At 43.3% G+C, this 72,089-nt stretch overlaps 1 protein-coding gene and 1 long non-coding RNA gene across 2 annotated transcripts; one reads left to right on the forward strand and one right to left on the reverse strand.

The window, feature by feature from the left end:
- The first annotated feature begins 20,302 nt into the window (after nucleotides 1-20,302).
- LOC132472000 (LINE-1 retrotransposable element ORF2 protein) lies at nucleotides 20,303-56,718 on the forward strand. The gene is made up of 2 exons (XM_060071393.1): nucleotides 20,303-22,257; nucleotides 55,601-56,718. Exon 1 carries the CDS (start codon nucleotides 20,331-20,333, stop codon nucleotides 21,753-21,755), a length of 1,425 nt encoding a protein of 474 aa, XP_059927376.1. The 5' UTR covers nucleotides 20,303-20,330; the 3' UTR covers nucleotides 21,756-22,257; nucleotides 55,601-56,718.
- Nucleotides 28,649-29,508, reverse strand: LOC132472237 (uncharacterized). The gene is made up of 3 exons (XR_009529042.1): nucleotides 29,114-29,508; nucleotides 28,812-28,919; nucleotides 28,649-28,690 (listed from the first exon to the last, which is right to left on the reverse strand). It is a non-coding gene; the product is annotated as an uncharacterized LOC132472237 (long non-coding RNA).
- Nucleotides 56,719-72,089: the final 15,371 nt, after the last annotated feature.

Genomic DNA, 72,089 nt, shown 5'->3' on the forward strand with positions numbered 1-72,089 from the left:
GCTGATCTATCCGTCGAGGGGGTTCCGGTCCTCGCCGGTCCCTACGGGTCTCGATCGGGCGGGGCTGTGGCCGGATGGCGCTGTTTAGCTGTCGGGCCACCTGCCTGCATTCTCCACCATATGTGGTAACCCCGCTCAAGGAACAAGAGTCTCGGATGCTCAAACTGCCAACAAGGCACGTTTATTAATTCCAAAGAACGGAAAAAAGGGGAATCACCCGTCAATGCAAACTATAACAAATAAAGAGTCTGGGCTCCGTGAGCCACTGGGGATGCTGTGGTCGTGTCTCACGCGCTGTCCCGGTATCCAGGTGAGGAGGTCCTTCCGTGGTCTCCTGTGGTCTTCTCTAGACCGGGTCCCGGGGCAAAGGTCCGTCCGGGTAGGGAATCTCGCTCCGCTCTCTGCCTCTACATGGGTCACATACCTCCTCTCTTTAGACTGCATCTCAGCTTCTCTTTATAGCCCTCACCTGGGTCTGATTGGCCTGGTACACAGGTGTCTCCCGTTGGCGTTGAGTGGGACCGTGCCAATGCGACCCTTGGCGCCCTCTGGGGGAAAAGGGTGGTAGACAGCTCGTATTACCTGCCCTCTGGGCTTCCAGGCCCGCCGTGTCGGGGCCGGGTTGCCACAGTATGCAATCCATACGAAACTTTGTGAGCATCTTTTACCTGTGTATTCGGATGTGTATTTATTTCTTGTTTTACCTAGAATTGGCAGCCAGTAATCTATTTGAAGATTCTCCCTTGCTGATGTTGCTAGAATATGGGCTATACATACATTAATTTATCACATTCTACTAACAATTCGATTAAAGCATCTGCTAAATACCTTCATAACCAAATAGGATATGGTTTATATTTGCAAATGGCTCCTTGTATGTGTGATGGGTAACCAAGGTTTACTCTGCAGTGTTACTCCAGTACCAAGGAAAAAACAGCTAAATTATTATATCCAGTTGCTAATACGATTTGTTTCTGTTATTTGTAGCCATTCAGACACAGGTGTCTCCTGTCAGTGCAGACTTCGGAACAACCTCTCATTTGCCAGAGTCACTGTTGACTTCAACACCAATAAAGGGCCCAGGCTGGCGACCTAGCAAGAGACCACGGCTTGAGTTGGAGGAAGAGGAGAGTGACTCCTCAAGTCATTCCACAGGCTGATACTGCATTTTGCTCCAAAGAATGTGGTTTTTCCCTTCATGGGAATGTTGTGCAGGTAATAATTTACACCAGTGGTTTTCAAACTGTGGGGGGCGCCAGAGTACTTTAGGGGGGGCGCGACGTGAGAAAAAAATAAACCCGAAAAAAACCCTGAAAGTCGATGATTCAAATCATCAGTCGTACTTCAACTGTAGAAGTAACATAACTAAATCAATTTTCAACCGTTTATCTTCGTGCAAACCATTTAAGAAATCTACACACTTGTATCTTCAATAATATCTAAACAGAATTTCGATGTAAGACGTCAGCCCATTCTGATACACCTATTTCTAGACATCGTAACTCATTCCTTTTTCAACCGTTTACCATCGTTCATTAAGCAAATCTACACACTTGTATCTTCAATTCTATCGAAACGGAATTTTGATAGCATTTATACTTTTTTCAGAATCACAGTTTTAGTTTCAAACAGGCATCGTTTTCAGTTGCTTAGAATAATTTACGATACGATACGATATAACTTTATTAATCCCCCGTAGGAGAAATTTGTTTGTTGCAGCAGCAGTGGAAGGACACAGGACAAAATAACAATGTAATAAATACAATAAATAAATACAAAGTGCTAATGCATAAGGAGACGCTTATAGTTAATGGGACAAAAACAAGACAAACAGAAACAACATCAAGATGGGTGATGCATATACACATATATACGCATACGTAAACACACACACACATGCATATGCAAACACATAGACATACACAAACACAATCATCATCGGGCACTGTTGAACAGCCTAATGGCTACCGGCACAAAGGAGCACCTGAAGCGCTCCGTCTTGCACCTGGGGAACATGAACCTGTGGCTGAAGGTGCTCCCCATGATGGACTTGAATTTGTCCCTCATCCTCCTCTCCACCACCACCTCCAGACTGTCCAGCTCAAGTCCCACAACAGAGCTGGCTTTCCTAACCAGCTTGTTGAGTCTGTTTGACTCCCCAGCCTTGATGCCTCCTCCCCAGCACGCCCCAGCAAAGAACAGCGTGCTGGCTACCACAGACAGATAAAATGTCCTTAGCAGCCTGCCACACACGTCAAACGACCTGAGCCTCCTGAGGAAGAAGAGTCTGCTCTGACTCTTCCGGTAGAGGGCCTCTGTGTTGTCAGACCAGTCCAGTTTATTGTTGATGTGTACTCCAAGGAACTTATACAAATCCACCGTCTCAATTTCAACCCCCTGGATGGTAATAGGGGTTGGGGGCTTCCTCTTCCGGCGGAAGTCCACCACCAGCTCCTTGGTCTTGCCGATGTTGAGTTGGAGGTGGTTCTCCTCAGACCATCTGACGAAGTCCTCCACCACACCTCTGTACTCGTCCTCCCTGTCCTCACTGATGCAGCCCACGATGGAGGAGTCATCTGAGAATTTCTGGAGATGGCAGGTTCCAGAGTTGAAGCTGAAGTCAGAGGTGTAGATGGTAAAGAGGAAGGGTGAAAGTACTGTTCCTTGGGGTGCGCCAGTGTTGCTCATCAACACATCTGACAGGCTGCTCTGCAGCCGCACGTACTGTGGCCTGCTGGAAAGGTAGTCACCAATCCAGGCCACCATGTCAGGGTGTACCTGCATTGCTGAGAGCTTCTTCTCAAGCAGGGGAGGCTGGATGGTATTAAACGCACTGGAGAAGTCGAAGAACATGACTCTCACTGAGCTCCCCGGCTTCTCCAGGTGTGAGTAAGCCCTGTGCAGCAGGTAAATGATGGCGTCGTCCACGCTGAGTTGGGCCTGGTACGCGAACTGCAGTGGGTCCATGGAGTCACACACCTGGGGCCTGAGGTGCTGTAGAACCAGTCTTTCGAAGGTCTTCATGATGTGTGAGATCAGCACCACTGGCCTGTAGTCATTGGGAGAGCTAGGACGAGCTATCTTAGGCACCGGAACAATGCAGGAGGTCTTCCACAACTGGGGCACCTTCTTTAGCCTCAGGGAGAGGTTGAAGAGGTGTTGGAACACTCCAGCAAGCTGTCCGGCACACGCTTTAAGCACCTTGGGATTGATGTTGTCCGGACCCATTGCCTTATACCTCTGGAGCTTAGATAGCTCCTGCCTCACCTGGCCTGATGTAATGACAAGACTGGTAGCAAGGGGGAGTGGAGGGGGAAAGGGAGGGGAGGTGACTGGGTTGGGGGTAGGGGAGGTGAAGGAGGGGGGCACAGACTGACTCGCTGAGCTCACTGGGGCAGGGGTTGAGTCGAACCTATTGAAGAATAGGTTCAGCTCATTAGCACGTTCGTGCCCGCCCCCCACAGCTGGACCTGGCAGTCTGTGTCCCGTAATCTGCTTCATCCCATCCCACACCTCCTTGGCACTGTTCATTTCCAGCTTGCCCTCCAGCCTCTCCTTATAGCGGTTTTTGGCCGCCCTTAGTTCCCTTCTCAGCTCCTTCTGAACTGATTTTACCCCCTCTCTGTCTCCTGCCATGAAAGCCCTCTTCTTCCTGTTAAGTAGGATTTTAATGTTCTTATTAATCCAGGGTTTGTTGTTAGGAAAACAGCGGACCTTCTTGATGGGTACAACGCTGTCCTCACAGAACCTGATGTAATCCGTAATGCAATGGGAGAGTCCCTCAATGTCCTCTGCGTGGTCTTCCTGGAACAGATCCCAGTCTGTTCTCTGGAAGCAGTCCTGCAGGGCCTCCTCAGCCTCTCTAGACCACACCTTCACAGTCCTGGTGGTAGCCGGCTGCTTGTTTATAACAGGCTTGTACACAGGTGTAAGGTGTATCAAGTTGTGGTCAGACTGGCCGAGGGGTGGGAGGGGAGAGGAGCTGTATGCCTCCCTCACATTGGCATAAAGACAGTCCAGAATTTTATTTCCTCTGGTTTTACATTTCACATACTGTGTGAAGCTGGTCAGAGTTTTGGAGAGAGAGACATGATTGAAGTCTCCGTTGATTATCATGAGCGCTGTGGGGTGCCGAGTCTGTAATCTCGCGACGGTAGAGTGGATGACGTCACAGGCGCGCGCTGCCACTGCGGATGGTGGTACATACACAACAACAACGATGACGTGAGAAAACTCCCGAGGCAGATAGTATGGCCTCAATCCCACAGCTAACAGTTCGATATCTGGAGTACAGATGCTCTCCTTCACGGTAACATGTCCGGGGTTACACCATTTTGTGTTCACAAAGACGGCTAGACCCCCTCCTTTCTTCTTTCCGCTCAGTCGTCCCCTGTCCGCTCTCGCTAGCGTGAAGCCAGCCAACTCGATAGCACAGTCCGGTATATTCCTATGTAGCCATGTCTCCGTGAAGCACAACAAACTACACTCCCGGTACACACACTGACCGCTCGCCAAGGCTGTTAGTTTGTCCGTTTTGTTGGCCAACGATCTCACGTTCCCCATCACGATAGATGGAAGGCAAGGTTTAAATCTCCTGTGCGTCTCCCGTCTCAACCTTGCCTTCGTTCCGGCTCTCGTTCCCCTCCGGTGTCTCCTAAGCTCCGCAGGTATGCCCGCGGGTGGGGCTCCAACGGCCCCGGCCGTTGGTCCCGGCCGGTACATCAGCAGCCCTTCCCTCGTATGGGTAATCATTGTTTGGTCCACGAGTATCACAAATTACACTAAAAACTACACTAACACTAACTTAAACTAATGATCAAATGTGTTTAAAAGATTAAAGGCACCTTCCAGCGAATATCAGAAAGATGTCAAGTTGAAATAATAGTAGCAATTAGAAGAAAAAATAAGTAGGAACTGCAAGAGCTACTGCAACAGGCAGCCACCCTCGACGGCGCCATGGCAACGCCGGTAAACAAACCCCGCCGAATAGTAGAATCTCTGGACTGAAAAGGCAGATCTGATTCGACTGGCAGTTTACACAGATTAAGATGTTCAAATGAATTTAAAAAAGGTTAAGCTAAAACATGCTTAGATAAAGTTGTTAAATTGTGTTAAGAAAATGCACAAAAATGTAATGTTTCAGAATAACGTTTAAAATGTTTAAAAAATATGTTTAAAAAATATGTTTCAAATGTTTCAAAAATGTTTGGGGGGGGGCTCAGCTGAAATTTTTTCTCTGAGGGGGGGCTCACTCTCACACTTTGAAAACCCCTGATTTACACGATCTCGTAATTGTGAAAGCCATTGATTGGAATGATTGTCAGGCACACTCTGTGTTGTTTAATGGCTGTGCTTTTTTTTTTTTTGTATCTAGCATCAATACACCACAATGAAAATACATCACGGGAGCAAGCTACGACTTCTGCAGGGCAGGCTGTTTATGAAGTTGTCTATCCGAAGGGGAAGAAGGGGGAAGGTGTTTTGAAGCCTGTGTAAACAGATCCAACATTCAGTAAGTTTGTAAAAGATAATCTTTAACCACATTAGTTTACAGGTTGTTTGGCTACACTCATTAGTGTTAATGCTATATCTTCCAGACTATGTACATGACCTCATGAGGCTGCTCATGGAGGTTTTTGAGGACCCAACATCATTTGAAGAGGAAATGAAGACTATTGCCATCCCTCCAGACCTTTCAGCGGAATATACACACTCCAAAGGCTGAGCTGGTTGCCCGTCAAGTCTCCCGCTTCAATCAAGAGGTGGTCTGAAGCCTACGTAGTCACCAGATGGGAACTGCTGCCCTATCCGCTGCACCACGCATGACGGGATGACGACCCGACAACTATGTCCTAAATATCCCCAACACCAGCTTACAAAGCTGCGATAGGCAAGATGCCTGCAACGCCTAAGTTACAAGGAGCAAAACTTTCTGTTAAACTGTTCTCAACAATAACCTCTTATAGGCTGGGCCTATACAGGGCCTTACTGTGAACCCCCCACCTCTCAACGAAACCAACTCTTTTTGATAGGTTGACCATGCTCCACATAAAAAAATAGTTGGCCTCGTTGGGAGGTGGTGGTGCACGGTAATAGTTTTATTCTGTTTTTCTTTTAATGGTACATTGATTCAAATCACATAATATTCATTCTATAATATTGCTTTGGTTTTGTTTAGTAGGAGCGTACAGCCAAAATTACTTACTCTTCATCTGTTGTGTGCCTCACAGGTCCATAATCATACTTGTAAATATTGTAGATATTTTGCAGACTATGTGTTTAGAGACACAGGCTCTAGGCCTGCATGTTGTGTCATGCAGGTTATTGGTTCTGGCACTTGGCTCATTCGTCTTAGTACCTAATAAATACAATAAGACAAAATAACTACTGTGTAAAGTGACCTTTGCATCACAGAGTACAACATGACTGCATAGGACAATACAGATTCAGGAAGCAACATCGGTTTTCCAGTCATACTTTTATTGAAATTTTTTTCAAATCACTGATTAGTTCTACATAACAATGATTGTTATACAGGCTGAGACAACAGTGGCTCATGGCTGAGACAACAGTGAACAGGTGAGATTTCTCGTAACTGGTATTGCTGAAGCTACATCTATTCGAGTAGGATTGTTATTTACAAAAAATTGTATCACTAATGACTTCACATAACAAAATACTGACATGGTCCGGATGTTTAAATATGTAGTTTATATTTAATTTCAAAGAGACTTTTTGTTTACTATTTATTTGCAGATATTATTTGACTGCTGCATTATTTGTGTTTTAAAGAAAGCAGGTATAGATCATACCATTTGTCTTAGTCAGTGGAGCAAGTAAGTTACATATTCATTTAGTCTTTCGGCCTGTAGCATATAAACAAAATGAAGCAACTGTCCCATATTTCTAACTGCATTTGAAGTAGACATTGAGACTCACAAAGGATGGACACTATAGGACAGTGATCATGATTTGTCTCAATATCAGAATAACAACAATGGGTAAAATAGCAATGGCTGGTGGAATGGCCATAAAGTAGGTCTGTATATGCAGTGTAAGCTTGTCCAGGCCCTGGATGTAGGCTATGAATCTGAATGAATAGTAGGTAAATAGGTAGTGGCCATCCCCAAAATGCATCAGAATACAGGAAATCAAATCTATTTAATTCAAAAAAAATTAGGGGGGGGGGGGGGTACCCCAGACCCCCTGTCTATTACTGTGCCCCACCAACATTTTTGATCACCAGCCGCCACTGGTCTTAGTGTTGATTAATTTCGCACATCTGTGCTGTCATAGTTGATGACGGCAAATGTATAATCATCTTCATGTTGATATGTTTATTGTTGTCACTTTCACTTGTCACTTCTTGAAATTCAATTAAATTATGTGGCTTATTACCCTGTTACCTTGTCACTTCCATTCCATTTTGGTGCTGATAATTTGAAACAGGAATGGTGTTTTACAGAACTTTTTGTGTTCAGTGTTGTCATTTGGCACTTCATTATCTGGCTACTTACCCTGTAGATGCTCGAGGGTCATTCTGAGTTTGGCAGCTTTAGATTTGGACTTTAGATTTTGATAGTATATCATTTTAAAGAACTAAAGTCGGTCCCCTGGTCCCCTGTTTGTGGTTATGTAGCCACTAAGTAGAGGTGCAACTGAATGCGAGAGGAGGATAAATCACTCATTATACAACGGGGGGCCTAAATCCAGCGATCTGATTGGTTCCTAACTGTTGTATAATGAGCGTATACATAACTGCTATGACGCCCGATCATTTTGTGAAAGTATCACTCCGCGCCTTGAAGTGGAAACCGTTACAACCGTTCTCTCGGAGGGACGCTAAAGTGTGTTGCATAGCAACCGTCAATGAGCAATTTGTCCCCCTCACTTCTGTAATGATGGCTACGCCCCTGGTTAAATCTACTCTTGGATCAGCATGCACAATGCTATAGACGTAGACCTTAGCTCTTATTACCATAACAGCTGATCAGTCAGCTGAGCGGACGAGTTTATCTCTGGTTAGTGGCCAGTGTTGGGGTACAGTGATCAGATTAAATGTGTATGTTACGTGGTAAGGTAATTCTTATGAAGTAAGGGTTTAATTAAAAAAGTTTAATTAAAAAGTCGTCATAACGGGAGGAAAAACAAACAAATAAAATGTGCCTTCCCGTGCGTGTTTGAGCAACAGTGAGAGTTAACACTGTCCTTAATTTTACATAAAGCATTCTTCATTTACAGTACATCTAACAGCGAGAGTACCAATGTCCTTAATTTTACATAAAGCATTCTTCATTTACAGTCTGCCGGCTAATGGTAGTAGTAGTAGTGGTAGGAGTAGTATAAATGATGATTAGCTTTATTCAAGTGAGGGATTTGAACAGAGTTCCAAATGTTAAAATCGAATTGCAATGTCTATGTGTGTGTGTGTGTGTGTGTTTCACCCGGCCGGTGTTATCTGTGTGTGTGTGTGTCTGTGTCTCACCAGGCCGGTGTGTGTGTCTGTGTCTCACCAGGCCGGTGTTATGTGCGGGTCTGTGTCTCACTAGGCCGGTGTGTGTATGTCTTTGTGTCTGTGTTTCGCCAGGCCGATGGTGTGTGTGTGTGTGTGTGTGTGTGTGTGTGTGTGTGTGTCACTGAGCTGAGCCAAATGCCTGGCCAGGGGAGGAGAAACTTTTGCTGCGCCGCAAAGCCTTTGCTGCGCCGCAAAACTTTTGCTGCACCGCAAAACTTCAGCGACAACGCGTACGGGCAGCAAATGCATCTTTTGGTGTGAACGCAGGGTTAGACTCTCCAAGCATTAAAGGAGCATTTCACCGGTGGAGGCATGAATATGTATTGAAATTGGGTCCTATGTGTAGTCGAATAATAAAATAAAATTCTAATTTGGTGCCGTCTTGACCGAGAAAAGACAGAAAGTGACTTTTTGGCGCTTGTGGATTGAAGACAACAACTCCCACGATGCACCACGATGCACAGCTTCGCTGGCGGCCACTCCCGCTGATCATCTCCGCCTATCGGACACCTCCTTGTTCCATCTACTAATGGAACAAATCAGCGTGGAGCTTGACCCGACGTCACTGGCAGAGAGTAGTGACGCTTGCACAGAAGCATACGGCCGACATCTTTCTTTATTCTGGGTGGAAATAGTAACATAGTTACGCCATTAAATGCGTTTATGTAAACATTTTTAGCGAGAAATGTGCATTTCATAATAACTTTCATAATGTTCGCTCGTTGAATGTGAAGGATGTTTGGTTTGATAGTTATGACGAAGAGGGAACGCTCCATTCACTTGCATGGACAGCGTCTCTGGTTGCTAAGCAACCTCAACGTCTTGGCGGACTATCTGCTGATCAACACTACGAATGCTGGAAACACACCAGACACACCATGTGAAGTTATTTAACCCGATTATTGTTATTTATATCCGAGATTATTTAATCTAACCCGATCTAAACTCTATCATGCTCCCAAACACGGCGGCGTTTGGGTTTCCTACCTCGGACTCCTAAATCCAGCGCAGCCACAGGCGCGTTGGCGCGTTGAACCATTTTTGTGACACACAATGATCAAGCGTCAAGTTAGGCACGTTACACGCGTTTGGTGTGGCCGTAGGTTTCACCCAAAAAATTGGCTTCGTGTGGACGGGGCCAAGAAGGCGAACACACGTCACCAAGACGGGGAGACAGCGCCAGGCGACTTACGCCACTATCTGCCAATGGATCGTGGATGCCTGGGCTGATATAACAGTCTCAACTGTGGTCCAAGCTTTCACGAAGGCAGGAATAATCACTGAACTGCCAGGCAACAGCAGCGACACTGACTCGGATAATGACGAGAGGGATCCGGGCATGTTGGATGCCGTACTCGCCCAACTGTTCAATTCGGACACACAAGAATTCGAGGGATTCGTAGACGGCGAATGAACTGAAAAAGTGAGCTTATTGTTAAGAGATATTGATATTGATCAGATATTGATGAGATATTGTTAATATGCACATTAACGTTTGAACATCGTTACCATGGGAGTGACCGGAGTTGTCAGAACGCTTAATAAAGTTTGACTTTATCTGACTGTTTTGTTGACATTCCCTTTAGCACAGCTCGGTCTAGTCGATGCATAACGCAACCCCATTCAAACGTTTGACTGCAGTATCTTCTATTCTATGCGCCTTATAATCCGGTGCGCCCTATATATGAAAACAGTTCTAAAATAGGCCATTCATTAAAGGTGCGCTTTATAATCCGGTGTGCCTTATAGTGCGGAAAATACGGTAGTCCTCGTTTGTATTTCTTTCGAAATGGTGAACTTTTGCATGGTGCCATCTTCTATGTCAGATCCAGTACCCTCCGCCATTGTACTTCAGTTTTATCAACAGCCTCTGTTATCTTAGCTTCAGACGCTGTGGATGTTAGTTTCTGCTGGTGAAGTCCCACCCACTGGCACTGCTCTAATAGGTCTGTAGCGTCAGTGGGGCCCACCCCCTAGAGGGGGGTGGGACTAGTGTTTGTAGTCTTACGAGAATCCTCCCCTCTTACACTTCCTATTTTCTTGTACGCAAAAATCGTCATATTGCGTCATCTAAAACAGGAAGTGTTGGAGATCGATACGGATCTCTCCAGTGTCTCCAGAAAATAAGGGAATGATGCTAGACCATTCAAAAATATGCGGGGGGTTCTAAAAATACAAAGCTTACCGTATTTTCCGGACTATAAGTCGCGTTTTTTTTGTAGTTTGGCTTGCCCTGCGACTTATATTTCGAAGCGACTTGTATGCCAAAATTGTGCGTACATAATCTTCGGCCGCAAGATGGCACCGTCATTCATTAGGCCTACAACTGAACGCTGCAAGCCTACTGCACCACCGAATAAATTATATTCTCGTCGTCATCGTCCTCAATGTTCTCCGGTTCAACCAAAGCTACCCCAGCCTTAGCTGCAATGTTGTGCAACATAGCTGTCACACATATCACAGCGCATGACTTGGCCAGCGAAAACTGGAGCCCTCCGCGCTCAGGTTTAGGACCGCGGCGCATACGCGTCCGGTGGAATCCCGGTGTCACTGAATTCGGTATACTCTCAGAACTACGAGTGGGACCGACACACCTATATTGCTATTGCAATTTTATTCAGTCTCTCCAGACTAAACGTTCTTGTTTAAATGTTTAAAAATAAATGCGACTTATACACCGATGCGACGTATATATGTTTTTTTCCTCGTCATGGAGCATTTTTTGACTGATGCGACTAATACTCGGGAGCGACGTATAGTCCGGAAAATACGATATGTGCAATGGGTGAAGTTGCCCTTTAAAGGAAAAACTCTTAAAAACCCTTATTAGGGGAAAAAGGAGAAACCTTTAGGTAGGCCAAGTCAAAGAGAGATCCCCTACCAGGACGGCTGAGCATGCGACACGTGTGTGTATGTGGTTAGTGGGAGGTTTTTGGGAGTCTCTGGTTCATGAGTGTAACGACCCAGGTGGGTTTCTCAAGGCTCCGCCCATTTGTGCTGCTTGCCTGTTCTGTCACCTCCCTTTCTTGTGTGCAGGTCTCAGGTGTGTGCAATGACCCTGCTGATTGGGGAGTGTAGAAAATACCTGCCGTGCCATCACCCAGGGCTCTCTCCTCTCCTCCGCTGGCTTTAGGTTTTGATTTGGTTGTTCCTGTTATGTATTTTAAGAATCTAAGCTACCCACACATAGACCCAATGAAGCAGGACCAAACATATAAGCCGTAAATACTATACATAGCCACAAGGGGAGCAAGACCTTACTGAAGGCTGCAATAAATACTTTAGCCACAGAAGGCAGCACCACAGACCAGGCAAGGAAGCCGAGTGTTACGTCACACCGGCTCCGCCCACTAGGCCACGCCCACTTGACGTCCTCTCTAGCGGGTGATTTCGAACTCGAGAGGCAGAGATCAATAGGTAGACGGCGCAGAAAGCCACCCGGGCCTAAGCCCGGGGGGCTTGAAGTAGATCACGGTATTTTCCTCTCACACGCGTTAGATACAATTCCCTCCCTTAAGCTTCAGTTACCATACCGAAACATGCCGACTTTATAATAAATGAAGTGAGTTAAAAGCAACCCGGGATTGGACAACTTTCTTCAAGAATATGCAACATATTTGGTGACCCACGACGTTTGGAAGAAAGTCCAGAGAATCCCGGCGGGCGCGACGCTTAAACAACTTCAACAGGCCACACACGTCTGAGGTAAGTAGAACTTATTGTTTTAAAGATTAAATATGAAATAGGATTGGTTATAAGAACATTTAGGTGTAAGTTTGTTTTAGCCACCGTCCGGTCGTGCTGCTCCAGAGGCCTAGACCTCGATTTAAAAAGCATAACAACACGTGTAGATCAACGGTTGCAAGAACACTGAAGGCCCAACCTCCCCCTTTCTTCACACTTGAGTTGTTTTTAGTACTCGTCGTTAACGATCATTCTTGGTACTGGTTGAGAGGTGAAGCCCTCCACTATCGGTCTCTGTATAGATCGGGCCAAGATAGTATATTAACGAGAGTTATCTTTCACTTCTCCGCTGAGGCCGGCCCGGTCTGTGTTCCTAAGCAGTAGCACCATAGCGGACGTTCGGAGTGTATACTATCTTATCTGCCGATCCGCTAAATGCCACCAAAGACTGCATGCTTCATTTTACATTCAAGTCTGTTGGTATTTTGTTATTAAGGACGATGAATTATTAAGGTAAAAGACTCCCTGACCGCCCCCCTCCAGGCCCCCTACACACGAGTACCCCCCCCCCCCCCCACCCTTTGTCCCTGCAAACATTCTCTTCCCCTACCCTTCCTTATTCATATTGCTTAAAGAAGGCCACTCGACTCTCTATTGTTAGTTAAATTGAAGTTCTTGTCTTATTGTTCTTTCTTCCCCTTGCCCCCTCCCACCCTCACACCTAGCCATGTGTTGGAACCAGGATGTAAATTTAGTTAAGTGTTTGTATATTTGAGGGTCTGTGTGTCTAGGTGCTGAAATACAGGGAGCCAGTCCCTAGTTTATATCGGCAAAACACGCAAATATTTGTGTAGGTTGTAATCAATGTTTTTTGATTCACCAACATTAATAGTTTAAACGATCTGTAAATGTTTACATTTGTACTAAATTTATTCTTTCTCTTCAGGCCTTTGCAACCCAAGCAGTGATGGATGCCCGGCATTCGTCATTTTCATTGTTTACATTTCTTAATATTCTCTCTCTCTCTTCAGGAAAAAGCAGTATATGCAGTAACGAATGCCTAATGGTACGAACACACCAAACGCGTACCCGTGTAAGATTTACGCGCGTAACGCAGCTAAAATGTTGCTTGACCATTTTGTGTCAAAAATTGTCCTACGTACGCAGCTACGCGCCTGTGGCTGCGCTGGATTTAGGAGTCCGAGGAAGGAAACCCAAACGCCGCCGTGTTTGGGTGCATGATAGAGCTTGGATCGGGTTAGATTACATAATCTCAGATATAAATAACAATAATCGGGTTGAATAACTTCACATGGTGTGTCTGGTGTGTTTCCAGCATTCGTAGTGTTGATCAGCAGAGATATAGTCCGCCAAGACGTTGAGGTTGCTTAGCAACCAGAGACTCTGTCCATGCAAGTGAACGGAGCGTTCCCTCTTCGTCATAACTATCAAACCAAACATCCTTCACATTCACCGAGCGAACATTATGAAAGTAAAATGCACATTTCTCGCTAAAAATGTTTACATAAACGCATTTAATGGCGTAACTATGTTACTATTTCCACCCAGAATAAAGAAAGATGTCGGCCGTATGCTTCTGTGCAAGCGTCACTACTCTCTGCCAGTGACGTCGGGTCAAGCTCAACGCTGATTGGGCAACACGGCTAATCGTCATGCGTATGAGCGTAAAAAGTTCTTTTTTGAACTCCTCGCGTACGCGCGTATATGTACGCGCGTATATGTAAGCGCGTATATATACGCAGCTCATACGCCGCTAACGCGGGTAAAATGTTGCTTTAGCGCATGTAACGCATGTACGCAGCTCATACGCGCGTAAACCAATGGTTCCCTATGGAAAAATTGCCGTCTATACGCGGGGTACGCGTTTGGCTTGTTCGTACCTTAACACTCAGACATTATGTTTTTCAAGGTTGCTGGGCCCTTCTGTCTGTTTTCATGCGTTTTGTGTATCAAAACAGGAGTGCAATAGACACGGGTTGTGTCATGCACAATGATATTAGAGAACCAGGATGGTTCAAATAGACACGGGGTTCAACTGCTAAAATAATATGTTTAATTAATAAATGATGCACATGGTTTTAACCGGTGCACAAGGCGGGAGTTAGCTCAACTGCTTTAGTTCAATTACAATAACATTTGTTTCAACCTATAACTTCTGAATTTTTCTTTTAGGTTCAGTTTTTGTTTTGTTTATAGAATATCACCATATATTTAATACCAAGATGTGCATAATTGTTGTAAGTTTGGATGACTCTTTATTCTACCTAGTTTAGACGGTTTTGATTGACCTAGCTCAAGATTCACCAGGTGTCAGACGTAGGATTGTGGCACTTCCTGGGAGTCCCCGAGCCACACGTCGACTGCACCAGGTGTCAAGACGTAGGATTGTGGCACTCCTTGGGAGCCTCCGAGCCACGCGTTAATCGACTAATCGTTCCTGCAGTGTTCTGAGGTGGTAACGGTGGAGCTCAATGGGAGGCTCCGGGAGAGTTAACAATCGCGGGCTCACACGGGGAGTGGTGGCGGTGGGGCTCATGGGGAGGCCCCGGGAGAGTTGTCATTCACGGGCTCACACGGGGAGAAATCAAGTAAGTCAGTAAGTCAGAAGGTTGAATTAATGTATCGATTTGATGTTGACCAACAAAAAACTAGATAATTACAATAATAAATACTGTTCATGTAATGGTATAGTTAGGTCTGGGACCTGCGTAGCTAAAAAAACTGTTTTGGAAATAGTAATGAACGTGTCCGGGACATGTATAGCTATAAAATAAGTAAAGATAAAACTGGGTTTTACTTTACTTCACTTTGCTAAGACATATGCACGTTTGATGTGGTATGCAAAAGGTGGCGCAATAGGATGTTGTGCAGAGAATAAGGCGTATGGACGTTTGATGTGGTATGCGATGTACATAGGAGTGAATCAAAGTGTGGACAACATCAAATACGAGCAATAGGTAGAATAAATGAAGATTAGGTCATCCAATATACATAGTTAGTGTAGGACAATCGGGTAGTATGATGAAGGTAACTGTTATTATGAGATACGGTTAACACAGAAGTGATATTGAACATGCAAATTTTAACATTGTTATTTCCCTTTTACATCTTTTTGGTTATAGCAACTTGGTTGCACTACGGCGTTGTTAGGTTTGGTTGTCATTCAATGCGCATGGCTGAAGCAATGCGCAAGGAGGGATGTAGTGTGAAATTAAATCAAAGTAGATACTGTAAAACAATTACAATTAGAATTAATGGAAATATGTTTTTGAACAACTAACTGCTGTACATGAGTTTGTATTTCTGCAATAGAAACAAAAGTTCCAGAACCAGATGCAGACACACCCGGAGCCTACAAACTACCACCGCCGAGCAAGGACTAACAGTCACATGAGGAGATCAAATAACAGCAGGATTTGAATCGGTTCTGTTTTGGTTGTCCACCATTAGAAAAATATTGTTTGTATAAACAACATATAATAATCAGAAACAGTTCGTACAGTTTTCCACGAATAAGGTTAAAGGAATATATAAGGTATGGATATGTTATTGACAGAGCAAGGAGGGATGTATGCGATGATAAGGCACAACATGAACATGTTGTACTTTTATCCCCAATAACACAGCTCCGGTTGGGTTGGTGGCCAGGGCGCTGGCATGATTACAATCCCTCAGGTTAGAATTGGCAGAGAACTCCGGCATTAATGACCCTTTCACAGGATGGATGGAGAATATGTTTGGGAGGTGGAAAGGCATGATCCAGTAAGTGCCCGTCGCGGGAATAAATGCAGAGACCGTGTTAATTGTCACCGGCTGCCGTTGTATTCCCTGTGCACGAGGGCTACTGCATCTGCTGATCACCACAGCAGTGGGCGCTACAGAAGCGCCAAGTGCCATTCAGGCTTACATGGGGATCAGATATGATCCGATGAAGGGACTTCCGGATGTGCTTTGCCGTGTGAAGACGTGCGTGCGGAGGCTCCGTGTAAAAGTTGTCAAAAAATATTAATATCGCCATACTGTTATCAGTTTGGGGGAGTGAACGAATACTGTTTTGTTTGGGTACTAGCAAGTGCGCTTTCAGTACATTTTTAGACCGAAAATGACGACTCGAATGAATCGAGCGGGTGGAGAGAAGCAGCAGGTGGCTAGCGGCGTGGCCTCCTTAGCTAGCAGGGACAGTGTTAGCCCATCACAAGCCGACGGCATACCTCAGTGGGCTCAGGACATGATGTCCGAGATTAAAAAAGCCAACGTTGCGGTTACGAAATACAGAGAGGAGACAAAGACTGAGATCGCAAAGTGTAAGGAAGAGATAGAAAAAGGAAGAAAAGAGATGACAACCGAGTTGGAAAAATGGACCAAAAGTTTGGAAGAGAGCACGAGAGCCCAATCTGAGTTGCTACGCGGGGAGGTGAAGCTGGTTGCTGATACAATTAGAAGTCTGGCTGATAGGATGGACAAACGGAAAAATGAGGTAGATGAAACGTTAAATGATCAGTCCGACACCATAACCGACATGGGGACAAGACTGAAAGAAATGGAGAAGGAGATACTGAAGCTGAGGGGACGCAGTGAGGATCTCGAGGCGCGATCACGGCGCAACAACATACGAGTCGTGGGGGTAAAAGAAGGGGCCGAGGTAGGCAAAAAGCCGTCGGAGTTTATGGCGGGCTTACTGAAAGAAAAGTTGGGTCTAGCGGCGGCACCGACGCTGGACCGTGCACACCGGGCACTCGGCGCGAGACGAGACGGGAACGGAGGCCCACCGAGAGCATTTGTAGTGAGATGTCATTACTACACAGAGAGAGAGGAGATACTGAAGAGGGCGAGGGAAATGGAGAGAACACCCGAGGGTCGGAGCGGAGGGATTCACATCTTCCCGGACTTCACCCAGGACGTAAACAGTAAGAGAGCAGCCTTCAGAGAAGCAAGAAGCCTCCTGCGGACCTGCACGGGGGTCAGATACGGGCTACGTTACCCGGCAACACTGGTGATTACGCCAGAAGGAGGACAAACGAAAAGCTTCGAGAGCCCAAAAGACGCTGTGGACTACATCAAGAAGAAATTGAGCCCCGGGTGAGACCTATAGACGGATCTGATTCTGGCTGAGTAGATACTATACATGCTTACACTGTTGAATTGGTTGGGGGATTAATGTAGGCAGGATATTGTTCACCAGTCCTGACAACATTGACAAAATATTTGGCTTCAGTGTATATTTAAAAATAAGTTATGTATACATATTTATAATCCTCATCTTTCTACAAGCTACTGTTGTCCTCCCTCATACTACTGTTTTACTCTATTCAAGGTTTGAGGGTTGAATGTTCCCCCTTGACTATTGTTGCCTACCCTTTATGGCATTGTTTTTTGTTTTTATTTCACTGCTTTACCCTATTCAGGCCCTCATTGTGGAGAGCTCCCCCCCTTTTTGTTTTTCCCATTAGGTGAATAAGTTAAAAGGGTGATGTTATACTTTTCAGACTAAGAGCGATATGCACGGAGCTGCACACGGTAGGCTTGGTGTGCAGGAGATGGTGGACCGGTTGGCCACGAGAGAGCTCGCTAAAGAGCATTATATTTGGGTTAGTGTTTATATATGTTATGTGTTATGTATTGGCTGTGTCTGCGTGTGTGATGCCCCCCCCTTCCTTTCCAGACCCCCTCCTTTTAACTTTTTTGCTTTTGTTGCCAAAGGCCACAGTCTTCTGACATGGCACCAAACATGGATCCGAGCAGAATGGCCACAAAACTGATGAGCTGGAATGTAAGGGCGATCAATAATCCAGCTAAACGGAGTAAGGTATTTTCACATTTGAGAGACCAGGGAGTAGAGATAGTATATCTACAGGAGACACATTTGTTGAACAGGGACCACCTCAAGCTCTGTAGGGGGGGATTTTATCAGGTTTATCACTCAGATTTCAATAGTAAGGGTCGGGGAGTGGCCATCCTCATACACAGGAATGTACAATTTGTAGAAACAACCACTATAAAAGACAAACATGGTCGGTATGTTATTGTAGTTGGAAAATTATTCAATATGCCAGTGGTTCTGGCAAACATATATGCACCCAATTGGGATAATGTTAAATTTTTTAAGGACCTATTCTCATTATTACCAAATTTGGATACTCATAATCTGATCCTAGGGGGAGACCTGAATTGTGTCCTAGATTCAACTCTGGACAGCTCTAGTCCAACACCCAGTGTACTGAGCAAATCAGCGCAATGCATTAACTCCTTCTGTAAGGTATATGGTATATTTGATCCATGGAGATACGTAAACCCAACCTCCAGGCAGTACTCTTTTTATTCCCCACCACATCGGACGTATACTAGGATTGACTACTTCTTATTAGACAATAAACTGACCCCTATAGTAACAGGTATAGAATACTCTGGTATAGTAATATCCGACCACAGCCCAGTCATATTGAAACTTCACTTTCCAGAAAACACGCCACCTCAGAGAATGTGGCGCCTTAATAACAGGCTATTGGCAGATGATAATTTTACCAAATTTATAAACTCGCAAATAGTTTTTTTCTTAGAGCTTAATGACACCCCCGACATAAGCAGTGCCATTTTGTGGGAATCCTTAAAAGCTTATATTCGAGGACAAATAATTTCATACAATGCTGGTGAAAGGAAAAGAAAGATGAAACGTACCACAGAATTAACAGAGGCAATAAAAGAAGTTGACCTGGCAAATTCTAGGGCTCCCTCTGAGGAGCTACACAAAAAACGTATTTTGTTCCAAACTGAGTATGATATCTTAATAAATCAGCGTGAGGAGGATCTATATCTTAGGTCGAGACAGGATTTCTATGAACATGGTGAGCGTGCAGGTAAGCTCCTCAGCCACCAGCTGAAGCAGTCAGCAGCCGCTGGTATGATAGTGGAGATAGGGGATAACCTGGGGAATAAGATTAGAGATCAGAAAGGTATTAACAACCAATTTAAGTCTTTTTATAAGGATCTTTATACTTCGGAAGTAAATGACAGGGGGCGAGTGAACGATTTTTTTGAAAATCTGGAAATGCCATCCTTAGAGAGGGCAGATAGGGATAGATTAGAGGGTCCCCTGACTGCAAGGGAGATAGAGAATGCGATTCGAAACATGAGGACAGGCAAAGCGCCGGGCCCTGATGGGTTCCCGAGTGAATTTTATAAAACATTTGCCTCTAAACTGATACCCCTGCTCTGTAGAGTATATGAGGAGGTCCTTGACAGAAAAACTTTACCTCAAACAATGTCACAGGCTATGATCTCTGTGCTCCTTAAGAAAAATAAAGATCCACTTAAGTGTGGATCATACCGCCCGGTGAGTCTACTTGGATGTGATTATAAGATATTGACCAAGGTACTGGCAGCTAGGATTGGGCCTGTTATAAGTAAGATAATACATCCTGACCAGACAGGGTTTGTTGCTGGCAGACAACTTTCCAGTAATCTTCGTCGCCTTTTTAATGTGATATACACAGCCGAGGATAACATTGAGCCCGAGATTGTGATATCCTTAGATGCCCACAAAGCCTTTGATAGAATAGAGTATCTCTATTTGTTCACGGCCCTTGAGAGATTCGGATTTGGTCCTAATTTTCGTTTGTGGATTGAGATAATATGTGCGAACCCCCAGGCTATGGTAAGAACAAATAGTATAATATCTGATCCTTTTCCTCTGTTTCGGGGAACAAGACAGGGGTGCCCCTTGTCACCCCTGCTCTTTGATGTGGCAATTGAGCCCCTTGCAATAATGCTGAGGAATGCTGCTGGACTGGGGGGAATACGCAGGGGGATGCAAAACCATAAACTTTCTCTATACGCTGACGACCTCCTCCTTTTCCTGTCGAACCCTGTCACAAGCATCCCGGTGGCTCTGGATATTATCGAAGACTTTGGGAGGGTTTCGGGTTATAAAATTAACCTAGAAAAAAGTGTTATTTTCCCAATTAATAAACAGGCGAGGGGACTATCATTCCAGGCCTATCCTTTTACAACAAACAAAGATAAATTCACCTATTTAGGTGTTACTGTAACAAGTAAATACAAAGACTTATTTAATTATAACTTTAAAGTAACATTGGACAAGGCAAAATTAGATATGGAAAGGTGGTCATCTCTCCCAATATCATTAGCAGGGAAGATAAATTCTGTTAAAATGACTGTAATGCCACGGTTCCTGTTTTTATTCCAGGCAATACCAATTTTCATTCCTAAATCTTTTTTTAAAGAACTGAATAAATGTACATCTACCTTTATTTGGAAAAAAACAGTCCCCCGGATAAGAAGAGAGTTCCTAGAGAGGCAGAGAGAAGAGGGCGGCCTGGCCCTACCAAATTATATGCATTATTATTGGGCTGCTAACCTACATAAGCTGTTGTTTTGGGTCTCACAGTTAAATGATGATGAAACCCCAGTGTGGGTACATATGGAAAGATATGCATCTAGCCCGGTATCCCTACGCTCCCTGGTCTGTGCTCCTCTGCCCTTAAGCAAACACCTTTACACAAACAACCCTGTTGTACGTGACTCAATCAAAATCTGGGTCCAATTCAGAACTCATTTTAAAAACAGAAACGCCCTCCTGTCTGCTCCCGTTTATGGCAATCACTTGTTTTCTCCGGCCCTTGGGGGAGCAGCGTTTAGGGAATGGTATAGAGCTGGGGTGGAATGTGTTAAAAATCTGTTTAAAGATGGTGTATTTATGTCTGCTGCTCAGCTGGAGAAGGAATATGGAATCCCCTTAAGGACTAACTACTTCAGATACTTTCAGATTCGAGATTTTGTGAGAAAGACATTCTCCTCATCCCTTGAATTACCACAGAGTGGGTGGATAGATGGGCTATTGGACATGGACCCGACTCTTAAAGGGACAGTTTCTATGCTTTATGTGAATATCCAGAGGGTGGCTTCCCCATCCCTTGATTACATAAAAAGGAAATGGGAGGAAGAATTAGAGTTGGACATATCGGACGATGAATGGAGATGGGCAGTAGAACTAATACATTCTTCTTCTATATGTGTTAGACATGGATTAATACAGTTTAAGGTGTTACACAGACTTCATTTCACGAGGGACAAACTGGCAAGAATTTACCAGGGAGCTGATCCGACTTGCCCTAGATGTAAACAGGTGCCAGCCAACATATGCCATATGTTCTGGTCTTGTCCCAGGCTCAAAGAGTTTTGGACCAAATTTTTTGAAACCTTCTCATCCATCTACGACAAAAATATAGAGCCCGGTCCTCTGGCAGCCATTTTTGGTGTGGCACCAGGGGAAACTCAATTAACTATTGCTCAAAGGAAAGCAATAGCATTCTCTTCATTGTTGGCCAGGAGACTGATCTTATTTAACTGGATAAAGGCAGCACCGCCAACACACAAACGGTGGGTAGAGGAGGTGATGGCACACCTAAAATTAGAACATCTTAGATTTACTTTGCAGGGCAACACTAAGAGATATTCTAAGGTCTGGCAGCCTTTTATTTCCTATTTTGAGCGTGAGTTTTCATCTGCTCCAACATAATTGGCAGCTTCTGAATCCCCCCTCCCCCCCTTTTTTTTTATTTTATTTTTTTTATTATTATTATTATTGTTGTCATTTCTATTTATGTATTTATTTTTAACCCGAGAGTGTCTGGACTACACGGGTGGTGGGTATGTCTGATGTCTAGTAGTAGGATCTGTCTTGTTATTGTTCTGTCTGTGTACTGTCCTGTACTTGTGATGTATGTTTTGAGTCCTACTATTTTGTTTTGTTTTGTATGAGATGTCTGATGTTTGAATATGAAAATCAATAAAAACACTTTGATTATTAAAAAAAATAAAAATAAATATGATCCGATGAAAGTGAACGATACATCACCTGAGGGGCCCGACCCCATCCAGCTGTAATATGTAGAATAGTCAACACCTATACTATTCTAGTAGAATCGACTGTATTTAAGATAATCAATATCCCGGATTTACTTGAATAACACATTTTAAAACAATACCAGACTATGTTTGTTATTGTGTAGTGTTGCTTGGTTGCGAGTGCAACCCGTTATTTCTGAATCGCTGCATTGATAATGGTACTGTTGATCTTCTTTGAGACGGTTGTTTACAGGCCACCTATTGCTGACACGACGACGATGGAGAACCTGTTAGGAGGCTCCCATGATGTAAAAGTAACCTCTCTGTGAGCTGAGCCCTTGACAAGGAGGGACGAGTCTTGGGTTCATGAATTACAGGCCCGACGGCGACAGAAGAAACAATGGCTACGATAATAACAACGCCCAAAACCACCCACATGCAACAGCGCACCAATGCACGAAGATCACCTGAACCACCCAAATCCATGCTAGGCTATCAATAATCTTGAATTTTTACAATTGTATTATGACTACCAATTTTTACTTTACTTTTGCAGATGTTGAAAATTGTATGACCTTGTAGCACATAACCGAAGGGTATTAGCTTAGGATTTCTATGGATACTTTTGTTTGTGTGTTGTTTGACCATATGATTGTATGATAACAAGATATATGTTCATTGTTGTATTGTTAAATAATGACCTGTATTTCCTATGAGACCCACAATGTGAATACCGTTTCAGTGTTATCGGGAACGCGTAGTGGTTTTTCTCTATTTCGATAGAGTTGTTCCCACGCGGTTGATGGTGTTGATGATTTATCCTACTTTGACTATGTTTTCGGTGTGGTAAATGGTGTTTATGATTTAAAATATTATTGTATGGTCATCTGAGATGACCAAGGAGGGATTGTTACGTATTTTAAGAATCTAAGCTACCCACACATAGACCCAATGAAGCAGGACCAAACATATAAGCCGTAAATACTATACATAGCCACAAGGGGAGCAAGACCTTACTGAAGGCTGCAATAAATACTTTAGCCACAGAAGGCAGCACCACAGACCAGGCAAGGAAGCCGAGTGTTACGTCACACCGGCTCCGCCCACTAGGCCACGCCCACTTGACTTCCACCCAGTTACTTGGTAACTGGGTGGGGGATGGTAGGTTAGACCTACCGAGCTATCGTGAACCCCTGCGCAGCTGAAGGGTGCTTAACACTGTTTGCTGATGAGCTTGCTGATGAGCGCGGTTGGAACGATTATGAACGTACCCTTTTGCTCCAAACCGTTTTTTCTGGCCAACTCAAAATGCATATGTAGCTTTTTGCGACAAACATATTCAGAGGTGGCGAGAGAGTTTTTTAACCACTGGTGCTCTTCCATAAACGTGGATTCATATGAAAAATTAAGTGATGTGATTGTCCTTGAACAGTTTAAATAAATTCTTCCGGAACGTCTTGCTACTTTTATGCGTGAGCATAAGGTTGAAACTGCTGCTCAGGCTGCCATACTGGCTGATGAGTATGTCTTAACTCATAAGACTAGGAGTAGAGATTATTCACAGAGTAAGTATCAGTACTCACGAGATGAACAGTGGTCAAATCGTTCACTTGTTGACCAAAGCGCTCAGTCAAATCAGAACAGTCAGTATACGGTGAAACAAGATCCCTCAAATCGTAGTAAACCTGGCCCTGATAGCCAATGCCATTATTGCCTGGGAAAAGGTAATTGGAAGGGAGAATGCCCAGGGATTCGAAATAATAAGAATAAATATTAGTCGAACCATGCGCAGGGGGTAGGTTGCGCTGCCCCAGTGCGCCAGTCAAACAACACGACTATAGGTGTACAGATAAAGAGTAGTCCATCAGATGACACAAACCTTGCGGGTGGCTCAGGCTGTGAAGTGCTTGAGGACCCAGTGAGAGACAGTGGATCACTGAGTCTTGTGATGGACAGGTCAGTGGGAGTTATGGCCCGTTCATCACAGACGGTTTTGTTTCCTTAGTGGGCAGCACAGATAAAAGGCCTATTAAGATCTTGCGAGACACTGGGGCAACGGAGAGTTTTGTAGTGGAATCCGCTTTGCCATTTTCAGTCCAGTCGAGTACTGGTAAAAATGTTCTCATTCGGGGCATAGGTATGCAAACCATGTCCATTCCCCTACATAGGATCGCACTAGTTCCGATCTTGTGCAGGGGGATGTCATTGTAGGTGTTCGCCTGGCTTTACCTGTACCTGGTGTACAAATGATTTTGGGCAACAATTTGGCTGGAAACTGAGTATGGTTGAGTGGGCCATTGACACCGGTAGTATCAAATGAACCTGCCGAGGCTACAAAGAGGCATGAGTGTGTGGAGGAATTCCCTGATGTGTTTACTGCGTGCGCGGTGACTCGAGCCAGGAGTCTCGCAGAGTCAGGTCCATCCGCGGCAGCCAAACCTGCGATCCCATCATTGCCAAACCTACCACAGTCACTGTCCCGTAACGAAGTCGTTTTAGCCCAAAAAGATGATGAGGGGTTAGTGGAATTATATGCTAGGGCTGTAACAACGGAAACATTACAGAGCGACCAAGGGGGGTATTTTATTGTGGATGGGTTACTTGTGCGGAACTTTGTACATAACGAGTTAAAGGAAACCTGGTTATAGATAATTATACCAAAATAATACAGAGGATTGGTGTTAAAGACAGCACATGGGGACGTGGCTGGTCATTTTGGGGTTCGGAAGACTTACAACTCGGTAGTTCGACATTTCTAATGGCCACGGATGGGAAAAGATGTTGCCAGGTTCATTAAGACATGCCATGTCACCATCACCCCTGTCCTCATTCAACTTCACTGGCTCCCAGTACACTACCGTATCCAATACAAAACCCTACTCCTCACCTACAAAGCTCTCCACAACCTAGCCCCCAGTTATCTCTGCGACCTCCTCCAAGAATACACTCCCTCCCGCTCCCTCCGCTCAACCTCTGCTGGACTACTATGTATCCCCACATCACGACTCACTACAATGGGTGCCCGGTCATTCAGCTGTTCAGCACCCAGGCTCTGGAACTCCCTCCCCCCACACATAAAACAGTCAGACACCATTACAACCTTCAAGTCACAACTCAAAACTCACCTGTTCAAACTCGCTCACAACGTCTAACTGATCACTGTTTTGATTTATTTATTTTTTATTTTTTTTGTCTTGTTTTTGTTTTATTTATTTATTATTGCTTATGTTAATTTAGTTATTTATTTATTTTTTTCCACAATGTCTTGTTTTTTAAAAAATGTATGATGACTATATGCTCTGTAAGGTGACCTTGGGTGTCTTGAAAGGCGCCTCTAAATGAAATGTATTATTATTATTATTATTATGTGTGTCAATTGGTCGGTAAGCCGAACCAGTCTATAAACCCGCGCCCTTGTATCCAATTCAGGCCGTGGGCCAACCATTTGAGTATCTTTTGATAGACTGTGTCGGTCCGTTCCCTCCATCAAAGTCAGGTTGTGTGAATTTGTTAACTGTTATGTGTCAGGCGACTAGATACCCCGCTGCCTTTCCATTAAGAAGCATCAACACAAAATCCGTTGTTAAAGCGCTCTCGCAGTTCATTTCTGTTTTTGGTATTCCCAAAATTATTCAAAGCGACAGAGGTACCAATTTTACATCGAGAATGTTTTCAGAAATTTAAAAAAAACTTTGGGTTAAACACCATCTCAGTAGTGCGTATCATCCCGAGAGCCAGGGCGCTCTTGAGAGATTTCATTTAACGCTCAAGTCTTTGCTGCGAAGCTACTGTACCGAGTTACAGCGCGACTGGGAAGAGGGGCTCCCATGGCTGCTGTTGGCGGCCCGCGAGGTCACTCAGGACAGCTTGGGTTTTAGTCCAAACGATTTAGTGTTTGCGCACAAAGTTCGTGGTCCTTTGGCAGTTTTAAAAGATGGCTTGGAGGAAACGAAGCCGCCGGTCAATCTAATAGATTACATCAACGGCTTCCGACGCCGACTGTTTCTAGCTTGGAAGTGTGCTACCAAAAATATGTCCAAAGCACAAACACGTATGAAGAAGGGTTTTGATCGCCGAGCTGAGTCAAGAGTATTTAGTCCGGGAGACGAGGTCTTGGCAGGGCTGGACTGGGGAAACTGTGTGCATTTTTAACCAAGAGCAGGCCACCACCAGGTATTGACGGGGAAAATGTAAGCGCGCTGTGTGACAGCGTGGGTTTTTTCCCCAACTGCTTTTGACATGCGTACCCCTTAAGCCTTTTTGTCACACCATGAGTACCCCTTCACTCATGCAATGACTATGCTGCACACATTCGTTAATTTATCCACATACCCCCTGCAGTTTGATAAGCCTAAATACTGTTAGGCTTATCAAAAGTATGATCTATTGACCGTAGGTCACATTACTTTTTAGACATGTCATTTCTTTCAACCTTGTTACTTAAATTTAAGTAAAGGAATTATATTAAAAAATATTAATTAATTCATTTTAGTTAATATAATTATAATAAATGTAATACTGCCCTGAAGGGCTGCTTTTTTCTGGTCCCTGGCTCTTTCAGCGCCACCCTTTCTTTTCTTCCCACTAGGGTCCATATTGCCCGTTTTCGATCTGCCTGCTAGCAGTGGCTAACCAACCAAGTCACCAACGGAGGCTGAGATGGAGGGGTAGGCGTAATTGGCCTGCCCCTCACCTCATTGGCCCAGGCTTCAATCAATCATGATAAAGGGCAGATCTGCCAGTTTAACTTGCATTAACTTGAATTGACGTTAATGTGTCCTGCATTGAAGTTAACGTGGCCTGCTACGTTAGACGCGAGTTTGGCATGAATAAAAAAATAAATAAAAGGCTTCAGGCCACCGGGCATATGCCCGCCATGCCCTATGCCCAGTCCAGCGGTGGGTCTTGGCATTGTTGCCGGTGCCTGGTTCTCCCTTTCGGGCTAGATTCTCTGGTCCTCACTCTATTGTCCGGCAAGTCACTGAGCGAGATTACGTGATTGCCACTCCAGATCGGAGGAGACCGTCTCAACTGTGTCATATAAATTTGTTAAAACCGTACTATTCCTCCAGTAGTGCGCTGACTGAAGATGGGGACGATAATGTTGAGTGCGCCGCGCTAGCCATGGGGGGTGTGACTTGCGCTCCTTCCCAGCAGGTGGCAGCTGGGGAGGAGAACTATGCTGGTCCCGATGAGTGTGTGCTACTCCCGAGACTAAAAAATTTGGAAATGTTAAAGACTCTATGATGATCTATTGGGTCATATGCCAATCAGTCAAAGGGGTTAAAAATACAGTGTTTTATTAATGCTGTGTTTTGTAGTTGGAATAGTGGCAGAATCCCACATAGGTGGGCTTCTGTTTTAAGAGGGGGGATATGTAACCACCCAGGTGGGTCTCTCAAGGCTCCGCCCATTTGTGCTGCTTGCCTGTTCTGTCACCTCCCTTTCTTGTGTGCAGGTCTCAGGTGTGTGCAATGACCCTGCTGATTGCGGCAGGTATTTATAAAAATAAATACCTGCCGTGCCAACACCCAGGGCTCTCTCCTCTCCTCCGCTGGCTTTAGGTTTTGGTTTGGTTGTTCCCATGACTGATCTCACACCACACTTTTGGTTACATTACATATTACTGACTTACACCACACACCATTAACGGTAGTTTCTATTATCTTATGTTATAAATCATTGTTATTCCTTTACCCTGCGTGTGGCCTCCCCAGTTTATGTTCATGCCAGAGCCAAGCATGTTACAATGAGTGACTCGCCAGTGAGTAGCCAGGTGACAAAGGGCAGTGACTGCCAGGAGTTAACCTGTTCTTGGTCCTGAAGAAGGGGTTAGCTATCTTTAGGGTATGCATCGGGAGCTCTGCAGAAAATCCTTTCTTTGCTTTGGAAGTAAGTCCTGTCTCCAGCTGGATGAATGACCGCAACCGTCAGTGTCTTTGAGTTGAACTCTCCATTTGCAGAAGAAGTATACTCTTTCAAAGTAGACTGCTGTTAAGATAAAATGGAAAATGTTACGATAAAACAGGAACCAATTGTGCATTTAATCACCAACAGAAGACACAAGTCAAAACGTTAAGAATAAACTCTACTTACAGATATGAGTCGCAGAGTAGAGCTGTGTTACGTATTTTAAGAACCTAAGCTACCCACACATATATCCTATGAAGCAGGACCAAACATATAAGCCGTAAATACTATACATAGCCACAAGGGGAGCAAGACCTTATTGAAGGCTGCTCCACCACAGACGACATCACCTTTAGTTAGGTGAAGAAGCCAAAGCCATTACGTCACCCCGGCCACGCCCACTACATAGGACACGCCCACTTGACGTGCTCAAGCGGGTGATTCGAAGGAAACAGCCCCAGAATCTCTTGGCAGCCCATAGGATAGGGTTATAGCTTTGGTCAGCTGGGAGACGCTCTGCACGTGCAAAGATATGCTGCAACCTCCTTTTACTTCATAGTTATCAGTTTACCATACCAAATTACTTTACCAATTAAAGTAACTGTTAAAAGCTATCCTTTGGATTTGATCACTTTCCTTGAAGAACTCTGCAATAGCTGCTACTGATTTGCTTCAGTTGAACTCTCCATGCAGACCCTCAACCCGACACAGGCCAAGTGAGAAAAGAGCAGCAGCAATTAGTCACATACATTGTTTTCACATTATAAGTTCCATCAACTGTTTAAGGTGTGCAATTAAATTGATAAAGTGTACTTACAAAAGGCTTGTGTCCATCTCAAAATGATTGAATGTCGCTTCTGCACTCGGCCTCGCCAGTGTCACTAGGTCCATCCATTCCAGGTCCATCTTCAAGGCCTCCCATAGCCTGAAATCAAATCCAAATGTGCATGTTTTAATCAACTTACAATGGATATATGAGGAAAACCGATAACAATCAAACCATTACAGACATTAAAAGAGTCATACAACATTTATATTAGAAATACATAGTGGCATACATGTCACCATTGCAGAGAACTGTAAAGGACAATGATGACCACTGTTTGGTCCCTCTCTGACCTCTCTGTCTGTCAGGCTTGCTGTCTTTCAGGCTTGTTGTCTGTCAGGCTTGTTGTGAAGCACACGGTTTGTGTGTGTGTGGGGGGGTGCCTGGTCCACTGGTGTTATTTTTGAGCTCGAGGGCCTCCCTCTGGACAGCTGGGAGCCACTCATAACAACAAACTCAAAGACAAAATAATGTTTTAAATACAGTGAAGTAGCTGTGCTGCTGGAGCAATAACAAATCCTTGCAATTCCACAAGTTAAAACGTTTCCTGAAGCCCTGTCAGAATCTGGGACATGTAAAATGCTATTTTATGTGATATGAAGGCTCATATTAAAAGGGATCATATTAAAAGCTCAACTTCCTTTAGTTTGCTTTGTGTGGATTATTTTAACTTTGCCGCCCAGAACAATATAATTGTTTTAAACCATTTTTACAGTTGACAGTAACACACTTGTTTTAATTTTTTTTTAACTGTTTGAGGTGAGATTGTCCCTCCATCCTTCCCTCCCTCAGCCAAACAGATGTTGCAGCTTGGCTGACAGGACAATCCCACCCATTAACTAATTTCAGTATTTTTCGTGGTTTCGAGTAATATTTTTGTATGAGTAATATTTTGAGAAAAAATGAATAACTGCTAACTTTAATCTGTTTTATCGCATGAAATCAATTTGCAACGATCAATGAATTTCACAATGCTTTGTTGTTTGAAACTTTTGCCAGGGTTATAATTGATATTTATACATTTTCTGACGTTAGAGTACAGTAAACAGGATTGTGGTAGCTGTAATACGATTGTAGGACCCCAGAATGGATACATCGCTGCGGTTGGGAGATGTAAATGCTGTCCAACAGTGTATTTTTATCCGTGGTAGCAGTGGTGATAAGATGCGCGTAACCTTTCGTACGACACAGTTCATAAATCGGCTTGTTTGCACCGGACAACAGATTTTCATTGAAGTCTCCGCACACTATGATTGGGTGATGATCCATAACTTCGAGTGAATCTAAAAGGCTTTGCAAGTTTTTTAGAAATAAGTGCACACTGTAGCTCGGAGGCCTGTTGACGGCAGCAATCAGCGCAATGAACGGGGCTTCTAGTTTAATGACGGTAAACTCGATATCTGTAGCGTTCTGTATGTAGCGTTTTTCACTGACTCGGATGTGGTTTTTCACATGAATAGCAACTCCGCCACCATTTTTCTTTGAAATGTGAGGGCAGTTTGTGTACGAGACATTCCTATTACGGTGAAACAATGTGTAACCTTCCAAGTGGATACTTTCGGAAACAAAAGATCCTTGCAGGTGAGTTTCTGTTAGTCAGAGGACGTCTGCGAGACAAAGTTCATGATGACTTTTTGTTACGGTTAGCGGGTGTTGTGGGTGCAAGCAAGCAGGTAGGACCCAAATACAGACGGTTAGGGTAAAAGGCACTTTATTTTCGCCAAAAGGCTAAGGAAAGGAGCAAGGAGCAAGGGAACGAAGAGAACACAGGTAACACGACTCAGGTACAAACCACAGTGACAGCACGAGGAACAAAGGAAAGACAAGGGCTTAAGTAGCAAACACAAGACACGCAACGAGGAACAGCTGAGACACATTAGGGGAGGGAGCAGTAATCAACACAGGAGGGAAACACAGGGAAACACGACACAGACCATGACAACTTTTGATATCAGCGACGTGAGCCAGTAGTCCTTCGGTGTTATGATGGATGACGGTGAGAACGTCCTGTCGGTTTAATGTCGCCGAGATATTAAATGGAGGCATAATGGGCTGAAGTGAAGCTTCTGTCATGGTTGACCTGTGTGAACTTCTGGATTGGCATATATTTTTTTCTCATCCAAATCTAGAATATGTAGTCCACTGAGAGAAGTTACTCTGCTGAGAGCCATTGATGTTTCTGGTAAGCATGACGCGTGCACCAATGGCAAGTTTGAATGAGTCAGCGAGCTCTCGGTTGTTCCCGTGAAAAGGTGTAGCTTGTTTTGATATTCTACCAGTTTTGGGATCTTTCTTATAGTCGTGCGCATCTATCTTTATGATGTCCGAGTGAAACAGCGCTAGCGATGTTGAATTATGGGCATCAACCTGTTTGTTTGTGGCAAAAATATGCAGTATGTCTTTTGGACAAAGTGCTGGAGCCGTGACAGCCTGTGAGAGCAAAGCTTTGTCCTGTCCTGACAATACATCATCTTTCTCTTTGACGCGGATGCGGTTTAGCGCCTCGGCAAAAGCGACATCGTCTTTCTGGCGCATGATCTCTATCAATGTGATTATCTGAAATTGGTCAAGCCAGAGGTCGATTCGAGTGGGATCATACACGCACAGTGGTTACGACTGTCTAACTGGGGGAAGTTGATAAAAATCTCCGGCAGCGAGAGCTGACATTCCACCAAAAGGTCTTTGATTTCCCTTAATTTGTTTCAATCGCATATCTACGTAGGGAAACAGATACTTTGAGACCATAGATCAATGAATAGTATCTCAGCATTTGAAAGATCTGCCCTGACTTCGTCTAGTTTATTGCCAAGGCCTTGGAAAGGTGGCTTTAAACTTCTCGGTAGCATGAAGAGACTATGCAATGTCACGCCGGATATGTTGAACGCTGCAGTACCAGTGAAAGCCGCGAGGAGTACGGAAGGTTTGGAAATGTCGGCTTCTTCGGCGTTATTGGGAAGTCAAGAAAATATTTTGGATGCTTCTGCGTGGATGCATTTGATGAGGTGAGACTTGCCTGTTCCAGCACCGCCATTGATATAATAGAAGAACCGTTTGTCATTTGAACCACAGCCGCGCTTTATGCACCAGTCTCTTCGATACATTTGTTTCAACACTGTCGGATCTATCTCAGGGCAGCTTCTGGTCTATTTTCTGACCTAAGGTTATAGTCTGGCACATTATCTTGGACGTTATCCTCATCGGCTGGTCTCGCGTCAAGTTCTTCAATGCACTCTAACCTTTGTAGTTTACATTCAGGAGCCAGATTACACCATTCATTTCTTATGCAACCATTCTGTTCGTACTCTGCGATGGCTAGGAATTGGAATCGAGAACCGGTTCTTGTTCAGAACCGGTGCCGAGTAAACCGATTCCTTGGAATCATTAGCAAGCCTGCTTAACGATTCCGCTTATCGGTTCCAGTCGCAGCAAATGCGTCATGACGTCACACACACGCTGCTTTGTTTTGGTTCAGAACGCAGCAAACATGGCGCCGCCGAGGAAGAAGCGCATTGTGCGTTCTCACCAAACGCGACGGGGCGACAAGATCCCATACAAAGTGAACGTAGAGACGCGTATTGGGCGAATTTTTCGCGAGAGGAAACCGGCGACAAGTTTTTGTCGTGATGACAGCCAATCAGTGTTCAACACCGTGACAACTGAGTGACATGTGTAACGTAACAGCCAATCAGCGTTCAACCATCAAACTCAGTGCAGTGCAGTCCGGGGTGAACTTCAGCATGGAAGAGAAAGTGATTGTTGCAGTTTGCGACTCCCGGAGCTCTATATATAATAGTATATAATATAATATAATTGTACACATAATATCACGGCCAACAGCTCAGTGCGCCTCCGGATGGCCGTAGCGTGAGGAGCTCTCATAGGGATTGGGCTTCTCGGGGTTTGTTTACCGGCGTTGCTATGGTTTCCGGTCTTGTCTGTTCCAATGGTTTATTAGGTAGGCCCATCTAATAAATCTCTGTCTAATCAATACTTCATTTTGTTTATGTCAGTTGAATTTTGTTACAAGTTGAATGCAAATGAGCACTGTTTGCATTCCAAAAGGCACAAGCTCTTACTTGACTGTTTTCAGTCTGTGTTTTTAGTTTTATGGCACATAATGATGGCATTTGGGCTTAAAAAGCCAAACATATATTTTTTTGTCTATAACAATTGATTTGAAAATGAACAATTTCCTAATACTAGACACACTTCTGATCAGATATTAAAGAGATTTAATACAAACAAACACATTTGTACTTATTTTCTCACCCAATGAGATTCGATAAGAGAATCGATAAGGAATCGGATCGATAAGCAGAATCGGAATAGTGAAATTCTTATCAATTCCCATCCCTAGCGATGGCACTATCAATGTCTTCCCTGTGTTTCTATATTTCCCTCGGTTTCGTTTCACAATGTAAGACACTAGCTCGGGGTACTCTGAACCATGTAGCTGAACGCCTGTATGGTCATGGAAGGACTTGTAAGTGGGGAAGTTTATGGACTTGAGCTGTGTCTCTGAGCGATAAGGGAGGTAAAGCTTTAGCAATGTGCCGTGAAATTGCTCAGGTTTCTTTTCCTGCGAGACACTGTAATACTTGATGACAGCGGGCTTATCCTTTGTTCTCCTCTGAACGAATCCCATTTCATTGAGTAGGGGAATAGCTTTTGCACCTTGGGCCTATTTGCCATAGACAATTCTTCAAGTGGCAGCAAAATCAGCCAAACACATTGACTCAAACTCTGGCGATTCTGGTCTCGATTTGTACTTGTCGGGTAAGCCGGTCATCCACACATTAACCGAGTCTGGTGTTTTGTTCTCTAGGTGCGACATGGGATAACTCATTTTCAGTGCGTTGTCATCGGTGTGTACAAATATCACGCTGCGGGAACACCGTTTCATGTGTAGACTACATGCACGAGCGACGCACTCTTGAGCACTGACCTCTCTTTTTTTGGAGTACGCCTGCATCACTTGTTTCATCTCGTCACTTTCATTGAGATTTTCATGATTTGAGTTCTCAATCATTGTCTTAAGGTATTCGCTTAAACCGTGCTCGGCCTTGCTGATGTAGCTGCAGATATAGGCAATGCAACAGTACGGGTTTAAAATATACTGTATATCCATGTTCGCGTCCCACGCTAAGAGCACTGTTGGATTATAACCGTTTACGTAAGCTTCTTTGGGATCATGCTTTAGTATCTCCTCACTTACTTTTGCATTAACACGGAGACATTCTTGGTATTGGTCAACTGTAGGATCAGGACAATATCTGCTCTAAACTCAGAGGTTTGCTCTCAGGATTGTTAAGCAACCGGTTTAGTGCTGTGAGCTTTCTTATCGCCACCGACGTTCTATCATCTTCACCGTCACATTCTTCAGATCTTACTATCATCGTCTCGGGGGAAGGTAATTTCGGAAATCCAAAACGGCAGTTGGCACCAAGATATTTATTACACGTCTTTGAGTGTTTCTTGCTGTGCATTTGAACCCCGCTAACTTTTTTGTAAAGTTCAGGTTGCGTGTTTGGATCAGGCATCTCGGCGGTGATGTATTTGGAAATGAAATCGCAAACCGTCTTATTCGAGTCTTCCTCAAACACTGGCGCTCCTTCTATCCAAATGAGACAATGTATGTGAGGGGAACCTCTGTGCTGAAATTCTAAACGGTAAAAGTAATCAACGACTTTGCCAATGGGTTGTGCAGGTGACATGATCAAATCTCTGAACAGCGCTTCAACACGTTTGTCAAACATGCGCATCGTTGTCACAGGATTACTTCGCAAAATATCGCACTTGGACGACCAGTCGAGCTCATCGAAATTCACTTGTTCGCCTTGTTGAGTGTTAATAGCGGTAATTACTTCTTTCCAGCGCATTTCGGCTGCAGAAAATGTACAAAAGAAAGTCGTCGTTCCACATTGCCTTATCATCGCAAACAAGTCTTTGGTAGTTTGTTGCCAGTAGGCGGGGCTGCCTCGCAAACCTTTCATGAATCAAATTGCGTCTTTGTTACGTACCAGTTTTTCAACCTCGTGTTTGTCTTGCAACATTGCACTGTTTATTTTGCGACCGTCATGGGTATACGGTTATCTTTTGCGCAATTGTATTCATGCTGGAGGTGGCCTGATATATTTCTTGTACAAACTGTGCAAAGAACAAATAGTTAATCTCTTGCAAAACGGTCGTTGATGTAGCACAGTCTGCTTTTGAAATAACTGGGAGTTCATTTCTTTGGACGCTTTTCATCGATTGTGTTTTTTCTCATCGGAAACTGAACGGGGAAAGCCATCGCCTCAAGGTTAGGAGTTTTGAAAAAGCTTACTGGTTTGTTTCCTTCAGCGGGTGCAACCGAATATATTCCTTCACTAAAGCTCAAAATTTCCTCTGAAATGTCAGTTGGCTGCAGACATGACTCGTGAGCAATGCCGCATTAAGGTTCATCACCCTCCTGTTGATTGCTGTTTGACTGCTGACTTAATTCAATTTAATCAATAGCCTGTTCATTGTTTTCAGGTTCTGCCTCGCAAAGTGCACCGTTCTCAAAGCTGTCGATTTCCATCATATCTTCAACATTAAAATCCGCGTCATCTATGTTTTCAGTCTCTTCATCCTAATCTACAGTTGGATCGCATAATTCAGCCTCATCTCTGATTGTTATGTCATTGTACTGTGGATGGACCTCTTTAAGCTTAAGCAAAGCCCTCACTAGTTTAGTCCAGGTTACAGTTTGGAATAGCTGATGACCTTTATAACACAAACCTCTCTTTAGCTTCACTCTCCAGACTTGAGATTCACTTCTAAGTCTGGGCAAGGCATTGATTGATTTTCCTCAACTTCTGATGGGACACATATTACATTGCCATGAATGGCTCGTTGTTGACCTTTGGGAAGCGGGATTATTTTGGCAAACGTGATGTACTTGGCAATGAGATGTCTCTCCAATATGTTTAAGTCACACAGTTCAGGTGGAATATCTGCAAGCTGTAAATTATTTGCGATGGCGAGTTGTGGCATGCGGATGTTCATGACAACAGTGACAGATCCACTCTCTCTTTCTCTCATTTGGTACATTGCACTGCTGTGGATTTTCACATGAATCATTACAAACGTGAACAAACTTCCCTGTAAGGCAGGTATCAACAACATCTGTGTTTGGAGTATACTTTGACCTATCGCAGTATCGCACTTGATTTGCAAACAACGCATGGTGGCAAACTGTACACACAAAGGTCGCCCATTTTTGATGTTGGATCGAAAAACCTCAATAGCATCTGTAATCACATTGTCATTGTTACGTATTTTAAGAGCACAAGGTGTATTTCCCTCACTTAACCACTAGGGAGTAGGACCAAACATATAAGCCGTAAATACTATACATAGCCACAAGGGGAGCAAGACCTTACTGAAGGCTGCAATAAATACTTTAGCCACAGAAGGCAGCACCACAGACCAGGCGAGGAAGCCGAGGGTTACGTCACACCGGCTCCTCCCACTACTTCCGGGCCGCGCTGTTCAGACCATAACAACCTACAGATCGAGCATGCTCTTCAGAATTCTCCCGGCAGCTATTGGACAGGGTTTAAAGGTCTATTGATCAGCTAGGAGAACGCTTGCACGTGCTTAGACACATCTTCAATCTCTCTTTGCTTCAGAGTCTCAGTTTACCATACCGAAAATACGAGATACCAAATAAACTCTCTTAAAAGCTATTCCTTTGGATTCGACCACCTTCCTTGAAGAACTCAGCAAAATTGGTGACCCCTGGCGTTCTTGGAAGTTCTAAGGACCGAGACTCGAACCACGCGGCCACCGAGACGCATAACAAGCTCTTCCCAGGCCATTCAAGAATTAGGTAAGCAGAGCCCATTGTCTTAAAGATTGAATCTGCAATAGAATTAGTTATAAGAAACGTTTAGGTGAAGAGCTTGTTGTGCCTCCGTCTGGTCACGGGGCTCCGTGGTCTCGGCCTGGATTGAAATTCATAACAGCCGGTTAGATAAACGGCCTCGGATACGCTAACAGATTAAATTAAATAACTACCTCAAGAAACAAAGGGCTAGGAGTGTGTTTTATATGGGTTTGTAGATAGACAGTATCCAATCCCGTCTAGATCTAATGTTTGTACCGCGTGGGATTAAAAATACCTGTGGTTTTAGTGTTGTATGAAGAATGTACAGATGTTAAGCCAGTACAAAAGATATTATTTGTAACCGACCACAAAACGTTTGAGCCATTACGGTGGGGTGAAAAAGGTCAAATATTAACGTTAATCTAGCTTACTTGCATATAACCGGTGGCTTGGCTTTGTTTGCTATGGAGTTTGAATGGGTTTGATTCCTTCCGGCCCGGTTCATGTGAAAATCGAATGAAAATCGAATTTGCCTCTACGCAGCCGTAGAGGCAAACTTGCGCAGTTTTAACCCATCTGTTTTGAGTGCCTCGCTAACCCGCCGTGGGGACAAACTTGCAGGAATCTCATACTTCTTATAGAGATCCAATACAGTGCGTTTGACCAGTGCTATCTGGGTCGAACCAAACAGTTTGATTCTACCGCGGATATGGGATGTACCACGTGGGGTAGGATTTAAAGAGACAACGCGTCTTGGTGACGTGGGTTTCCTTTGTTCAGACCTTGGCCATCTTTGGTCTTGCATAAGACCAAGAGCAGCGAAGGGCCCAGCTAAAGTGTTACGTCCTCTCTCCCTCTATCTCCCCCCCCCTCTCTCTCTCCCCCCCCCTCTCTCTCTCCCCCCCTCTATCTCCCCCCCCCCTCTCTCTCTCTCTCTCTCTCTCTCTCTCTCTCTCTCTCTCTCTCTCTCTCTCTCTCTCTCTCTCTCCCCCCCTCGCTCTCTCTCCCCCCCCTCGCTCTCTCTCCCCCCCTCTCTCTCTCTCCCCTCTCTATCTCCCCCCTCCCTCTCTCTCTCTCTCCCCCCCTCTCTCTCCCTCTCTCTCTCTCCCTCTCTCTCCCCCTCTCCCTCGCTCTCTCTCTCCCTCCCTCCCTCTCTCTCTCTCTCGCTCCCTCTTCCTCTCCCTCTCTCGCTCTCTCTCTCACTTTGACACTCACTCACACTCTCTCTCTCTCTCTCTCTCTCTCTCTCTCTCTCTCTCTCTCTCTCTCTCTCTTCTGCAAATAGGTAGGGACTGCAATGGTAAATCTTTTGTTAAGACTGCATGATCTCTGACCTGGGCAATAGCAGATCTCTCTCTCGCTCCCTCTTCCTCTCCCTCTCTCTCTCTCTCGCTCCCTCTCTCTCTCTCTCTCTCTCTCTCTCTCTCTCGCTCTCTCTCTCTCTCTCACTTTGACACTCACTCACTCACTCACTCACTCACTCACTCACACTCTCTCTCTCTCTCTCTTCTGCAAATAGGTAGGGACTGCAATGGTAAATCTTTTGTTAAGACTGCATGATCTCTGACCTGGGCAATAGCAGATTCCTCTCCCTCTCTCTCTCGCTCCCTCTCTCTCTCTCTCGCTCTCTCTCTCTCACTTTGACACTCACTCACTCACTCACTCACTCACTCACACTCTCTCTCTCTCTCTCTTCTGCAAATAGGTAGGGACTGCAATGGTAAATCTTTTGTTAAGACTGCATGATCTCTAACCTGGGCAATAGCAGATCTCTCTCGCTCTCTCTCCCTCTCTCTCCCTCTCCCTCTCCCTCTCTCTCTCTCTGTCTCTGTCTCTGTCTCTGTCTCTCTGCAAATAGGTAGGGACTGCACTAGTAAGTCTTTTGTTAAGACTGCATGATCTCTGACCTGGGTAAAAGCAGCTCTCGCTCTCGCTCTCGCTCTCTCTATCTCTCTCTCTCTCACACTTTTTGAAAGCACCGGTGCCATCTTGTGGCCTGGGTGCGCAGTCCGGTAGGACTGGAACAACTGAAATAAGATACCAAAAGCGGGTGTTGTTCTTTTTCTCCCATCCCCTAGAAAACTCCTTTGATATCCCCAACCCTTTTGTCCCCGTCTCCAAATTCCAGATCCCCTCCCTCTCTCTCTCCCTCTCCCTCTCTCTCTATTAATCGGTAGGGGCCATCTTGTCTGTTGTTAAACACTGCGTGGTCTCTGACCTGGGACAAAAGCAGATCTCCCCCCTCCCTCCCTCCCTCCCTCCCTCCCTCTCCTTCCCCCTCCCTCCCTCCCTCTCCTTCCCCCTCCCTCCCTCCCTCTCCTTCCCCCTCCCTCCCTCCCTCTCCTTCCCTCTGTCTGTCTGTCTGTCTGTCTGTCTCTCTCTCTCTAAATATATTCCCTTAAAGATCCATCTGTTTCAAATTATAATAATGTTTTGACAGCTACTTATTCAGCCACTGGTGCAAGTATAATCGTCACATTTCACTAGTCAATAGCTGGTGGTATTATATTTTATATTTCATTCCAATATTTGAGGTATTTAGTTTAATTTTGATTTAAATATTAATATTTAGATCACATCTACAGTTTCCGCACGCTCATTAAGTGCCCTCATCCTCTACGTATCAATAAATCCATAGCAATAAGTTGAAAACCATCGGTAACGACACTAGTTTCTGAGCACATAATATTTTGGCTATAATTTTGTAACTAATAGAATTCAACATCTTTGGGAGAATAATATTTATGTATACATGTGGTAATATCTGTAAATCCACTTTGATTGTACAGACTTTTGTGCAACATACAAGAAGGTTGTTCCACAGTTTCAATATGGAATATTGAAAAGTAATTAACCTTGTACAATCTTGTAACTCTCCCACTCTCTCTCTCTTTCTCTCTCTGTCTGCCTGCCTGTCTAAAGGTAGGCCCTCCCTCACCCCCTCATGAAGACACCTTCCCATCTGCGTTACCCCCCACAGAATAGCTTTGTCTTTGATGCCCCACTCTGGCGTCGTTTTGAGTACTCGTCGTTAACGATTGTTCATGGTTATAGGTGGGAGGCAAGGTCCTCCACTATCGGTCTCTGTGAAGATCGAGCCACAATAGAACATTAACGAGAGTTCCAATCATTATTATCTTTCACTTCTCCCATTCTTCTGAACTTTCCTGAGGCCGGCACGGTCCGTGTTCCTAAGCAGTAGCTCCATAGCGGATGTTCAGAGTAAATACGATCCTATCTGCTGATCCGCTAATACCATCCAAAATGCATGCTTACATTTTACATTCAAGTCTGTTGATATTTTGTTATTAAAGACGCAAATTATTAATCTACGAGTCCCTCCTAACCCTTTACACTCGTAAAGTCCCCACCACCCCCCTCCAGTCCCAGTCTAACACCCCGTCCCCTCACTGGCCTTCCATCTCTCTCTCTCTCTACAACCCCGTCTCTCTCCACTTCTCCACCTCCACTGTCTTAATGAACACTGTTGGGAAAAATAACCTGATGAGCACATCATATGGCAGGCACATTAATATATAGTCAACTCTTGCTCTAAACCCAACGAACACATAACACAAACATGATAATATATAGTCAGGTCAAGGCCGGAGCTGAAGGCCCCATCTCCCAGGCAGGCAGATGGTGGACACTCAGACAATGCACCAGTATCATCTCCAGAACGGGAGAGCCACATTAATTTATCACACAGGAGACACCTCGAAGCTCTCCCCCACTAGAAGGAACACATGCAGATACTAGGGGCCTGAGAGCCACATTAAATTATCACACACGAGACACTTCGGGGGGGGCACTCCCCCGTTTTAATTTATCACACCAGAGACACGAGGAACTCTCCCCGTTACGAAGCTCTCTCAGGGCCTGGGAGCCAAAACACACAGAACCGCACACACCTCAAACGCACACACCTCATCGAGAGGAGGATACAGCATAAGACTGCATCACACAGGGACTCTTCACCTTCTTCTGAAGCAGACCTTCCACGGAGGCGAAGCTCCAGACGAACCATCAGCGCTGATTAGGGACTTAGACATATTCGATTTCTCACGCTTTATGACTCTGTATAACCGTTGCCACTTTACTTAATAAATCCAAGGTCCTCGTGCCGATAGACTTTATTACCTCTCCGTCTCATTTTATCTGGTCCAGTAGCTAGACAGACCGTTTTTCCCCACAATTTGGTGACCCACAATGTGATTTTTTCTGAATTGAACACGCAACTGGGAAACGAGAGACGGAGAGCGGCACGACCTCGGGACCCCGGAGCACCGGACCGATTCCTGCAGTCTCACCTCGTGCACGCCCAACAAAAGGTAGGCAGAACCTGTTGATAAAATCCAAACTCTGCATAGTTATATAGGAATCATTAGGAGGTGAGACTGTGAGAGCGGTTCGCTACGGGATATCTCGTGGGGACGAATAGGACTGCATCCCAGTATTTCCCCATAAACCCGATTGACCCTGAACGCGTGACACATCGAATATCGGCTCGTTGCATGGTGAAAGAATACCCTCGAGACCATAGGGCCTATAAGAATCGGGCATAGTGATACAAGACTATCGATGGCCACGTAATGGATGTGTAATGGAGACACCTATGTCTTAAAGGGGGGTTAGAGTCCCCTTCTTTGTTTAGGTATTAAATAATTTCGGTGGTAAGGGGGTTAGAGTCCCCAACTATGTCTTAAGGGGGTTAGGGTCCCTCGGGTGGGATTAAAGTCCCCACCTATGTCTTAAAGGGGGGTTAGAGTCCCCTTCTTTGTTTAGGTATTAAATAATTTCGGTGGTAAGGGGGTTAGAGTCCCCAACTATGTCTTAAGGGGGTTAGGGTCCCTCGGGTGGGATTAAAGTCCCCACCTATGTCTTAAAGGGGGGTTAGAGTCCCCTTCTTTGTTTAGGTATTAAATAATTTCGGTGGTAAGGGGGTTAGAGTCCCCAACTATGTCTTAAGGGGGTTAGGGTCCCTCGGGTGGGATTAAAGTCCCCACCTATGTCTTAAAGGGGGGTTAGAGTCCCCTTCTTTGTTTAGGTATTAAATAATTTCGGTGGTAAGGGGGTTAGAGTCCCCAACTATGTGTTAAGGGGGTTAGGGTCCCTCGGGTGGGATTAAAGTCCCCACCTATGTCTTAAAGGGGGGTTAGAGTCCCCTTCTTTGTTTAGGTATTAAATAATTTCGGTGGTAAGGGGGTTAGAGTCCCCAACTATGTCTTAAGGGGGTTAGAGTCCCCTTCTTTGTTTGTGTATTAAATAATTCTATGTGGTAAGAAGGTTAGAGTCCTTTATCAGGGTTAGAGTCCCTTTGCAGAGGAAACGGTGCCTAGGGCACGAGTGACACACAGAGACAGTGGGTGTATGCGCGTGAGAGAGAGAGAGAAAGGCTGTGAGCGACTCCGTGTGTGCGCGTGTACGCAAGAGGTGATGTTTCTGTGTGTGTAAGAGGCTGTGAGAGACAGAATGAAAAGTCTGTTGATATGTTTCTGTGTGCATCTGCGAGAGACAGAATGAGAGAAGTCTGTTGATATGTCTCTGTGTGTGCGTTTAGAGGAGACAGAGTGAGAAAGGCTGTGTGCGTCTCTGTGCGCGTGTACGCAAGAGGTGATGTTTCTGTGTGTGCGTTTGGAGGAGACAGAATGAGAAAGGTCTGTTTAGGTGTGTGTGTGTGTGTGTTTGTGTGAGAGGGAGCGAGAGAGATAGCAAGGAGAGATAGCAAGGAGAGCTAAAGTCGGAGGACGATCGAGAAGGACCATTTTCCCTCTAGACAGTTGGAGGTAGTGATAGAGTGCGTGTTTTTCTAACAATGAACGGCTGTTTCAGGACCACGAGAAGGGACTCTGTATGGTTTTCAGGCCCAGAGTGTAATCCCCTTTCCCATATGTGTAGTCCTCCCATTTGAGGTCCCCGTCCACCATATTTGAAGTCCTCTACTCCACCTCATGTTGTAGTTCCCCTCCCTAAAACCATATGGAAGTTAGAACCTGTGAGGGTGTTTTGGTTCGGCCTGACGAGGCCTGTACCAATTTCGGTGGTCAGCTTCTAGTTTTGTGTATATAGAAATTTGGAAAGGGGGAGCAGTATTAAGTTATATATAATAAAGTGAAAAGTTATTTGTGAATGAAGGGACAGAAGGATCTTTTTGTGTGTGAGAGATAGTTATTAGGCCTTGTTCCATGATGGAGAGTTGAGGATGTTGCATTCCAGGCTTATCTGTTAACGGTCCTAGCTGCTGCTTGACCCTAAGGGGAGCGAGGAAGGGTGAGAGAGAGAGAACACATTTCCCCCCCCATTTGTCAAGCTACACCATTCAGACTAACACACAGTACAGAGAAAGGAAATAGAGTGTGTTCAACTGAAAGCGTGTGGTGGCCATACGCCATAAAATACCACATATCCAAGGAATGCAGGTAGAGCTCTGTTGAGTTTTCAGGCTTTGATAAATTTGTAGTTCCCTGTCTGCCATGTTTGAAGTTCCTTGTAGTCTCTGTCCATAGGTTTCACCTGAACAACCCCTCTGCTGGCCGAGAAAAGGAACTACCCATGGTTTCTCTCACACCCAGCCCCCAGAGCACACTCGCTTTCAAGGCGTTATGGCCGCACCCACATTCCACCCTTATCTGTTGTCTTGCACCAAACAGCACCCCGTACTGAGGAGAGAGAGAGAGCGTGTTCTCCCGAAGGAGGGAGAGAGTCACAGGGAGACACGCAGCGGATATTCACATTATGGCTAATTTGTTTTTCTTTAAGTTTAGTTTTAGTTTTGTTTTTTATTAAGGATGATGAACATGCATCATGCATGTTCATTTTTCATGAAATGCATCATGGTTACCATGGCGGCGCCCGGTGTGGCTGCGGCCAAGCCGGCTCCCGATAAAAATGTGTGTTTTATGTTAAATGTACCGTCAAAATCGTCGCGTACAACAGGAGTACACTACTGGGACTTAGAAACAACAACAGCACAAAGGATATGTCCGGAGTTAACTTCGCCTCGGATCGCGAAACTCTTCTCGGTCTAGGAATAATGTCCCGTGACAACGGACCCTCCGTGACAGCGGGCTCCCCCGCCCCCACCAGCCGAAACTGGAAGCAGCTGATGCGGCAGTGGAGGCCGAGCACAGGACGGAGGATAAGGCGAGGTTGCCGAGCCGGCATCACACACCGCTTGAAAAGAAACCCTCACAAAACAGCACTACCATCTATTCTCCTATCGAACGTCCGCTCGTTAGAAAACAAAATGGATTATCTCAAGCTGGATTTAACCACACATAGAAACGTAAGAGAATGCAACGCGATCATCCTAACCGAGACGTGGCTTCACAACAACGTTCCGGACTGCGTAATTAAACTGGATGGGTTTACAACATTCCGCGCTGACAGAAACCACGCCAGCACGGGTAAATCTCGAGGAGGTGGTGTGTGCATTTATATCAACAACAACTGGTGTACAAACGCAGCAGTCATTACAAGTCACTGCTCAGAGAACATTGAGTTTTTAACCCTCAACTGCCGTCCATTCTACCTGCCGCGTGAATTCAATACCGTCAACATCACAGCTGTTTACCTTCCCCCCAGCGCCAACACAAAGGAGGCACTCTCCATTCTGTACAAGTCTGTGAGTACACTACAAAACACACACCCGGACTCGGTCTGCGTAATCGCTGGCGATTTTAATCAGGCCAAATTGAAAACAGTAATGCCACACTATCACAAGTGTGTGAACTTTGCAACAAGGGGAGAGAACACACTTGACCAGGTCTACATCAACATCAGACAGGCCTTCAGAGCTGTTCCCCACCCCCACCTGGGTTCATCAGACCATCTCTCTGTTATGCTAATCCCAGCCTACAGACCTCTGTTGACGAGAAGCAAGCCAACTGTGAAACAGATCAGGGCCTGGCCAGAGGGCTCCACAGCAGCTCTACAGGACTGTTTTGAATGCACAGACTGGTCGGTTTTCAGGGAGGCGGCCACCACCAACCAGGACGTCAACCTCACCGAATACACAGACTCTGTAACTGGATACATAACAAAATGCATGGAAGATGTAACCGTCACCAAGGACATTACAGTGAGAGCAAACGAAAAACCCTGGTTCACCAGGGAGGTACGTGAGCTCCTGAGGGCACGCAACATTGCTTTCAAGTCTGGGGACAAGGAGGCCCTCAAGTCTGCCAGGGCCAACTTGCACCGGGGCGTGAGAGCAGCCAAGCGTGCATATGGACAAAAAATAAACTCATACTTCACTGACACAAAGGACCCAAGACGCCTGTGGCAAGGCATCCAGTCAGTCATAGACTACAAACCATCCCCCCCACCGTGTGAGGACAACACAGACTTCCTCAACTCACTCAACACCTTCTTCAGCCGGTTTGAAGAAAATAACACCACAACACCCAAAAAAAAACCCGTAAACCCTGACAGCACAACACTTCAACTGGACCCAGCGGACGTGAGGACGACCCTACTCAAGGTGAACCCCAGGAAAGCTGCAGGTCCTGACAACATACCCGGGCGTGTGCTCAGAGACTGTGCAGACTCACTCACCGACGTCCTCACAGACATCTACAACACCTCTCTGAACCAAGCCATCATACCAGCAAGTTTCAAAGCTACCACCATCGTACCACTACCCAAGAAGTCACCGGTATCATCACTGAACGACTACAGACCCATAGCACTCACCCCCATCATGATGAAGTGCTTTGAGAGACTGGTAAAGGCCCACCTAACATCCACCCTCCCCACTACTCTGGATCCATACCAATTTGCCTACCGCCCCAAGCGCTCCACTGATGACGCCATAGCAACAGCACTCCACCTCTGCCTGGCTCATCTGGAGAATAAAAACAGTCACGCACGGATGTTGTTCATAGACTTCAGCTCTGCGTTCAACACCGTCATCCCCCAACATCTTGTGGACAAGCTGAGTAAAATAGGCATCAGCACTTCACTGTGCAACTGGCTGCTGGACTTTCTTACTAACAGACCGCAGACAGTCAGAGTCGGAAACAACTCCTCAGCGACCACCATCATAAACACGGGGGTGCCGCAAGGATGTGTGCTATCCCCCCTGCTGTTCACGCTGATGACCCACGACTGCTGTGCCAAATTTGAAACGAATCACATCATCAAATTTGCAGATGACACAACAGTGGTGGGCCTCATCAAAGACAATGATGACTCAGCATACAGAGAGGAGGTACAGCTACTCATCAACTGGTGTGAGAGGAACAATCTGCTTCTCAACGTCAACAAAACAAAATAAATTACTGTAGACTTCAGGAAGGAACAACCAACACACATCCCACTCATCATCAACGGCAGTGCAGTAGAGTCTGTGAAAAGCACAAAGTTCCTGGGAGTGCACATCACGAATGACCTCTCATGGACTACCAACACCACCGCACTGGTCAAGAAGGCGCAGACACGACTCTACTTCCTGAGAAGGATGAGAAGAGCTGACCTCCCCACTTCTGCCCTCACCACCTTCTTCAGAGGTGCTATTGAGAGCATCCTGACCAGCAACGTCTCTGTCTGGCATGGCAGCTGTCTAGCTGCAGACAAGAAGGCACTGCAGAGGGTGGTGAGGACAGCAGAAAAGATCATCAGGTCACCCCTACCAGCCATTCAGAAACTGTACACTTCACACTGTTCCAAGCGGGCAATGAACATCATCAAAGACACAACTCATCCAGCACACAGTCTGTTCTCCCTTCTACCATCAGGGAAGCGGTACCGCAGCATGCGGTCCCGCACAAGCAGACTGAGTAACAGCTTCTTTCCACAAGCCATCAGACTCATCAACACACTGAAGAAAACCACATGAACTTCACCATGTCACTGGCACTTTACTGTTGCACTTTACTTTACTGTTGCACCTTGTGACCACTGATTGTACTTCTTCTGCTGCTGTGTGTGTGTGTGTGTGTGTGTGTGTGTGTGTGTGTGTGTGTGTGTGTGTGTGTGTGTGTGTGTGTGTGTGTGTGTGTGTGTGTGTGTGTGTGTGTGTGTGAGAGATTATTGTCAATGTCTTATTTAAATGTTATATGTTTTTTTGTTCAATGTTTTTTTAACTACACATTGGAGTCTGGCCAAACGCAATTTCAAACTTCTGTGCTAACCCTGTTACATAGATTTTTGACAATAAAGTACACTTGAACTTGAACTTGAACTTGAACATCCTGACACAGTTACCATTCAGGATGAAGAACATCAAAGTTCATGAGGAGGTTATAAGGACAATAACGTTGATACTTTAATAGGACAACAGTGATGATAATCTAATGCAATTGGACTAAAGAAGGTGTTGCTATTAACTAAGTGATTCATATTATTTTCACACAGGAAAGAATAATTGAATAAATATGGATATGATAAAGAAGGAGAATAATAATAAAATAAAATAAAGTAATCTTGATAAACTGTAAAAGTAGGACTACACCTATTAAAATATGGGGTGTATCTCTTTGGTCAAGGATGACAGGTGGATTGAAGCCACATCTGCTGGGAAGGGGTCCTACATGCTATGTTGTCAATTTGGATTCGGAAGTAGTGGGTTTACCTTTCAAATGCCACTACTGCTGCTGCAATAATTTTAACTCTGATAAATTACCTTTTGTTTTATAGTTTCCCTGATGTGTATCCAATAAGCACACACTTGGCTGCATAGAACAGATGGGGCTGAAGACTCTGTCTCCATCCCTCCACTTTGCGATCTATACCACCATATAGGTGGGGATTGATTGTATCCCAGGTATGGCATCCTGCAGCGAGCCAGTATGGAAGGCTGGTTAGCCAACGACGGGTAAGATCCCACCTTGACACCCGGGACGACCTAAGGCAGGCACAGTCACGATTACTTGGCAGAGTCGCTGTGGGCACTGGCTCACTTGATCATGAAGTGACGAGCTGCAACAATCATGGGAAGTCCCGTCTGGGGTGTAGGGTGGAGGAGGAACAGGAGTCAGATATGTCAGCTCTGGCAGCAGAGGTGGTCTTGGAACGGGGCATGTCGCGTTTTATTTTATTTTACCTTTGTGTTATAGAAGGCCACTAACGCATGTACGTTTTTCGGTTTAGTGCATGACTTTGGAACAGCGTGGTCTCCGGCGGCTGATGGTAAACCCACCCATATTGGGCTTTGGTTTTGGACATACTGGTTTCGATTTCCCTTCCCAAAAGATTGGTTTTAGTTTGCTGATGGTTAAGGTTAGACGTTTCAACGTTGGTTGAACCAACGGCGTTCTTAGATTTGCTTATCATTTAATGTGCATGGTTTTGACCATTGCCCAAGGGGGGAGGTATTGAGGAGAATTAAAAAAAAATATATATATATATAAAAAAAATATATATAATAATAATAATAATAATAATAATTAGAAAACAAGGTTTTTCTTCACCATACTTGCAAACAATGATTGACATCCACCTAAATGAGTGTGAAATATTTGAAAAAACAGTGTTCAACAGATGGGTAGAAGCAGTCCCATCAGAAGACCAAAATGCGGTTACGGTAATCAAGGTTCTGACTAGAGAAGTCATGCCAAGGTTTGGAATTCCGTCACAAATTAGCTCAGGCAATAGGGCAGCGTTTATTCAGAAAACACTCAAACAAGTGATTTAACATCTGCATGTCAAACAAAGATTAGGCTGTGTCTACATTCCTCAAACCACAAGGTATGGTGGAGAGAGGAATGGGACGCTTGAGACGAAGATTAACAAAGTTAAATTAGAGTACTAAATTAAAGGACTAATGCACTACGGTTGACACTAATGAGTTATCGCATGAAAACTAACAGAACGACGCATCTAACCCCGCATGAAATGCTTAAGGGTCGACCCATGCCTTCACCTAACATTCAAGGGTCCCAAAAGGGACTTCCATTAGAGTAATTAGAAATAGAATTAAGGAAAATATGTTTGAACATCTAACTGTTGTACATAAGTTTGTAATTCCAGCAAGAGAAACACAAAGTTCCAGGGCCAGAGGAGGAGCCAGATGCAGACACGCCCGGAGCTGACCAACCACCCAAGGATGATGCAATCAGATTTCGCACCGGATGGGTCGGTGGCCAGGGTGCTGGCAGGGTTACAGTCCCTCAGATTAGATTTGGCAGAGAGCTCCGGCATTAATGACCCCTTCACAGGATGGATGGAGAGCCCAATGAGCGATGGGCGCTACAGGTGCAGCAGGTGCCATCCAAGCTTACCTGGGGATCGAGTATATACCGGAGAGTTTGGACGCGGGACCGCCAGAGGGGCCCGACCTGATCCGGCTGGAGAACATGGTGGGCTGCCCCATTCCCGTCCCCGCCAACGGCACCACCCCCCTCCCACCTGATGCACCCACGTCGCCCGGACCAGGGATCTGCGTTCCGGTACCAGGGGCTGCGGCCCGTTCCCTTAAGGCTTGAGGGCGCCCCTGGCTGTATTCGCTTCTGTACGCTTCACTGTTTTTAGCCGCTCCCATATCTATGCCCGCGTCTACGCAACCGACGCCGGGAACGCAAATGTTGTTGTTTATATCGCTGTCCCACTAGATGGAGCTCGGGGATACACACGGTCGAGGTTCCAGGGGCCTTGATTGCCCGTTTATCAGATGAGGTCCTGAGCGCAGTTGAATAAAAGGGTCTAATGCTCAGGTGGCGCCTTGCGACCACCTGCCCGTGATGACGCTCAGGACTATTCCGTGGTTTCAGTTGTTCCCGTGCCCCGGGCCTACCCTGAATACCCCATGCGTGTGATTGCTTATTGTTACACGACCAGTTAACTCCTCCTCACATCCTTAGTGTGCGGTCATCTAGGGATGGGTTGAGGGGGATTGGCATTCGTTGTTTACCTCATATCTTTCTGATATTATTATTATTATTTAGGGACACGTTTCAGGGTTGCATTTCTTTCCTGTGATTGTTATTGTGTAGTGTTTGTGTGATTGTTGCATTTTTGTTTATATCGTTATTGTTTACTGGTAGTTTTATTGTTGCATTTTGTTGTTGATGTTATGGTTTGGTGTTGGTTTTGTTGTGTATCATCTGCTGCCAGTATTGTTGGTATTGTCTGCTCGCGATGTAAGGCCGGGGTGGATGCCACCCCCTAGGTGGGGTGTGTATGGCATACCCATGTCTGAAGCATGGGTAGCGTTTCTCCCACGTGGTTCCCCATACGCCCGGTCCAGCGAGTTGTTTTAGTCCCATGCTCATGGTTGTTTGTTTTTATGGTCATTTTGCCTTCTTTCTGTTATTTCTAATGGTGTTATAATGGTAGTCCCGCGCTGGAGTCCTATCCCTCGTACCCCTAATGAGTAAAAGTCGTCTTGCGACGACTTGAGGGGGATATGTTGGGAAAAATAACCTGATGAGCACATCATATGGCAGGCACATTAATATATAGTCAACTCTTGCTCTAAACCCAACGAACACATAACACAAACATGATAATATATAGTCAGGTCAAGGCCGGAGCTGAAGGCCCCATCTCCCAGGCAGGCAGATGGTGGACACTCAGACAATGCACCAGTATCATCTCCAGAACGGGAGAGCCACATTAATTTATCACACAGGAGACACCTCGAAGCTCTCCCCCACTAGAAGGAACACATGCAGATACTAGGGGCCTGAGAGCCACATTAAATTATCACACACGAGACACTTCGGGGGGGGCACTCCCCCGTTTTAATTTATCACACCAGAGACACGAGGAACTCTCCCCGTTACGAAGCTCTCTCAGGGCCTGGGAGCCAAAACACACAGAACCGCACACACCTCAAACGCACACACCTCATCGAGAGGAGGATACAGCATAAGACTGCATCACACAGGGACTCTTCACCTTCTTCTGAAGCAGACCTTCCACGGAGGCGAAGCTCCAGACGAACCATCAGCGCTGATTAGGGACTTAGACATATTCGATTTCTCACGCTTTATGACTCTGTATAACCGTTGCCACTTTACTTAATAAATCCAAGGTCCTCGTGCCGATAGACTTTATTACCTCTCCGTCTCATTTTATCTGGTCCAGTAGCTAGACAGACCGTTTTTCCCCACAACACCCCACCACCAATCTTCCTCCCGCTAAACCCTCCTCATAAATCCAACCCCCAGCCTCTCCCACGACACATCTCTCTCTCTGTCGCTATTTTTAACAACGATAACTTCAATTTGTAGTTCCCCTTATCATCCAAGGATCTCATAGGGCTATCTGTGTACATATAAATGTACACACAGCGCAGAAACAGAGGTATTGAGAACACAAATTGCGGTTAAGTGGTAGCCTTATGCCATAAGGTACCACAGTTTTCAGCCGGACAGATAGAACTCAGAGAAGTTTCTGTAGTCGGCTGATACGCATGTAGTTTGCACCGCAGCCATATTTGTAGTTCTTGGTAGTGCCCCCTACTCGTTAACACGAGATTATTCCCAATTACATCTCAACATCTCCAAATGTACCACAAGAATATAACTATTATAAGTCCCAAATAGACGACCCCCAGCTTTCCAAGATCTACCATCCCCTCATCAAGCTCAAGAATCCCCTTAATTGTCTGCCCCCACCAGACGAGACCAAATTAGCCTCACACAGCCCTGCAACTTAAAGAGGAATACACCTAGGCTGTACCTTCAAACGCTCTCTACCACACACTTCCTTATTTACATTACTTAAAGAAGGAGGCTAAACCCCTTCCTATTGTCAGTAAAATTGAAGTCTTATCTCATTGTTCTTTCTCCCCCTTGCCCCCTCCCACCCCTAACACCTGGTAATATGTTGGAACCAGAATGTAAATTTGGTATATGTGTTTGTATATTTGAGGGTCTGTGTGTCTGAGTCAGGAGCCAGTCCCTAGTTGATATCGGCAAAACACGCAAATATTTGTGTAGGTTGTAATCAATGTTTTTTGATTCACCAACATTAATAGTTTAAACGATCTATAAATGTCTTGCATTTGTGCTAAATTTGTTCTCTTTTCTCGTCAGGCCTTTGCAACCCGAGCAGTAATGGATGCCCGACATTCATCATTTTAATCGTTAACATTACTGCAAATATTCTCTTTTCTAATCAGGGAGTGGCAACACAACGATCAGTTGCCCACGATCATCATTTTACTTCTGTGCATAAAATCTTAATTCTCTTTTCTCTTCAGGAGGTGGCAACACAAGCATTATAGTTGCCAAACACTCATCTTTTTACTTCTCTTCATTGATCTTAATTCTCTCTCTCTCTCCAGGAAATGGCAGTATAAGAACGAATGCCAAACACTGACAGTAATTATTTTTTTCAGGTTGCTAAGCCCTTCTGTCTATTCAACATGCGTTTTGTGTAGCAAGACAGGTAGAGAACCAGGCTGGTTCAAATAGACACGGGGTTCAACTACTAGAATAATATGTCTAATTAATAAATGGTGCACATGGTTTTAAACGGTGCCCAAGGAGGGAGTTAGCTTAACTGCTGTAGACACAATTACAATACGTTTTTTGCGAATATTAAAGGTACATAGGTTAAATTCTGCTATAATCAGCTACTAAATAAGAATAAACTGAATAACACTGCGTGAGGTGTTCAAAGGTCAACTATTGCTTCCATTGGAGCGATTGCAATAGATATAATATCGTACCACCAATATGCATGCATTATCTTGTATTCAACAATTAGGAAAGCCGGATTCCAGAACCGAAAGAAGTCCTACAAAAGGACACCAACCCAGGGGTCTTACATCAAACCAGATCCCTGTACGACAGTTACACAGTGATCTTAAGATGGGAATAATTATCTAAACTCCACATCATGAACGGTTAGCCTTTAAAGTTGTCCATAGCATGCATACCGCTCGTCCACAGAAGTCCGGGGATTATCCAGGCCTGGGGATTCTTATTAGGAGAATTCTGGGATAACCTGCCTCGTAGGAGAGCGGAAGAGAAGAGAGAGAGAAGCGCAGAGACGCAAGTGATAAGGAACGGCCAACCCCATATTTATGACATCTTAAGGAATGATGACTTAGATGACCATATGGTTAACAAAGGCTTTTGGTTTGTTGTGAGGCAGCTGTCCTCAGCAACACTTCTGAATGTGTAAGAACTCCTGGCCACTCAGCGGACCTCACTGCGGACCCTTTAGAAAATGAAGGGCTCCGCAGGAAGAAATCCCATCTGAGGTCTCAAATTGTTGAATAATATGCTTATTTTTAGGTCTGTTGATGCATGTTATGATTCATCTTCGTTCGTGCTTTTCTTAAGAATGTGTATATAGAGATAAAAATAAAATGAAAATAAAAATAAGTAAAAATATAAAATGAAAACAAATGGTGGATTCATATACCATGTGTGAATGTCCTCTTGTGTGTGTCAGAGCCACCAAAATAATGGAGGTTACTCGACTGTTACATACACGAGGGGATATTGAAAGCATACCACATATAAAACTAAGACAATTAGAAAATGGTTCATTATAATTAACTTGCAATAACATTTGCTTCACCCAATAACTTCTGGATTTTTCTTTTAGGTTCAGTTTTTGTTTTGTTTTAGAATGTCACCCTATATTTAATACCCAGATGTGCATAATTGTTGTGAGTTCGGATGACTCTTATTCTACCTAGTTTAGACAGTTTTAATTGCCCTGGCTCAAGATTCCCCCATAGACTTGGTGTCAGACGTTGGATTGTGGCGCTCCTTGGGAGCCTCCAAGCCCACGTTAACCGACTAATCGTTCCTGCAGTGTTCTGAAGTGATGACGGTGGAGCTCAATGGGAGGCTCCGGGAGAGTTCACAATCACGGGCTCCTTCGGGGAGAATTCAAGTGGGTCAGGATTAAAGGGTTGAATTAATGTATCGATTTTATGTTGACCAACAAAAAACTAGATAATTATAATAATAAATACTGTTCATGTAATGGTATAGTTAGGTCTGGGACCTGCGTAGCTAAAAAAACTGTTTTGGAAATAGTAATGGACGTGTCCAGGACATGTATAGCTATAAATAAGTAAAGATAAAACTGCGTTTTACTTTACTTCACTTTGCTAAGGCATATGCACGTTTGATGTGGTGTGCAAAAGGCAGAGAATAAGGCATATACACGTTTGATGTGGCATGCAATGTACATAGGAGTGAATCAAAGTGTGGACAACATCAAATGCAAACAATACGTAGAATAAATGAAGATTAGGTCATCCAATATACATAGTTAGTGTAGGACAATCGGGTAGTATAATGAAGGTAACTGTTGGAACCAGATACGGTTACAAAGAATTGATATTGAACATACAAATTTTAACATTGTTATTTCCCTTTTTTCATCTTTTTGGGTTTATAAGATAAGAAATGGATTAGCAATACATCTGCTCGCCAGGGACAATATAGGCTCAATTTAGATTCAGAAGTTGTGGGTTAACCTTTCAAATGCCACTGCTACTGCTGTAACGCTTTGTTACAACGTCAGCGTCTCATAGTCTGATATTTTTTATTTATTTTTTTACTCTAAGTTACGGCACACAGGTATACTGACGCATGAAACATTTACGGTTTAATGCATTTAACAAAAGTGTGGTCTCAAGACGGCTGCATAGACCCACAACTATCGACCTTTGGTTTTGTATGTACTGGTCTTCATTTATCTTCATAATAGATTGGTTTATGTACAGATTATTAAGGAAAGGAACTTCAACTTGGTTGCACTACACCGTTGTTAGGATTGGTTAATTTAATGCGCATGGCTGAAGCAATGCGCAAGGAGGGATGTAGTGTGAATATTAAATGAAGGTTGAAATCAGCTCAGAATAAGGAATCAGACACTCAAAACAAAAATTTAAAATCCGTACAAGCACTAAATAGAATTGGTTAGATGAAGGAATACAAATGAGGCATTATCAATTATAATACAAACATATCTGAAACGCATACAATTTTCAGGTCCAATGTTTCCAGAAGCAAGATGAGTACCGTGTATCACTCTGACACAGCTAACTTTGCACGTAATGCTTATGGTTAGATTCATGCTTACACTTTCATTTCTAGGGTCCCATAATGGACTTCCATTAGAACAATTAAAAATTGAATTATAGGAAATATGTTTTTGAACAACTAACTGCTGTACATGAGTTTATATTTCTACAATAGAGAAAAGTTCCAGAACCAGATGCAGACACACCCGGAACCTATAAACTACGTCCGCCGAGCAAGGAGCAACAGTCACATGAGGAAATCAAATAATGGCAGGATTTGAATCGGTTCTGTTTTGGTTGTCCACCATATAAAAATATGTATATATATATTGTTTGGATAAATTACATGTATCATAATCAGCAACAGTTCGTTCAGTTAAAAAGATAAAGTTAAAAGGAATATATATAGATATGGATATGTTATTGACAGAGCAAGGAGGGGTAAATGCGTTGATAGGCACAACATGTTGTACTTTTATCCCCAATAACACAGCTCCGGTTGGGTTGGTGGCCAGGGCGCTGGCATGATTACAATCCCTCAGGTTAGAATTGGCAGAGAACTCCGGCATAAATGACCCTTTCACAGGATGGATGGAGAATATGTTTGGGAGGTGGAAAGGCATGATCCAGTAAGTGCCCGTCGCGGGAATAAATGCAGAGACCGTGTTAATTGTCACCGGCTGCCGTTGTATTCCCTGTGCACGAGGGCTACTGCATCTGCTGATCACCACAGCAGTGGGTGCTACAGAAGCGCCAAGTGCCATTCAGGCTTACATGGGGATCAGATATGATCCGATGAAAGTGAACGATACATCACCTGAGGGGCCCGACCCTATCCAGCTGTAATATGTAGAATAGTCAACACCTATACTATTCTAGTAGAATCTCCTGTATATAAGATAATCAATATCCCGGATTAACTTGAATAACAAATTTTAAAACAACCATACCTATGTTTGTTACTGTGTAGTGTTGCTTGGTTGCGAGTGCAACCCGTTATTTCTGAATCGCTGCATTGATAATGGTACTGTTGATCTTCTTTGAGACGGTTGTTTACAGGCCACCTGTTGCTGACACGACGACGACGGAGAACCTGTTTGGAGGCTCCCATGATGTAAAAGTAACCTCTCTGTGAGCTGAGCCCTTGACAAGGAGGGACGAGTCTTGGGTTCATGAATTACAGGCCCGACGGCGACAGAAGAAACAATGGCTACGATAATAACAACGCCCAAAACCACCCACATGCAACAGCGCACCAATACACGAAGATCACCTGAACCACCCAAATCCATGCTAGCCTATCAATCATTTTGAATTTTTAAAATTGTATTATGACTACCAATTTTTACTTTACTTTTGCACATGTTGAAAATTGTATGACCTTGTAGCACATAACCGAAGGGTATTAGCTTAGGATTTCTATGGATACTTTTGTTTGTGTGTTGTTTGACCATATGATTGCATGATAACAAGATATATGTTCATTGTTGTATTGTTAAATAATGACCTGTATTTCCTATGAGACCCACAATGTGAATACCGTTTCAGTATTATGGGGACGCGTAGTGGTTTTTCTCTATTCGATAGAGTTGTTCCCACACGGTTGATGGTGTTGATGATTTATCCTACTTTTACTATGTTTTCGGTGTGGTAAATGGTGTTTATGATTTAAAATATTATTGTATGGTCATCTGAGATGACCAAGGAGGGATTGTTACGTATTTTAAGAGCACAAGGGTGTATTTCCCTCACTTAACCACTAGGGAGTAGGACCAAACATATAAGCCGTAAATACTATACATAGCCACAAGGGGAGCAAGACCTTACTGAAGGCTGCAATAAATACTTTAGCCACAGAAGGCAGCACCACAGACCAGGCGAGGAAGCCGAGGGTTACGTCACACCGGCTCCTCCCACTACTTCCGGGCCGCGCTGTTCAGACCATAACAACCTACAGATCGAGCATGCTCTTCAGAATTCTCCCGGCAGCTATTGGACAGGGTTTAAAGGTCTATTGATCAGCTAGGAGAACGCTCGCGTCGCACGTGCTTAGACACATCTTCAATCTCTCTTTGCTTCAGAGTCTCAGTTTACCATACCGAAAATACGAGATACCAAATAAACTCTCTTAAAAGCTATTCCTTTAGATTCGACCACCTTCCTTGAAGAACTCAGCATCATCCATTTGGTTCGGCCGACCGTCATCCATTTGGTTGGGTCTTCTAATTACGTTTCTGTACTTTCGTCTTATTTTCATTGCACAATACATGTTATAAGTCATGCCAAACGAATGGTTGTTACGGTATTTATCGCGCATGCGTCGTCTCATTGTTTCTTTCTGTTTGGATCTGAATGCAGGGTCGTTTGCATAGCGATTGGTAATATAAGACTTTCGGGTTTGCCTGAAATGAGCATTTAAGCGACAGCTGGTGTTGGTGTATGACCTCTGCCTCTGATTAAAGCTTTTGTCTTGCCTGTAACGGTTTCTGATATATGACCTCTGCCTCTGGTTAAAGCTTTTGTCTTTACTGTAACGGTTTCTTATATATAATCTCTGCCTCTGATTAAAGCTTTTGTCTTGCCTGTAACGGTTTCTGATATATGACCTCTGTCTCTGATTAAAGCTTCTGTCTTGCCTGTAACGGTTTCTGATGTATGACCTCTGCCACTGCTCATAGCCTTCGTCTTGAATTGAACGGTTTCTTATATATGCCCTCTGCCTCTGCTTATAGTTAGAGTCTCTTTGATAGCAAGTGGCTATGTAGGACATCTTTCTTTTTCTGTAACAGTTGGTTTCACAGGATCTCTTTGTCAACATATCCCTCTCTTTTCTATACATTTTTTGATATGCAGTTTCAACATTTTTGCTATATTTAGCTTTTGTCACCTCCAATGCCTTAAGTCTTCTTTCGAAGTTTACCCTTTTTTCTTTTGATTATTTTGATAGATTTGCCATCTGTTGGGGTTTGTCAGATGTATCGCATTCCACCGTAACTTCACCGCTACAAACGTGCATGAGTTCAATTGTGTCTGAAATGTCATCATATGGTAGAGTCTGTTCTCCTCTACGGCAGCGAATGCTGGTCCCTGAAGCCAACCTTGCTGAAGTCTTTAGACGGGTGCTACACCAGAATGCTGCGTGCAGTACTTAACATCAGCAAGAGTACACATGTTACCAACAGGATCCTGTATGAAGGAATACCAAGGGTGAGTGAGAAAGTAGCTGCCAGGAGAATGAGACTGGCGGGACACTGCCAAAGACACCTGCTGCCAGCTAGCAAATTGTTACTGTGGGAACTAGGGATGGGCATAATTAATCGATGCTCGATAATTGATCGTTAAGAAATGCGTCGATCAATTTATATTGTTATCGATTAAAAGGACGTTGTGTTGCATACTGTGAGTCTTGAAGCATTTAATTGAATATAACCCTGCCGACTGGTGGAAAGTGAATGGAAGAAGGTTCCCCAGGCTGTCAAAGTTAGCGCGACAATACCTCTGCATCCCCGCAACTTCGGTCCCGTCAGAGCGGGTGTTTTCTGCTGCTGGACTGACAGTTACAAGGCTGCGTTCGCGTCTGACCCCCGAGCATGTTAACATGCTTATATTCCTAAACAAAAATATGTAGGCTGGAGTTACTGTATGCTATGGACGACAGTCACCACCGTATGTGAGTCGCTCTTTTCTTTCTTAATGTGTTGACTCTCGCTCCGCTTGGTGCCTCTTGGAGTCGTTACATTTTGCCAAAACTGTGATATTTTAGCAACAAGTCCAGCCTTATATATGTTCAATAAGGTATTGCTTTTAGATAGACTAGTTCATGCAATTGTTTGTAAATGGGTGGCTCATCTTTTTGTTGCGAGCCTTTTCCGCACGCCGGCTGCAGGCATTATATGTCGGCCTTTCCCCCCCCTTTTTTTTCATAACAGTTATACAGTTTAATGCCCACTGCCTTTGTTTGATTATTGTTGTCCGATAAGTTCGCTACTTATTGTAATTGGAATAGGCTACAGATTTAGTCTTGTTGAATCGTTTCCAAACCTTTAAGAGCGCCTGTAGGCGCATTGTTCAGACTTTACGAGCGCCGCATAGGCCTATAACCTATAATGCCTGTATTTATTATTTTAAAACTGTTAAACAGTTGTAGGTCTTCATGTTAACTGTATTGTATTAATTTTGGCCCATACATTATTGTTGGAATAAAGATTTCATTGATAAAAACATTAGAAAAAAAACATAGAAAAAAGTTAATGATTAATCGATAATTGATCGATAACTCTAGTGATGCTCGATCAAGAAAATTTCTTCAAATGCCCATCCCTAGTGGGAACCAACCCATGGGCATCTGTCTCGAGGACGTCCTAGACTCACATTCGTGGATGTACTCAAGAAGGATGCAGGAGCGCAAAGTACCAATGAACTGGCCAGATGTATGGAGAATCGGGATGACTGGAAGCAACGATGGAGGGCTCGTCTGAGGACGACCTAGAGAGAGGGAGTGCACTCAGTAGTATCTGCATTTGAGTCTACATTTGCCAAAACTCCATCCACAGAGAATTCATCCTCACTGTTAAAATGCACAGGAATGAGCTCATATGGTGCATAAGAGCTGGAGCCTAACATAGTAAAGCTTGTGATCAACTTTGTTACCAGGTCATTTAAATGTGTGAAAGACAACATGACAGCTGTGCCGGGATTGCTGTCAGGATCACAATTTTTCACATGTTCAGCTTGTGTTTTGAGCGGAAACTCACCAGACTTACTCCACCTTACTTTAGCCGCTTGGGATCTTTTGCTTTTCTTTGGCATCCCTTACCGTGAAATAGAGGGAGTGTGAAAGAAGGGAGTGACAACAGGTAGAGCAGGAAAGATCTTTTCTCCAAGAGTTTGTTTTGAGAGTACTTTTAGTTTTTGGTCTGTTTGTTTGTTGGCCTTTGCTACAGGTTTTTCTGGGGATAATGCATTCTGGTCTTTTAAAAAGAAACCAATCATGATAGCGGTAAATGTAGGTAGAGAGAAATAGGGAAGAGACAGGTAGAGGATAGAACGGTCGTTTTATCTGAGCGGTCTCAAAAAAGAGACAATCGAAAACTGGGAGAAGAGATGGGGTTTGGGGGTAGCGAGAAAGATGGGGTAGGGGGGTTTGGATGGGAAAATCAGCAGGCTGCAGGGCCAATCAACGTCTTCTTCGTTCATGTACAGTGTTTAAACCGGAAAGAAAAGAAAACAAACATTAACTTAAAGGGGCCCTATAATGCAATTTTTTACTGTTTATTATTTAATTTGTTTGACCTCATAGAATTGATTTACAACAATAAAGGGTTGTCAGCGCATTATTTTTTCTCCTACTTTTATGAGTATTACAACCCCTATGTGAAGCACCCTGTTGCTTACAATTTTGAGGCATTTAGAATCTTGGTGCTTACGTCAATTCAGGCAATCTGTCACTGTCTACTATGGCTTCGGTGCTACCTTACCTATTATATATTATAACTCACAGATATATTATAACTCACCAATTATATATTAAGACTCTCGTGGACAGATTATAGATAACTGAAACAAAGAGAAAAGAATGCTGACACGGGAGACGTGGCTTGTCTTTTCAAATCCTCATTAGTTATATTTATTCATTTAACTTCTCAATTTACTGAAGGTTACTGTTTATCTTCACATTGTCCATGCATTTTGAACTCAGTATCATATTACTGCATATGTTGTCTAATTAGACATATTTTCCATGTTCTTAAAACAAACCAAAATACACAAAAGATACTCTTAATTCAAAACACACCTTTTCTCACAGTGTTATTCTTTCATCTCTCTTGTCTCTGATACAATAAACAGTTTGTAAAAAGTGCATCTTTAATGCTCTTAAAACCCCTTAGGTTTTACTGGACTAGTATTTTTAACAGTAAGTTGTAAACTATATCAAACATTTGCCTTTACATTTAACATACACATTTTCTTATTACTGAACTTCAAATAACTTTTCTTAAACCGTTTTTAACAGTATCTTTAAAGTAATTTACAACAATCAATAAACATTTTAACACTTTACAAAACATCAAGAAGTGAGCCACGTGTGGTGTAATTACAATAAAACAAAAAGGTAGAGACGAGCATGGTCTGTACTAGCTTAAAGCTACTAGCTTAACGGTAAGACTTCAAATGGCGCCGCCATTACAAATCTCTCGGCGAGCGTTGGACCTTACTAGCTACACATGTACTCATTTTCACACTCATACTTTACTAAAACATTACACTACACATTCTCCAATCACTAACATCAACTTGTTTTACATCTTAAACACATAACCCACCTGAAACAAAGAAAAGAATGCTGACACGGGAGACGTGGCTTGTCTTTTCAAATCCTCATTAGTTATGAGGATCTCACGGGGATTCAGGCAAACCACAATATTACTGTGCCTCCTACTGGCCTTGATTTCTTTGTCCCATTCATTTCTCTCATTTTAATGCTCTTATCAACATGGAGAAGTGAATCGGCTTGCCTTGTACAAATGTTTCGATGGGAGTCAATGGGAGAGCGTCATCAACTTTTGCTGCGTTCTTGGACACGCTGGGGTCGGGGGGAATGGATCAGATTGAGCCATTTAATAAAAAAAAAAAACATTTTTTCTTTGGCTCAAAACAAAGAAGCAGTAGCCTGACTGCTATGTTCAAGGCAATATGTTTGTATGTTCATCGTTTAATTGCACTATAGGCTTTTTTTTTCTTATCGTCCGGTTTTGATCAGTACACTGTAAAAACTGGGACTGGTGTTAATTAATATTCAATCGATAAAATATAGCAACCTTTATGTAATAAAAAAGACTGTGCAGTTTTGAATCACATTGAGTGGTTTTCAATACCTTTTGTGTTTTTATTAATTGTTTTTTACTATTTTTTGATGGAGTAAAATCAGCTGTAATTCCCTTAGTAGTATTTAATTGTATTTTATGAGGAAGATCAAAGTTCCATAAAATCTATAAATTTGACCCATTCAGAGATCTTTGGTTTTAATCATTTTACACAGTAAAAAAAAGGGAAAAGGGTTAATTCATATTTGATAAATAAACAGTCGCAACCTTGACATAATAAAAAAGACTTAAAGCAGTTTGGATACACATTTAGCTGAATTCAATCAATTTAATGTTTTTTATTAGGTAATTGTATTTTACTATTTATGTCCGTAAAAAATCTGCTGTGATCCCCTTGGTAGTATTTAATTATATTTTATCAGCACTGGTCTTTGGCTCTTATAACCTTACACTTCCGCCGAGCGGGCATTTTGCGCCACATGGACGTCTGCCAGCACATGCAGTCAGCACATTTCTGGGACTGCCACTTCCCAGAAGGTAAATAACTTTTCATTATATTCGTTAACAGATACTGTTAAACCAAGATGCAGTAGCATGTGAACATTGTTTTGCGTTTGTTACCAATAATGTCAACCTTACTCGGCTGTAACGTCAAAATTAAGCTTCGTTGCTGTGATTCGAAGAGTATTAGGGCCACACGTGAAGAAAAAATATATTTTTGCCGTGACGAGATTAAAATCGACGCGTCGACTTTAAAGACATGTCGACATTAAACTCGAAATGTCGAGAATAAAGTTGAAACATCATATCGACTTTAATCTCGACGTGTCCATTTTTCGTTCCTCTGTCAGCACGCAGACGCTGCGGGCATCCTCCCAAGCGTGCAGCGGATGACACGAAGTAGTCGGCAATAACCCTGGGGTCATTGTTTGTGGAGTAGGCCTCCATCCAAACAATATAGCGACTAAAACCGTCAATGCAATTCGTGTCATCCGCTGCACGCTTGGGAGGATGCCCGGAGCGTCTGCATGCTGACAGAGGAACGGAAAATGGACACGTCGAGATTAAAGTCGATATGATGTTTCAACTTTATTCTCGACATTTCGAGTTTAAAGTCGACACGTCGAGATTAAAGTCGACATGACATTTCAACTTTATTCTCGACATTTCGAGTTTAATGTCGACATGATGACTTTAAAGTCGACGTGTCGATTTTAATCTCGTCACGGCAAAAATATTTTTTTTCTTCACGTGTGGCCCTAATACTCCGTCGTAGCCTACAATGCAGAGGCCGGTTTGCCTCGACCAAAAGGACAAAGTGGTCTGCTCAAGGCAACAATTATATTGAGCTTTTGAATTATTTTCCTGTTATATGCTATTTAATGCTCTTTTAAGACACGTCAAATGATCTACTTATACTAATTTTCCTTCCTCGCCCTTCCCTCTCGCTCACCCATGCCCTGGATCACGCAACAACCACGTTGGCTAGCTAGCTAGCAAGGAGCTAATCTCAGAGACCAAAGGATTCTTGCTTTCAGAGGTAAGCCATTTTGCCCGGTTTACTGTCATTGTCTCTATTAATATTTTATTTAGGCCATGGATTTCGTTACATTTCAAAACAATGTTTGTCTGTTAGCTCGTTCTGTTTGATCAATTTGGCCTTATTTTTTTTATTGGAAATAGTTTTGTGTTTGGTGCATATTCAACAAGACAGAAACAGCCGTGCCCAGGGTCAGAATACAATCATGGTTTTAGGTACGGGCGAACCAGGCAGCCGCCCGGGGCGGCATATTTGTGGGGGGCGCCAAGTCACATGGGGGGCGCCACGAGCAGTTAAAAAAAAATCGCGCTGCGTAGCGGTTATCAATGAAGTACTACATAACATTGTGTGGGGAATAGGTATTTTGGCGCCCCCTCTGGCTGCAGGCGCACATCTGCTCGTTGAGAAGGTGCCGTGCGCAGACGGAGTGAAACCCCCACTGAAGTACGTAGGTTGACGATACAGTTAAACTGTATCGTCAAACGTAACCCCCCCCCCCAATTCTTAACGTTCATTAACAATATGTCTTCATATTTATTTATAATAGAGATCAGCCAGAAAGGACGTTTCCATTTTGTTTTAGGTCTCAGGGGTGCCTAGGGCCTAACATGAATTAGCCCCCGTCTTCCCCAACTCCCAAATAGCCACAACCCAAATCACAATTTGAGTGAAGGAAAGATTTATTTATACACATTATTAAATAAACCTATAGATATATAATATAAACTTCAGGGCGGACCAAGGCCAAAATAACAAATAAAACAATCCTATCTAAAAGGTAAGAAAATAGCCCTAAGAAAACAAACTACAAATCTTACCTCCCTATCTAAGTAAAGCAAGAAAAAACACCGTAAACAAAACTGGCAGTCCACCCTTACTATCACACAAAATAAACGATCAACTACTATGTAACATCCAACAAGACAGAACGACAGTGTGGCCGGTTGGGAGAGGAAGAAGACGGGGAAATGCCTGCTGCCCCCAAAATCAGTAAAAAGTTAAACTTAATAAAGTATGCTCTCCATCTCTGCTTCTCTCACATCTGAAGATCAGAGCAGTGCAATTTAAGGTGAAGTTTTTTTTTAATAAGTTATTGGCCTGGGATATATTTAACAAATTATCAATTATAATGAGTAGTGTTTGATGGTTTATCACAGACACTAAGTAAACAAAACTGGAACAAGACTGTTGTGCCACTTTGGGTTCCTATAGGCCGAGTTACAAGTTTCCTACTTTGATTGTCTGAAATATGCAAACTTTTCTATCTTTTTTGCACGGGAAGGTGCAGACTTTGCGTTTTATTTAGTTACTTTAATTGATTGCTGTTGTGCGAGTGTCAAAATTCTAATTCATCCAATCGAATTAAAGAAAATATGAATTTCATTCCAGGTGCATGAAGAATCATTGACTGACACTTGTCAATAGTCCGCCCTGAAGTTTATATTATATATCTATAGTATTATCGCACTAACATGCATAACACAACGTGCTGTAATCATTTCACATCCAGAACATATGTAGCCTAAATGTTCAAACACTGTTTGTTTGCAATAGAAAATGTGATTATTGCTATTTTGCATAAACGTTGGCTGGCATAAAAGCAGATTTGCAAAAGTTTTTTTTTTTCACTGATGATCAGAACCTGTAGTTCCAACCTGAATCTGAAATTAAAGCAGTAGAAAATATTGAAATACTGATTATGCTTCTCATAGACATGTAATTAAGCTAAACTGACATGGTTTGTACGTACTTTTCCATAACCTATGGTTACTTACTATTTACATTCATTTTATCACGTTTACACTAATTAATCAAATTGTCTTCTTATAATAATGTACCAGTGGAAAAAAGGATTTTAGTCTAAATTCATTTTATCAAATGTCTATCAATTAAACTTGAGGCTCACTTATGGATTACGTCCATAATTGAGTTGTTTAAATGTTAAACAACAAATACTAAAAAAAGGGCAAAGCACATTTCATTATTTAATTGTTAGATCTATTACTGATGTAGGCTACTTCTTTCTTATGACCTTAGGTTTTCTCCTATGGGATGGCAGTGTAAGATCTGCAAATCTGTGTCTGCCACTAAGGGGAATCTCCTAAAGCATTACAGACTACAACACGCAACCTTCGGTCGTGGGCAATCCCAGCCATGTCTACATGCCGGTTGCCCTTGCACATTTAAAACGCAGACTGCCCTTCGCACACATTTGTCAAGATACCACGCAGCTCAAAGTTTACAGCCAGGAATTAGCTCTGCTTTCAAGTGTTTAGTTTGTGATGTTTGTTGTTATACCGAGAAGGACTACTTTCAGCATATTGGAATTCATCTGAAGAGCCACGAAACTGTCTGTTGTGTATTTGAAGGCTGCAACTTTAGGACCAATATATACAATACTTATTTGAAACACAAAAGCAGAAGACACATATCCTATTCTTTGAGTGATTTTAAGCCAGACGTGTATGATAGTCAACATAATCAAACTGTTGACCATTCTGATTTACCAGAGGCCAGTGATGATGAGGGCACTAGTTCAAATGTTGATCAGGAAAGTGTGGCATACTTAGTTCTTCAAAGGATTGGCTTACTATTGCTGAAGCTAGAAAGCATATATAACGCCTCAGTGAGTTGCATTGATGCCTTAGTGGAAGACCTCCACTTCATCTCATCTTCAGCATCTGTTGCAGTTGTTAGAAACATACTTGATTCAACATTAAAGTCTGATGAATGCATTGTTGACCAGGCCATCATAACTGACTTGGCAGGACAGTTGTGTACGCTGCATCCCCTTAGTACAGCGCTTGGGGCAAGTGGTCCACTTGGTTCTGCTTTTAAGAGAAGAAGGTGGTTTAAGGAGCATTTCCAGTGTGTTGATCCTGTTGAATATATTCTTGATTCTCAAAAGAACAAGACTTTTCAATATGTGCCTGTACTCAAGACTTTGCAGGCACTCTTGAAGAATAGGGACATTGCAGACGGAATCCTAACCAGACATTCAAACAGTACTAACTATATTAAGTCAATTTTTGATGGTAAAACTTTCAAACTAAATGACTTCTATTCCGGGGGAGAAACAAGACTCTCTATAATCCTTTATGTTGACGATTTTGAGGTGTGCAACCCACTTGGAACTTCGAGAAAAAAACACAAAATAACAGCTTTTTATTGGCTTTTGGCAAATGTGCCATCCAGGTTGCAATCTACATTAACATCAGTACATTTAGCTTTACTTTGCAAAGCGGTTGATGTCAAACAGTTTGACTACAAAGCAGTTTTGGAACCACTCTTGAAAGATCTTGCCATTCTTGAACAGGAAGGGATTTTCATTTCTAGTGTTGGAAAAAATATTAAAGGAACGGTACACTGTGTTGTAGCTGATAACCTTGGTGCACATTCGATCAGTGGATTGGTTGAAAGTTTCACAGGGCCGTACATCTGTAGATTTTGCCTTGGACATTCTTCAGAGTACCAGACACACGAAGTGCGGTGTTTCCACCTCGGACAAAGTGTTTCCACTTTGTCCGAGTGTTTCCACCTCGGACAAAGAAGGACCATAGTTTGCATCTACAAACTTTGCGAGAAACTCCAAATTTAACACATTGTTTTGGCGTAAAGCGTTCATGTCCACTGACTGACAAATTGAAACACTTTCACTTTGTCTGTGGGTATCCACTGGATATTTTGCACGACCTGTTTGAAGGCATCGTCCCAAGGGAACTTGCGTTGTGTTTCCTAATTTTTATCAAGAAGAAGTACTTTAGTTTGGCTGTACTGAACGAGTTAATCGCAAGTTTTCCCTACAAAGGCACAGACAAAGCTAACAGTCCTCAAGCTATCCCTATAAGCTATGTTAAGCGCAGAACTATAGGCGGAAATGCCCATGAAAATTGGGCCCTAATACGGTTGCTGCCTCTCATTGTTGTTTCACGGGTACCTGAAAGTGATTCTGCCTGGCAGGTTCTCATGACATTAAAAGACATAGTTGAGTTGGCCGTTGCACCTGTGCACACAGTTGAAACTATTGCTTACCTTGACTTTAAAATATCTGAACATCGTGACAGATTCCTTGCACTTTTTCCAGAACAAAAATTGATACCCAAACATCACTTTTTGGAACATTACCCTGCATTGATTGAAGAATATGGGCCTCTGGTTGGTGTTTGGACAATGCGCTTTGAAGCGAAACACAGCTTTTTTAAGCAAATTGTGAGGCACTCTAAGAATTTCAAAAATGTTTTGTTGACCCTTTCTACTAGACATCAGTTGTTTATGGCATACCACTTGCACACGGATGTTGGAAAACAGGCATTGTGTGTAACAAAAATATCTGAATTGCCTTTAGAAGTGCTGCATTCAGACATACAGGGAGCTTTAAGAGAAACGTCCCCACTTTCTACTGTGCAGTTAACTAACACTGTCACATACTATGGAACAAGGTACAGTGTAGGGATGATCTTGACACATGGCTCTACTGGTGGACTACCAGACTTTGCTGAGATTATTCAGATAGCCATTTTGGATAGCTGTGTACATTTTATTGTAAAGTTACTTGCTGCGTGGTATGAAGACCATCTAAGATCCTTTCAACTGGAAGACACTGGGAAAATGGCTGTTTTGGAGCAGCAGAAGCTTGATGATGTGTACCCCTTGGCTGCATACATTGTGGGAGGAAAACGCCTGGTTTTACTCAAACATCACATATGTTGCTAATTTTAGGTAATTCAAATGAATTTTGTTAATCGGTTTATTTTATCTTATGTTTCTGCCTGTCGTATAGACTTTCCCATTTTTATTCTTTTAAATCACAATAAACAAAATTGCCAGTTAGATTTCCTTTATTTACTTGGCATTCTGCTGATAAAACTTTTAATTTAATTGAAAGAACAAGTTTTTAACTTTTATTTTCAAAGATTACAACAATTTGTAATGAGTAATAATAATTTGTAAATTCTTTTTTATTTTTATTACCAATACACACTTTTTTTACTCTTTCTTTTTTACTAAATTTATTCTGGTGGAACTCTAGACTCTTCTTTATTCCTTGTATATCTATTCTCATCTATAAGACTATGCTTGTTATTATATTTAACTTTTGTCTATTTCTTCCCATTCTTGCCAGGTTGGCGAAGATGGAAGCAAAGCTCAGAGTATTACTAAAAGACCGAATTGAGAAGCTGGTCCTTCCATTAGGAATTCCCCCCACTGTAGAGGAGCTGCAAACTGTTGTGAAGGACACCTTTGGAATTGCAGACGAGTTCAGTCTTCAGTATTTGGACTCTGAATTTGAAGATTACTTTACTCTTCATGCAAGCGACCAAATTAAACACAAAGACACGATAAAGGTTGTTCAGGCTGACCCAATTATTCTTACCTTCCTTCCGCTTGATGAAAGCTTGGGCAGTCCCTTGAGTCAAAAGTCAACTGATTATGAATCTGCCTCATATGCAGAGTCATGTGCATCAAATGCAGAATCATCTACCGGAACGTCTTCTTCACAGGACACCATTATTCTGCCTAAGCAAAGTACCACAGAACGATATCAGCCATGGCCAAAGCAGTTCCCCATTCCACCATTTGCATATGAAACTAAGATATACCTTGAAAGAGCCTCTGAAGACTACAAGAAGAATGGAACACTTCTGACTTGCTCAAAAGTTAAGGCAGATATTCTTGAGAAGCTGGCCGAAACTATTTATGCATATGCAGCCTATCCATCAAGTGCACAGATAAGTTTAGTTGCTGAGGCACTTGTAAACCAATATCCATGTCTCAAAGAACCCGGCTCCTTCGCAGGTTACTATGGCTGGCAACAAAGCATCAAATACAAGATGGCAAATTATCGCACTAAACTCCGAGGCTATGGTGTACCTGAGGTGATGTGCAATGCATTGAAACGCAAGAGCCCTGCAGACCAGAAGCCTGCAAAAAGTGTAAAAAAGCCTAGAAAGGCAGAAGTGAACTATCTTCCCCCTTACCCAGCAGGAGAGGATGAAAAAAGCCAGGAACAAGAGAGGCTTCAGTTGCTTACTGAAGTAAGGAAAAGAGACAACAACACATTGATAAAAGAAAAAATGGCCCAAACATTTGCACACAGAAGAAATTAAATTGTCAACCTATCACCCAGCATCGAGGACATCAAAGCCAGGTGACCCGCTTTATTTGAGGCATCTCAAGTGAGTTAAAGAGTTAGGGTTAGGGTTAGGGTTATTATTGTAATATTTTAGGCTTTAATACTGGTTTCATTGTTTGTCTTCTAGATTCAGGATGAGTTTCACAGAATCACAACGGTGAACCTTGAATCCAAGTTCATGTCCAAGCTGGATGAATACACTCCCAAGCTTCTGAGCCTCTTCCAGTCCAAGGGAGGAACCATGGGATTGAGGTTGCATGCTATCCTACTCAAGGTATCCTTCAGTTAGTATTTTATTCAATCACACTGGGGCAATGCCCGTAGGAAGCAGGTATTAGCTTATTCACTCAGAGAGACACCGGAGTGGATTTTAACTACCGTCCCGGAAAAAAGAGGCAGTTAAACTGTACAATATCAGAGTTTATTTACTAAGCACTACTTCTCTACTGGGACAATTTACTGGGATACAGGACTTTCCAGAATCAGTTCCGGTTCCAGGAAACATTATTAATTACAAAAAGCTTTTCATTAGGCTGGTCCCTGACATAGCAGTTCAGAGGGACTATTTTAACAATTATTTAATGTTAGAAAATGCAGCTTTAACAAGTTAAGGTCAGAGTGATTTTTGCACCATGAAGTTGAATCCTGCTTATTTTTTCATTTCAGGCTCCAAGCAATCGAAGCATCCACGTGACCAGAGATGTTGCCATTCGATGTTTGATGGTGTACCTTGGGGAATCGACAGATGAACTCTTAAAAGAGTATGATGTAAGTAAAAGTACATGCTGTAAATACAACATGTCAATACACTTTGGCAATTTTAAATTACTACTGCAGAAATACGTTTTACTTAAAACTCCCTATCTCTTTCTATTCTTCCTGAGAACTCACAAAACAGTTGAGAGACATTTTTACGGAGAGACTGAAGTGCCCTCTAAAATAAGTTGCTTAGGATGACTTTAAGCTTCAAGAATGAGCTCACAGTGCTATATCATTTGTTAATAAGCTGGTTGGATCCTTTTTTAACTAATCTTGGATAACAATGTGACAAATGGCAAAATAGACGGACAGTCTTGCCTTTTAATTGTCAAAGGGTTTGAAGCATTTTAGGAGATGTTCAATTTGGTCATTAATATTTTGCTGTAATGTGTTTGCTATTTCAGGATGCTGATGAAGACGTTGTGTCACAGGACCTGGCTCTACAAAAGATGAGAATCTACACTTTGAAGACTAGTACATCGGAAGATCCAGACGTTGGTATCGTGGTGGATGGTGTCAAAGTTCTGAGCGCTCTCAGTAACATGCCAAGGGCTTGCTCCATGCTCGTTGCCTTAGCATATGCAGTGAATCTGGCCTATCCCAAGGAGCTTAGGTACACATTTGAGGCCTTCCAGAAGCTCTTTCTAGAGCTGGATAGTTCGAAGCTGTCCCCAAAATTGAACAGCCTCAAAAATAAGCTACTAGTTTAAGCTTGAGAAGCGGACTGAAGGCTCTGTTCAATGCCTGATTTTCTGTGCTGCAGTTGATTGTTCTTAAAAATCCAAATAACCATACTCATTTCAGGGGAGTGGCATGTTTTTTACTTAGAGTTGGCAAAGGCCGTTGTTCTTAATCTTTGTTCACTGTAAAGGAATGCAAATTGAAGCTGTTTGTAAAAGATATTGGCCCTGATCATTTCGTTTGGCGCATGTAAAAATACACCCTGCAGTTTGTTAAATTTCTGCCTTTTTCCAAATAACCCCTCTTTAAAAAAAATGTATTTATTGCACCTGAAAAATGTTAGATAAACATGTTCAGACAAAGTTCCAGAAATAAATGTTAACATGCTTTTATTGTTATACATGTGTATCTTTTGACCCCTTCTTTAGTAAATGCATGATATTGAGTGGATTATGCATAGAAAAATGATGGCAACAAAGTGACAATTAATACTATTGAATAGATTTCTATTCCTGTGATGCCAATTGATAGTGGAATTAAAACATTTGGTTTAGGTATGGATCAGTAACTATAGCAGTGTAAATGTGTTGAATTGAGTAGAAATGTGCTCAAATATGAGTCAACATATTTTTTATTCAGTAAATATAAAAAGATTTCCACCAGATATTCAGTGAATATAAATCAATTTTAACCAAAAATATAGTAAATGTAGATCAATTAACACCAAATATATAGTAAATGAAAATCAATTTACACTAAATATATAGTAAATGTAAATCAATTTACACTAAATATATAGTAAATGTAGATCAATGTACACCAAATATATAGTAAATGTAGATCGATTTACACCAAATATATAGTAAATGTAGATCAATTTACACCAAATATATAGTAAATGTAGATGGAAATTAATTTAGATTTACAAAATATTTTTGTGCTATATTGCTATGTATTTGGCAAGTTATTACTAAATCCAACACATTTTTTGTTACCACAATTTACTTACTTATTTAGTTTGAATATAGTTAATTTATTCAATACTTATTAATTAAAATTGTAGCAATTAAAATCTATTCAATTGTTTTACGTGTCACTTTGTTGCCATAATTTTTTTAAGTAACCAATGGTCATATTTTTTAGAGTGTATATGCCAATGTTGTTATCAATAAAAAAACAAGGCAAGCCGATGCACTTCTCCATGTTGATAAGAGCATTAAAATGAGAAAAATTAAAGGGACAAAGAAATCAAGGGATATTTAGCATAGAAAAAACATTTGCGATTAATCACGATTGCTCGTGATTAATCGTGAGTTAACTATGACATTAATGTGATTAATCGCGAATAAATATTTTAATCGCTTGACAGCACTAATATATAGAATATATAAATAGTATTATGTCTTTCTGTCCATCTACTTCTCTACTCAAACTCTGTTTTGCAATCTGATCCATTCCCCCCGACCCCAGCGTGTCCAAGAACGCAGCAAAAGTTGATGACGCTCTCCCATTGACTCCCATCGAAAGAACATGCTTACG

Source organism: Gadus macrocephalus, chromosome 14 (assembly GCF_031168955.1).
Source record: "Gadus macrocephalus chromosome 14, ASM3116895v1".
In the NCBI taxonomy this organism is placed as follows: Eukaryota; Metazoa; Chordata; class Actinopteri; order Gadiformes; family Gadidae; genus Gadus; species Gadus macrocephalus.

What these genes read in the sequence shown, in the direction of transcription:
- LOC132472000 (XM_060071393.1), top strand. Translation starts at nt 20,331, where the DNA reads ATGGAAAGGTGGTCATCTCTCCCAATATCATTAGCAGGGAAGATAAAT.